The sequence below is a fragment of the Buteo buteo genome, chromosome 8, assembly GCF_964188355.1.
Source record: "Buteo buteo chromosome 8, bButBut1.hap1.1, whole genome shotgun sequence".
Taxonomy (NCBI): domain Eukaryota; kingdom Metazoa; phylum Chordata; class Aves; order Accipitriformes; family Accipitridae; genus Buteo; species Buteo buteo.
In genome coordinates this window covers 36085031-36147024 of record NC_134178.1, presented here as the reverse complement: position 1 = coordinate 36147024, position 61994 = coordinate 36085031, and the positions used below count along the sequence as shown (strand labels likewise).

General features: G+C 39.8%; 1 protein-coding gene across 1 annotated transcript; it reads right to left on the bottom strand.

Moving 5' to 3' along the window:
* Nucleotides 1-10082: 10082 nt before the first annotated feature.
* On the bottom strand, nucleotides 10083-42063 carry GUCA1C (guanylate cyclase activator 1C). The gene is made up of 4 exons (XM_075034109.1): nucleotides 41791-42063; nucleotides 18789-18938; nucleotides 15925-16012; nucleotides 10083-12862 (listed from the first exon to the last, which is right to left on the bottom strand). The coding sequence occupies exons 1-4, from the start codon at nucleotides 41980-41982 to the stop codon at nucleotides 12732-12734; spliced, it is 561 nt and encodes a 186-aa protein (XP_074890210.1). The 5' UTR covers nucleotides 41983-42063; the 3' UTR covers nucleotides 10083-12731.
* Between the last annotated feature and the right edge of the window lie 19931 nt (nucleotides 42064-61994).

Here is a 61994-nt window from a genome sequence, read left to right as displayed (position 1 = left end):
CCAGAAGTTGGGAGGGGATGCAGCAGGACAGCTGACCTGAATTGACCAAAGGGATAGTCCATGCCATATAATGTCATGCTCAGCAATAAAAACTGGGGTAGAGGAAGAAGGTGGTGAGGGTTTTTTTCTTCCATATTGGCCATTGCTTGGATACCTCTGCTTGTGGGAGGTAATGAGCCTTTGTATCAGTTGGCTTTTGTAGGGTTTTTAGAACAGAATAGAATAGAATTGTTGAGTTTGGAAAAGACCGCTAGCATCATCAAGTCCAACCATCAACCCAACACTAGTGTGCCCGCTAAACCATGTCCTGAAGTGCCACATCTACGCATTTTTTGAACATCTCCAGGGATGGTGACTCCACCACTTCCCTGGGCAGCCTGTTCCAATACCTGACAATCCTTTCAGTAAAGACATTTTTTCTAATATTCAATCTAAACCTTCCCTGGTGCAACTTGAGGCCATTTCCTCTCATCCTATCTCCAGCCACCTGACAGAAGAGACCAGCACCCACCTCACTACAACCCCCCTTCAGGTAGTTGTAGAGAGCGATAAGGTCTCCCCTCAGCCTCCTCTTCTCCAGACTAAACAGCCCCAGCTCCCTCAGCCGCTCCTCATAAGACTTGTGCTCCAGGCCCCTCACCAGCTTGGTTGCCCTTCTCTGGACACGCTCCAGCACCTCCATGTCTTTCCTGTAGTGAGGGGCCCAAAACTGAACACAGGACTCGAGGTGCGGCCTCACCAGTGCCCAGTACAGGGGAACAACCACCTCCCTGCTCCTGCTGGCCACACTATTTCTGATGCAGGCCAGGATGCCGTTGGCCTTCTTGGCCACCTGGGCACACCGCTGGCTCATATCCAGCCGGCTGTTGACCAGGAGCCCCAGGTCCTTCTCTGCCAGGCAGCTTTCCAGCCACTCTTCCCCAAGCCTGTAGCGCTGCATGGGGTTGTTGTGACCCAAGTGCAGGACCCGGCACTTGGCCTTGTTGAACTTCATGCCATTGGCCTCGGCCCATTGATCCAGCCTGTCCAGAATGTGTAGAGCCTTCCTACCCTTGAGCAGATCAACCCTCCCTCCCAACTTGGTGTCATCTGCAAACTTGCTGAGGCTGCACTCGATCCCCTTGTCCAGATCATTGATAAAGACATTAAAGAGAATTGGCCCCAAAACTGAGCCCTGGGGAACACCACTTGTGACCGGCTGCCAATTGGATTTAACTCCGTTCACCACAACTCTCTGGGCTCGTCCATCCAGCCAGTTTTTTACTCAGCAAAGAGTGCACTTGCTGCCAGCTTCTCAAGGAATACGCTGTGAGAGACAGTGTCAAAGGCCTTACTAGAGTTTTTTCCCCTCTTTTCTTCACCTGCTCAACTGTGTTTTTCTTGACTCATGAGTTTTCTTGCATTTGCTCTTCCTATTCTCTCCCTGTCCCACTGGGGTGTGTGTGGGTGCTTGGCTGCTGGCAGGGCTCAACCCACAGCACCTGGTTACTTCTGAAGCCTTCTGATCACTGAAATATGTCCCACTAAGCTCAGTTATAAAGGCAGGTCCCAAGTTCAACCACCATATCTGTGAATAGAGGGACAAAGAATTACTAGGATAGGCATTACCTTGAAATGGTCAATCCTCTTTTCCACCACATGTGGAAATTGAAAAATGAGAACAAAAGTCACTTTTTATCATTGAGGACTCAAGGCACAAAGCTCAGGAATCAGACCTAGTAAGATTGTACTACTATTGAAGGAAAGAATGAGAATTTGAAAAGGAATGAGCAATTCTTGCCCCTTTCACTGCTCACCACTTTCCCCAGTTTCTCAGCATCAGCTGAAACTGTCTGCATTGACTTTTGCTCCAAACCCTTCACTCTCACTTGCATTTTGTAGAAGTAACTCCTGCCTAGATTGGCAAAAAACTGAGTGTCACCAATGTGCTGAACAAGTGCCACGATGCAACAGTTGCATCACGCCTCTTTTGCGTAGATGTCAAACTGTTACACAAAACATAGTAAGAATTACTAACCTTGCTTGATAGATGGAAAACCTAAGGCACAGAGCTAAGCGATTTGCCCAAGGTTATGCACATGCCATTGGCAGATTGGTGAATAGGCTGTAGGCACATCCTAAATTCTAGTCTAGCATCCCTCTGCTTGACAGGATTAACATCTAAATAATTGTAGCCAATTCCCCTGAGCGCTTTCACACACAGCAGGATGGAAGACTCAGGGTCTAACCCCAGTATGCTAGTTCTTCTGAGGAATGCATGACTACCTGTTGTGTCCCTTTAGGACTTCCTTTGAAAGAAAGGAAGCAACCATTCTGCATGACCCCATCTGTTCCTACCAGCTTGCACAGATGAATGAATGCAGTCGGATACATTGGATGTGATATCAAAGCATATTTGTCTGTAACAGAGGCCACTAAAAGATGTGCTGTAATCAGCACCGCTACCTAACCTCTGTCCTGCATGAGCAGAATAAATTGTTTTAAAATGTTTGAACACAGCACTCATTGTGATCAGTCATTCTGTTGATCAGATCAGTGGGAGTGAAAAATAAAACCACATTTACTCAACAACAAATATTGGCAGCGCTTCTGAAACAGGCCAAGGGCTTATTGAAAAGAATATTGATTGAGCCAAGAAAACATCAAGCAGTTATAAAAGTTTAATCATATTCTCATTCAAGCCTGCCTTCAGTGCCAGGAATTAAAATTCTCCCATCTCCTGAGGACAGAAGATGCATTTCCATAATGTTCTGTAACTTCCAACGCTTTGCATCTGTACCGAATGGTGGAATTATTCATTGCAAATGATTTAGCTGAGATACGTAGCCCTTTCTACTGTGAGCGTACAAATTATGCATAAACAAGCTGTGATTTTTTGAGTGTTTCTCATTTGCAATTGTTTAACAAAGAGCTGCACAAACCAGACTTAGCCTGCAAGGTATTTTTGAAGTGGTCAAAACAAATATTTGGTCTGCATGATTCAACAACATATGTCTGGTCATTCAAACCAGATGAAATTATAACAATTCCTCAGCTAGAAAAGATTAGTTTCATTAAAAGGATGTATCCATGTCCTTAATAGAAAACTGTTCATAAACATTAGCAGTTGCCAGAGAGAACTACTGTATGCAGAGAGTGAAAGGCCATTTTCAGAATGGCATATTTTGGCACAAGTGCTGTGGCAGTGTCTGGTTATAGAAGCTGTATGTGGTTTAAGAGCACAGGAGAAGTTAGTGCTTGCCAGGAGAAAACGGGAAATGGTTTCTCTGGGCTGCAGTTGTGAAGATTCACACCTTTCTAAGCTAGACTTGCTGCTGTGGAGAACAAGAAGAAAATAGACCTATGTCTGAGCTATTATTTCTTTCCTTTTTCAACCCTCTGCTTCTCTTACATCTGTGGCAAGCTTTATGGAAGTCAAGTGTTGCTGGCTTCCACATAGCTGGGACTGTAGCATTAGCAAGGGCAGTAGGGTTGCGCAGGGCATGGACACCCCCTGTACACACCTGGGTACCCTCAAACACACTGAGGTATTCTCAAGGATTTTTGTATAGCAGGCACCTGGCTAAATCAGAGTTATGTGGCGTGTACTCCCATGTGTTGTAAAATTGACTTATATCCTACCTGAAATAAGGTGTGCTGGGTGTCCTTCCCCCACTGCAAAGCTCAGAAGAATTAAAGGCTGTAAACAGGGTCAGTGGGCGGCATATCTTTACAGACACATCTTGCTTGCCTCAGGCCTCTGACTCCTGACCACTGTGGACTGCAAAGTGAGGAGTAAAACCCATCTGGACATGTAGGCTTCAATTTTCTTTGTCTGCCTTCTCACTTCTGAGGTGCAAAGGACAGTTGCATTGGTGCATGGAGTTCTGAATTTCTGACCTTCGTCTTTCTTGCCCCCCACCCTTCAATTGCTGCCTTTTGTGGGATCTCTTCAAGGAAGTGGGAAGAAATTTCATACGTGAAGAAGGCTTTAAAATTAAGGTAGGGTCTGTGTGAAGTTGGCTTAAGGATTGGATTGCAGAAAAAAAATAAAATCAAAGGGGATGAATAAAGACCTAGCAGCAAGTGCTAGGGTAGAAAATAACGCATTGGTGGCCGTAGCTTGGATGGAGGTGGATACAAATAGGAGCAGGGCAGAGTGGAACAGGGAAAACCTTGAAAACTTCCTTGAACCATCAACAGATGCACACAGCACTTGGAGGCCGTTTCTCAAGGCAATGAGGAGGAACTACATCCCCCTACTTGAAAAGAAAAAATACAACAGGAAGATTTAGACCAATTCCTCTTCCAATTTATCTGGGAGGGAAACAGTCAAAGTGACAAGTCCAGAGCATAGGGCTCTGCAGAGCTGTGGTGTCCTGAGACACCTTGCCTACATCAGTTTGTCCGTTTTGGCATCTAACACTCATGGAAATTCGTAGTAGAGTACCCCTACCTCCAGCTGTACACCTGCTACGCAAGCCAGGACAGTGCTTCCTAATGGCACCTATGCTTAAAAATGCCCCATTTGAAGATATGTTCCCAGTGTACACTGTTATACCCTGGCCCTTCACCTATCATCCAGCACCCCTAGCTACCTGTGCTTATTGCGTGGCTCTGAGCTGTATGTGTGTTCGTCATGCTGCTTTGACAAGCTGAACGCTGTGCTCCTCATCACTTAACCCAGTATTTAGAGTGTCACACATCACCACGCTCAGTTAAACTGAAAGAATAGGTCTGCTTTTTGGCAAAATACACCCAAATAATATAGAAAGAAAAAGAAAGCATTGCTTTGCACTTTTCTTCTGCCTTACTCTTATGATGCACAAGGTTAACATTTGCTTGGACGTTTCTGTTTAGAGAAGGCCTGGTAAGGCAGACACAGACCTATACTGTGCGGTGGGGGATAAGATTTCAACAAGGAGATGATGGGTGCTGGGCAGGAGCTGCTAGTCAAGGAGTTGTGTCTCTTACTTATATGTTTTAAAGATGATACCATACATAGATTAACAGCATGTGAGAAAACAAAAGCTGATCAGGTATCATTTACAGATATAGATTAGGATTACTTTTAGAGTGGAAATTAGAGCCGGATTTATATAGCTCAGTGTATCTGGTCACTATAATGCTACAGAGGTTATAGTGAAATTGATTCTCAACAAAACCTCCTTTAAGAAAAACTTGTGTTTATTTGGGCTTCTCTATCTCTGCATTCTTTTTGGTATCACAGAAACATGTGGAGATAGATCTGTAGCCAAATACTAATTCATAAACTCCACAAACACTAACTAACACCATCTGTGGCAATTTTTACTGCAAATTACCACAACATGTGAAATGCTTCTCTCAGTCTGATAAGCAGAGCCTTGTCATGGGAATAGTGTCACAAGGCCTCCTTGCACCATGGCTCTCATTTCCAGATGTCTCTGTTTTACATACGTAGGAAAAGATGCTTTATTATATCTTCCAGTATACAGGAAGGTTCATCAGTGCACCTTGAATGTCAATGCAAAGCAGAAATGAAAGAAATCATAATAAGCAGCAGGAGTAGCACATCTGTGATTAAACAGTTTTCTTCAGCACAAAGCTATTCCCCAGATGCTGGAAAGCCATTTTTATCTGTCCTCTCCTGTTTTTTCTCAGGGTCTGACTCCCTCTCCCTTGAGCTTCTAGCAGGACATTGGACAGGTAGAAAAAAGCAGAAGGAATTTGGAAGGGGAAAACCCCCTCAGCCATAAGCAGACCAAACCAGTGGGAATAGGAAAAAAGACATGGACAAACAACCCATCATATTCCATTCATATCTGATTTGCTTGCTTGTCACATAAAATATTCCTTCCTGCCAGCAGCAGACTGTCTTTCCACAAACATACTTTGCCATCGCCACTTTCAGGAGAAACTCTGGGGCGCTAGAAAGATTTTCCTTTGAGGATTTCTCTTCCCTCTGGAACAATGATTTAGTTTATTTGTTGAACTATTTCCCCCTAAGTTTTCTACCTACAGGACAGTCATTTCTTATGTACCCACCCTCACTTTGGGTTGTCTTAAGCTCATTGATCGGCACTTCCCTTTAGTCCTAGGAATAGCTTCTTGCCTATTGTGCACAGCTGGCTTCTCTTCAGAGAGCCGGCAGCATTTGGCACTTTTCTAGACAGGAGGCAGAGAAGGTGACAGCAGAACCCGTCCTGTATCTGAGTGGGCACAAATGCGCTTTCTGCGACAACCAAACCCACCAGGAAGTACTAAATTAAGATTTGTAATTGTGTTCTCCAGAGGAATTTACTAGCCCTGGCAGGCAGAACACGTCATTTTTGGAGCTTCCCTTTTTGGGGAGCAATGCTATGCCTTTATTTTGCTTGATTATTCATATCAGCTTCTTTAGATGATAGGTCTGATGTGCTGACTTACCACTACAAGACCCTCCTCTTTCCACTGACTATCTAAGGAAAGTCAGCTCCTAACTTGGGTGCTTGGGAATCTCACCAGCTTAAATACTTAGAAAAAAACTGACTGCTAATTAAAAAGCTTGGATTTTTTGTGGATTTGTTTTCCCTGTTCATTTTGAAGTTCTAGGGAAGAGCCCAAACTTTCTTGGAAAACTGAAAAAGTATTCTGTTTGAAGGTAGTTCTGGTCATAAAATATAGTTTGTGTTTTGCAAGCTGTTTGGTGTTCACTATTTATGGAATGTTATTTGAAGTCATTGTGTTGCTTAGAAGATGACTAAATTATTATGATCTTTACCAGAAGTTGATGGCTAGCTGACACTGCCTTTAGAGGCTGAGCTGGTGCACAGGATATCAAAGGAAAGACTGACCTAATTAAAAAATAAATGAGGGCATGGGAATAAAGATCCTCTTTTGATATAAGCACCTTTAGTATAATAAAGGAACAATGAAAGAACAATAAAAACCTGTTTAATTGCAAATGTTCAACTTTTTCCTCTACCTGTTAGCAGCTCTTTAAAAGTGAGCTGTGTTTTAAATCTGAAGGGATTTGAAATCCTCCAGGATAGAAGCAGTTTGTCAAATATTTGTAATTTAAATAAAAAGAGGAGGAAAAGTGCAAACTCTTTCCATATTGTCCCGAACCATTAAAGCTATATGCCAGAGGTATGCTGCCGGTGTAAAAAAACCCACATCATTTTTATTGCTTTGGGGACAGCAATGGAAGGAACATGTGAACGGATGCTAAGAATGAAAAGCTGTGCCTGAAGCCTGATGGGAGTTTAATTTCTTTTGATACACTCAAAACTGTGTCAACCCCTTCCATGAATATTTCATTGGTTTTTAAAAGGAAAATGGTCATGGCATTAATATATATTTTATTTTTTTTAAAGTGTTTTCAAAATACTTATTTCATTCCTTCCCTGTACCCTTCTGCAGTAGCCCACAGAAATACTGTGCTGCATAAAAGGTTAGTAAGATTCTGAATAAATCAAGAATTTGATATATTCTTTAGAAGTTAGCATGAAGACATTCTGTTCTGGTTTGCAATCAATGGGATCATTGACTTATACAGGACCGCAAATGGTCCGTAAGTACACATTCATTTATCATTCTGAGTGTACTTTTGAGTTTTCCAAGAAAGGTGGAGTTTAAAAGACCTGTAATTGCTATGTATATTCAAAAAGCTGGAGGACTAGATGGCTCATGGGATAGGAGACTGGAATACCAACCATTTTCTCTTTAGATCAGTTGCTCAGACTCAGTTGTGAAAAACAGTGCTTGAGTACCATTGCCATTCAGAGGGTGTTTAGCAACCTGTGAGGGAAGAAATGACTGTGTTTCCTAAATAAATAGTTTTCCACAGCATGCAAAATTCTACATGCCAACACACCTGTTGATACCTTGCTGACTTGGACAGCTAATGAAAATAATCTAAAGAGGAACAACAAAAAGTACATTTGTTTTGCCAGGGTCTTGAACATCCTCTGCAAAGAACCAGAAGACATCTTGAGAGGTTCGACCTTGGTATTTGAGAAATCAGGTGCAGTTGCAGTAGTGCCCCAGCACTATCCTCAGGTAGAAAAAACTGCTGGTGCAGATTATCACTATTTCAGATGCCTTGTTTGTAATTTTACTAACCTGATTGCTAGACAGTCTCAGAAGGCAATTTTGGTTTGTACCTTTGTGCAGGAGGTAGGCATATACAGGATAGTGTGTATGACCTCTTTTGGGCTCTTCAACAGCGCATTGTTGGAAAAGTTTTGCAATTCCATTAGGGCAGCAAGGAAAGCCAAATTTCAGACACAGTCCCAGGTGAAATACTATATACTTTCTGTTTAAGGTTTTGTTGAGCACTTGTAGAAGCAATTGAGTTGTCAAGTATCATCTGAGGCACAGAACAGTCACAACATGAACATGGTTATTCATAGCTTTAATCTCTCCTCCTTTTCCTCTTTTCCATACTTTGACATTTGGACTTTCTTCTAGAGCGTGTCCCTTAGGGCCAGAGGTTGTCACACCATGATGTCCCTTTCATGGGGCCTGATACCCTCTACCTCCTCTGCCTCTATAGGTTTCTTCCCCTGCTTCTTTTTCCCTTTTTGAGTGTTCTGTGACTCCCTCCTTTCTACCCTCCCAGTCTCTCCAGTATTCTGCACGGGACATGGGTTAATCTACATTTTTTGTAAACAGTACAGCTTTAAATGAGACCATAAGTTCAGTCCTTACTAAAAGTAACTAGACATTCAAACCGGAGCCAGTAGCATTTGATGATTTAGCAACTCAGAAGTTAGTATTTCATTATAGTGTTGTTTGTAAGTACAGTAACAACTGCGTAGCAAGCTGTCTTAAATTCTCTTACAGTTCTACTACAGAGGAGGTGAAAATAAAAATTAAGCAGTTATAACAGGAGATCTTTTAGCATAACTGTCTTTGGCAGTTAGGTTACTTTTGATGGCTGAACCTCCTCTCACATGGCTGCTGTAAGGCAAAAACCAGTGCAGGCCTAAGCACAGGACATCACTTTTCAAGTCAATCCCTCTACCCTCATTGAAACCTAGAGCTTTGTCTTCAGCTCAGGCTGTAGAAGTGAAAGGTTCCCTGCCTGCTACATGTACCACCTGAGCAGCGGCTCCTTTCCTGATCTTTAGGTCAGAAGAAGTTGTCAGGTCACTGGAGAATAAAGCAAGGGTTAACAGAAACGCCAATGATGCAAACTATTTGGGCAGGGACTGGAGAGAAGAGCCTGTTCCAGCAAGAGATGGGTCATTATGCTTGTTAGACAGAGCTCTTACAGCCTAAAGTCATCTAGATTTTGCCATGTTAAAATCACATATTTAGGGTGTTTTCTGCCTCAGCTTTCTAATAAGCGCAGGTCAAAAAGTACAGTGTAAAGCTACATACATTTCCTATTTTTGGAATATTCTACTGTATTTAACAGAAGTTTTAAAAACAGTGCTTAAAAATCCCTCCCTGATATCTTCAGCAATTTCTATAATCATGCAAGACTTGGAGAAATCTTTCCATGTGGAAAATCTTGATCTAGTGTCTAGTAAATGGACATACGTCCTTGCACACAGGGAACCCAAGCTTTGAATATTTAATCAAATATTTAGCTGCTACGGTTTGTATGGTACAGCTAATCTTACATAAGGTAAAAAATTAAATGCAGCTGTGAGATCTTTTCCACACCACAGCAAGCTATCCTCCCACTTTGTCAGGGATGCATAACTATGGCATAAGGTTTGATCATGCCTGTTAATGCTTAAGCAATTTCATATCTACAACGAAAGGCAGTTTGCTTGTAGCTTTGAATTCTCAGAAGAAAAAAGTACCTATTTATTTTCCTAGCATATTGAGCTACCAGAAAAGAAAACGAGATAATTTTAGGACGATTAAGAATTGTTCAAAAAAGGGGACTGTCACCACTAATTACCTTTAGTTGTTTGGATGCAATAGAAAGAACATAAAGTCATAAAGATTTCTTAACAGTAAAAGAGCTTATATTAGAAAAGAAACTACCAATTACCCTGTTGATTGGCAAAGCTCACCCAGCTGTACAGAGTGAATTTGAAACCTGTGATTCTTTCCAAGGTGAATATGGTGACAAAATGATTAGCCATTCTCAGTGCACATCTATCTTAATTAAAACCTACCCCCCTGTGATGATGATATAGGCAGCCCAGCTTCTCTAGACGCTCACAGCTGGCATCTGCATCAATCTTGTTGACAAAGACACTTCTTGAGAGCATGTGCTATAATGTTTTTTCTCTCCCATGCAGGGCTTTGAAGCAAAAGCATTCCTGTGGGCTCTGGCAGCCCTCAGGATCAGTGGCTCAACACTGCCCCTTAACCACTTCAGTATTTGAGAAGGTGTGTACGTAACATGAGCTAACACCGAGCTTTCTTTTTCCTTTTCTGCTGTCTATTCAACTAGCAATAAACATTTCGATAGGTCAACTTACAATATTCCTTCATGACTGCAGAGCACCTGCACCGAGATGAGTTGCAGCTTCATGTTTCAGAACAAGACTTCGGGGGGGCAGTCACACTTGACAGGTTTCCATGTGCCACCTGATTTCACTGATACACTTGATAAGCAGCTGACAAATTTAGAAGAATGAGACCAATAGAACATTGTGGCCATAATGCATTTATCTTAAGCAGCTGTGTATCAAATTGTGCTTAAGTAATTAAAGGAAATTTATGTTAATCAACTTATTAAAAAACCCTTTTAATACAACACAACACTCCTCCTGGATTGGTAATTCACTTCATATAATTACAGTTACATGGAAAAATTAGACAAATTTAAATGGAAATACTCTCTTTAAAATCCCTTTATAAAAAAAAGTCTGTGTACATAGATAATAGTCATTTTTCAAAGTCTGTAACTTCATTAGTTTAAAAGCAAAAATCCAAACCACAGCTGTTCACATACACCCAAATTGCTTAGATTGGACCATTTTATTTTAAATATTTTAAAGCCAATTCTGAAGGACACCACCCTCATAGGATCTAAATGCAAAAGCATTAGATTGAGAAAAGTGTTTTTTTGAAGCCTGGGTGTGAGAAAACTGATGCTGACAATGACATATTAATGTGCCAATGATGAATAAATACAAGAACTTAAAATTTGAACCACCAGCAATCTCATACATAATTTTTTTTTTTGGAAAGGATATAAAAGATTCAAATGTCAGAACTATAATGTCAGAACTGTTTATAATGTCAAGTGATGCATGTTGCATACTTTTAGTATATTCCATTGATCAAACAGAACCTGGGATAAGTGCAGATGATGGAGCACATTTCATGTGCAAATGGACATGGGTTTGAAATGAATTTGGAAGAAAAACATTTTCATATTGAAATCTTAGTAATTGTTTCATTCAACCTGCACCAATCCATGCACAAATTATTTTGCATAAAGCTGATGCTTCTAACAATAACTAATATGAGTGTGATGCCTGCAGGGCACTGTCAGCCAAGGAGAACTTATTCTTTTGATATAATGTAGTAATTTGATAAAACTTGTTGCAGACTTGAGAGAGTATCAATCCCAACAGAGCCAGAGAGAGCTATAATTTTCCCTTTGCAGACAGTTCATGCAGTTCCATTTCAGCTCATAGAATTAATCATGTTATTTATAAAGTAAGGTTGAGTTGTTTTCAGTCTGGTTTCCTAAGAAAATGAGGCATATGTGATCCTGCCATCTGTGAATCCCTGCACTCCTAACAGCTCCCGCGTTCAGAGACAATTGCAACCCAACTTGAAAGAAGGGTTGAAATCTCAGAGAGACTAAATTGCTAAAAGCTTTCACCCAGGTATCTGGACAGGGCAAAGATACCTAAATTAGTACTCCTTCTCAGGCAAAGGCAGGAAGAATTCAGCTGTTGAACAGTCTGTTTGGCAGAAGCCAGTGGTTCCAGCAGCAGGAAAGAACTAGTCACGATACCTCTTACCTTTTGTCTCATGCAGCCATAGCAAAGAGCCCAGTGAAACTGAATTATTTTGAAAAGGAGGACATACAAGTCAAAGGACACAAATCTCTGGGAAAACAGAGTGCTTACAAAATGATTTGGTTTTAGCTATTCTTTGAACATCTAATTTTACTCTACAAAGATAACAAAATTTCGTTCCAGCGCTTCTGTAAAAGGTTAATTTGAAAGAACAGTAGCTGAACCCTGCCAAAACCATCAAAACATCACATTATTTTAATTTACAGTTGTAATAAAATCAAGAGTGGTAGACAGTTTGTTGAGGATAATGCATATCTCAGGAATATTAAGCTGAGTTGTTTCCCAGAGAACCTACTCCAATTTTGAGTACTGGTTAGAGCAGAGGTTAAGTTAATACAAACCAGGCTTCATTCTTAATTGGTCCGGATAGAACCCAGTCCTACCTAGAAGTTTATATCCACACTTTAGGTAGTAGGTTAAAGAGCCTGTGCTTAAAATAATAAATTTATTAACTCTGTGTCTTCTAGAAAAGTTGCATTTTGCGATATTTTCGTTGTTTTATTGATTACTCTGGACAGTGTTCATAGACACCAAAGAAGTTATTTGTACTGCATCAGATGATAGCTTTTCTGTTATATGTGGGCAAAGGTTTGTGTTCTGTGGCTGCCACAGTTATTATAAAGAAAAGAAAAGGAGAGAGATGGAGTCAAGAGTGAAAATTGTTACTCCTGGAGCAGGCTGCTCAGTATTGCCTGAGCAGGCTTTGGTGACATCAAGCTCTCTGAATGCATCAATATTATCTTCCTTGAAATGATGACACAGATGCCACATCCGTCACTGGATCCTTCAGATGCTGTGTCTCCTGCCATTCTGTATGACTTTGAGTACGTTGGAAAGGTCAAAACTTTTCGTAATCAATTCCATTAGGTCCTTGTCTTTTTCCACACCATTGATGAATTCTTCTAAAGTCAGTTCCCCTAAAAGGAAGTCAGATACTCCTTAGGAACCATGAAACCCAGCAATCACTCTTAGCCCAACACAAGGCCATTCATACTGAATTGAATCCCTCAGGAAGATCCCCTGTTCTCTGCTGATAGGCAAATGCAGGCAAAATATTTTCTAATCTTTTCCCACTTTGCATCAGATACTAGAACTCATACTTGCTTTTTTCTGTTAAAAGAGATCAAACACACCTTTCACAGAAGTCTAAGACCATTGTGAGTGGTTAGCATCTATGGCGACAGAAATGTAAAAATGGGTACTAATGAAGCTTCTATCAAGGCTGAGTTTAGATGTATGGACCAGGTCTCACTGAGCTAACTGGAATTTATCTTACAGCTGGTTTTAACAGATTAGGGTGTGATTTGCTGAGGATTACCAGGCATACTCCCTGTTTTGACTGCTAGGATTATTTGGAGCCACAATAAGACGTAGTAAAAAAATTGGTTAAGTGGTTTGATTAGATAAATTCTTCCAAGCAACTGAAATGATCATTTAGAGCGTGATTTTTTGGTCTTATGTCAAAATCAGGTAATACCTTGGAAGTTGCAAGACAACTATAAAATCTCTTTTATTGAGGAGCAGGAATATCATTTAGCATTCTTCCTCTTTTCCTGCTCACTTGTCAGCAAAGGCAAAGGCTAGTCCTAGGCATGTGTGTGCTTGCATGGTGCACAGGAGTGTTCACAATTCTGTGGTTAGAAGTTATTCCAGTGATACCGTTTTTCTCTGAGTGAGGAAACAGAACTTGGTTTAATAGGACGAGCTTGATCCTTTTTTTCAGAGAACGGTTCAAAGTTTCTTGTGAAAATCACAACAATGAATGATTTCTCACTGCAATAAGAAATTACAAGAGGCCAGACAAAGAGGAAGATAGCTGGATGACTTAGGGCCCCAGGGTGCAGGGGAGCAGTGATTCAAACCGCATGCCCTTCTGGTGGATGTTTAGCTGGATGACTTTTGGCTATTTTTGGATTTAAGTACTCCCCGGAGTTTTTTTGTGTTTTGGTTTTTGTGCATGGCAACCTTGGAAAGTTCATCTGATGTGAAAAAGAAAAATGATCAGCATTTGAAAAATGTGAAAACCACTTTCTACCCATGGGCAGTAAAGGCTGCTTCCTCTTTAGGCATATGGGTCCTCACTGCACTGGTGAGCAGGCTCATATATACACTATTAAAGTGGAAAGACGTCATTTGACTGAAGTCCTGGCTCTTAGACTTCAGTGAGAGGAGCAAGACCCTCTCCAGGGGCTGCAGTGCCCTGAGAATGTTCATGCCTCCTCTTTGGACACCCGTGCCCTTATACAATCATCCCAGGAGCAGAGACAGAACAAGCCGTCTCTGTACGCCTGCCTGCGTTGTCCTGCGTTGCCACTCATCCACTCACTTCCTCCGATCTCTCCTTCTATCCCAAGCACTCCTCCTACTTCCCATCTCCTTCCCTCTCTATCGCCTTTGGCTGAGGTCTTTGGGTGGATGGGGTTCCTAGACTTGTCAGATGGACATGCTGCACCATTCTCCTGCTTATGCAGGTCAACTGATCTTGAATTCCCTCCTCTTGATCCCAGGCTATATATTTCAAGGTACCAGTACCAGCGTGCAAGCAGACAAAACCCACTGCAGTTACCAGTGAGATGTGGTTACACTGGCATGCGCAGACTCACTGCGACTGTGATGGGTCTCAGGTTTCCTTGAGCTAATGAAAATAAATGGCAAAGCCATCAGATTTGGTTTAAGAATTGCTTCTTACAACCATGGGGTTATTTCTTGTATTTAAATGTGAGGAAGGACATTGCAACTTGTCTATTTGCCCTTTTCTTTAATAAGAAGCTACAAGGAGGTAGCATAGTGTAAGCCAAACTTGGTAAAATTTATCCCATTCCTCAGGTGAAGTTAGTCCTGCTGCTTTGCAGCTATTTGAAAAATAACTAACTGTGGAAAGCAGTTTGAAATGGGAGTATTATGAAAAAAATTCTGAATAATTCATGTTCTGGCATTTCACTGCTGAAATGTAAGACACAGAAGTCATTTTTTCAGCTGATGGTCTAGCTCAGATAAAATTATTACTTGCAGTAAACATACGGTCGAAGCAGTGGCCAAGGGACAAATAATCACAGAATTTGGGTTAGATTCTAGAATATGACTGTATGTTATTTGGAGTCCTTTGGTAATTTGCCTTCACCCAAAAGGTGGGCCAAGCAGGTGGGGAAAAAGTCCTGCACAAGTTATTCATATGCATCACAAGATCGCTGTTTATACTTTGATTATATATCACAAACAGCTTTTTTAAAAGTAACCTTAATACACCAAATAAGACCAGAAAAATGAAGAAAAAAATGCCCCACATTCCTGGCTGGGATCTGATTTTGCTCTGCAGTGCTTTCCTAATATTCCTAATTTGTCAATGATTGCAGTAATTGATGTAAAACATAATTGCCAGTGGAGGGAAGATCTTCATGATTAGAAGTATGGGGGAAGACACTCACATGCGGCAGGTTTTCTATCAGAAACAACTTTGAAGCAGTGAATTAAAGTTTTAGTTTCCAAATGCAAGTCCAATTGGCTTAATCTAGCTATCTTGAGAAAAAACAGAAGCATATGTCTTAGCATGTGTTAACGATCAGCCTTCAAGGGACATCCAATATGCTGTCCAGTCTTTAGAATGTGCTAGACCCTGTGCAACCGTGCATCTTAATTGGTTTTCTTATCCATTTTAGATTAAGCCAACACAAATATACTAAAAAAAATCTCAATCACACTTTAATTTTGCTGTGCAACCAGAGTACTGGCATTTTGGATGAACAGTGCAAGACCTCCATGTTTTAGCCCCTGCTGCGTGTAATTCCTCTGTCAGCTTGAGTCAGTTGACTAACACTTCACTGTAAAGCTGAAGTATTATATGGGTAAAGAAGAACAGATTCGGGCTTTCAGTTTGTCTAAAACAGTCAGTCCTGCAGTAATGCCTTCACCTCCCCTCTTGATCCCATACTTGATTATGGGGGAAAATCCCTGCCAATGCCAAGAAAACCCAGATTCTTACCGTCATTGTTCACATCTATCTTCTGAAATATCATGTTTGTGAACTCTTCAGCAGGCATGCTGGTGTAGCCATTAATAGCCTGGATAGCCTAAAAGCAGAAATGCAGAAAGTTCTTTCAGACGTTTTTCCATCAAGTTGTGAAAACAATACACTGGCAACTGCAGTAATTGCGATGCAGCTCTTTAGTTCACCAACTCTTTCAAAAATTGCTAAATAAATAGCTATTTCAAGTAAATCTTCAGTAATGAGGATTGGAAATTTAATTAACATAACACAGCCTGAAGATTACAGGCTAATTTACATATCTCTGAAGGTCTTCTGAAACCATGTGGCACCTCTGCTCTGCAATACACTTTAGATTCCACACCAGCATTCTTATCTTGCCCTAGAGAGTTCTGTGTCTTTAGAGAGTGCCCTATGGTCTGAGTGATTTAAATAGAGTATTATTTTTCACAGCTGAAAGCACACGAGGAGAAAGCCCAAGTCATTTTTCTATTAAGACATGCTTAATTTAGTAGTCACAAATAAAGTCAGACCAGCAGTCCTGGAAGCTGGCGTAATTTACTTGTCCTCCATAGAAATTAAGAAAACCAGAAGTTTCCCCTCTACTTTTTCTGTGGCAAAAAGGACCCAATATTTGGAGTAAAGGTATAAGGTATAAATGAATATTTTTGCAAAGTTGTATCCCATTCACTGAGACAGTAATTTTTGCGTTTGGTGGTCATTCAGGTTAATAAAATAGGAGCCTGTATGTTAATAGCCAGTGGTTCAGATGCAACAAGCATGTGTTTAAAGAGTTGGATTCAAACTCAATATCCCAATTAGTAATTGACTGGGAAAATACATGCATATATGTTTATAAATACACATGCATGTATGTTCTATAATGGGCATACTACAGAATTTGTTTTTCTACACCTGAGTTATCTTGAGATGAACTGTGTTGTGTAAGATAATTCACCATATAGGCCAGTTGTTTCTTTCAGTATTCCTGATATTATATTAGAACTCATTATATTTAAATAAAATGTTAAGTTAAACTTATTCGGCACTGATGTGGAATTTTTGACTATTACTGTCTTTATCTGACTTTGCACAAATGAGTTCCAAAAGGGCAGCAAGAATTTTACAAAAATAGGTATGTAAACTTATTTGTAGTACTAATTCATACTTTAGCTACTTTTGGTGTTCCATATGTCTGACCCTGATGCAGTCTTCAGAAGAAAGTTGTACCCCTGCCACAGTTAAATTTGTTGTAGTGCTAAGAGTAAAGCAGTGGTTCCTGAAGTACTTGAATCACTGACTACCACAGAGTGACCTTAAATAATAAAATAACTGGGCTGTTAAAAGGCATTGAGAGGGTGCATGGTTGTCTGGAAGGAATTTTAAATATTGATAATGATCTGCTGGTCCAGAGTTTGCATAGCTGTAGGGACATAGGAAGTTTTAATAGGACTTCTGTAATTTAAATTAATGTCTCAGATATGACATCATATCTTTTTGGACAAACCCTTGTTTGTTGATGCTTAGTATAAGTAGGGCCCCTAATGGCTGTGAGCCTTTATTTTTATTTTTGTTTAGAGCCCACCGATTTTAATCTAGCCTAGGTCAAATGACTTAAGCAGGTTTAAGTTAAAGTTCCCATACTCCAAAAGAGAAGAAAACACACAGAGGTTTGAACTGGTTTTAAAACCAGGTAAGTTGAAAAAGAAATCTTCTTTACATTAAAAGGATTTTAATTCTCTTTTTGGATAAAGCCCAAGACAAAACACAGTTGCCTCATTGCCTCTGGGTGAAAAAAGATGCAGAATATCTGCAAAAGAAAGATGTCATTAGTCTTAAATGAGGAGAAATCTGGGAGATGCAGCCTCTCCGTCTACCTTTAGAAAACTGCTCTTTAGAAGGTGACGCATCAACTTTATTTGTTTGACCCCATGGCTCCATCTGGCTCCAGTTCCTTTTAATTTGGGCAGCAGCTCTTGAAAGTCTCTAACAATGACTAGCCAGGCACCAGCACAGAATCCAGGAAAAGTATGTTCCTTGTTTATTATGACATTAAATCCCTATTTCGATTTTATGCTCCTTGCAGCAAAACCTTGATCTGTAACGAGTCCTGTGCATTTAGGGAGCAGTATTAAGTCATTCATATTTGCAAGGAACCCTGTAATACCTTTTAGATGAAAGCAGCTACTGAAGTGCAAAATACTATTTCACTAGAGCAAGTTGAAAAATACATAAATCATTTTAAAGAAAGAATTGCACCGCTCTGGTTTTATGGGTTTGAAATGGACCCATTTTCTGCAAAATTTTATGCAATATTTGTATTTGGATGTCACTGCATGATTTCATGGTAAAATTAAATTATCCCAATTTAATTTTAAAATAGGAATAATGGCATTTGTAGTAAACAAATCTAAAAGCCTTTCAAAAAAATAAAATACTGGAATATGTTGATGACGTGTATTGTTTCTTGCAGCAAGATCAGTTTGAGAAGCCAGTTTTCCACAACAGACTGGCACAAACACTTGTAAACAGCTGTTTTATTCATTATGCCGCTTCAGTTCTACCCTGCCTTATACTATAGTTTATCACAATAATGTCTCTACTGTTTCTACAGTTTTTCACTTTCAGTAAAGCATTATATCTGTAGAACTATGTTTTAAAGTAAAATACTACTTAGATACATTTACTTCAATAAGCAAGAAAATAATGGCAGGAATGTCACTAGCCAGAACAATTCTGGTTTTACAACTGTAAAACATTAGGTGAAGTACAGACAATCCATTTACAACACATGATGAACCACTGTTTCAGGGGCAATGCACTGCGTCAAATGCTCTTGCTATTGGTCCTAACTTGCTTACCGTGAATATGCTTAATAGTTCTTTTTTGTCAATACATCCGTTTCCATCAGCATCGTATAACTTAAAATACCACTTCAATTTTTGGTCAATTTTCCCTCGTATAACCAAATTTATTGCAGCTATGAACTCCAAGAAGTCTATAAATCCATCCTAAGAGAGAGAGAGAGAGAAAAAAACCATATTTAACAACATTGGTTTTCTGTTAATTCTGGCAATTTCACAGAAACAGGTCACCAAATTCACTATAATCCACACTGATTTATAAAGCACCTTAACACAGAATTCTCCTGTGGTGTTTAAAAAGGATGAGCTCAACTGGAAGTACTATAGGAAGGGGTGTTAGCACAGACACTTTTGTTCTCCCCTGAAAGCTGGGGGCAGCGAGGGTGGGGGGCAAATCTGTTCTGAGCAATTGTTATTGACACTTTTTGAGGATAAGAGAAAGAGTTTTGTAGTAGACTTCCACATGCAAAAAGAGGGAGTCTGGGATAACTGGTTTGGTACCGATGAGATGTCTAAGCAGAGTTGCTTATATTCATATGGGTACTGCAGAACGACAGATGATTTCCAGTGCAACGGAGCTGTTCCAGGTGTTACTCATCTGAGAGATCATGTACTAAGTGTTGTACATGGTAACCAATAACCTGGCATGAACCCCAGGTACTGTGGTTTATCCATATAAACATCAGGTCTCTCTTGACTAAATGCATTTTGCATGGGATATAAAGCCTTCAAGTCATAAACTAGTTTCTAAATAGTGAGGACTGGGGGAATATTCATAGGGAAAGAGCATTTCAGATTGATTTAATTCCCTATTTTCTGCTTCCTTGTCTGAAGCTACTGATGGAAACCTGTCAAGGACAGGCCTCCATGGTCAGGTGGTCCAAGCTACTGTGACAGTTCCTCTGTTTCTGCAAAAATGTGGTGAGGATGGAAGAAACAGTTGCTGAATTTGGAGAGTCCTTGCTCCAACTGTTTTTCATGTGCATATAAAAAGAATTAACAGCTGGTAAATTTAATCTTGTGATCTTTACATTGGTGAGAATCCAATTGCTTGGAAAACGTTGGAAAGCGTCATCAGTTTCAGATGGCCTGTGATTGAGAAGAGAAGGTTGGATGAGTATCTAGTAGATTTAGCATGTTACTTATTTTTATTGTCATATATCAATGCACGTCTTGCCAGTTGAGGTTTTGCAATCAGCAGGCATTAATCTGTCCTTGAGACTGTACTAGGCTAAAGGAAAAGAAGTCCTGTCAAGGTGCGGTGCGACTCATTGCCATACTTGTACTGCTTGTTTTGATTTCTGTGCGAGCCTGTTCAGCAGGGTGGCACCTAAGAGGTAAATCCAATGTTTCAAACACACTGGATTCAATGTCCGTGCAGAAATGGTGCGTGCGTAACTTGTGCAGACTGACCACTGCTTCACAGACTCTCTGGGCAGGTTCTGCTGTGGTTGCTGGATTTACTCTAATTGCAAACACAGCAAAGGCAAAGGCACTATTCAACCACTGTTTGGGATTAAATAAAATTTGGCAGTAACTGCATGTAGTTTTCAAACAAGATTAGGCCCAGTATTAAAAGCAGATGCTTTACCAAAAAATGACACACCGTGTACTGCATACTTTACGCTCCTTTTTGGCACACCAGCTTGAATTTCAATTTTGCAAATATTATTTCAAGAAGCGTCTGATCAAGTGTTTTACTGGAGGGCAAGGTTTATTTTGCTGATTACATTTCCATCATCTGATTTGATAGATCTACTAAGAATGTGGTTAGATGCATTTCACATTGCTGCCTTGTTATTGCTTTTCATACTCCTTATGAAACTGCAGTTTAATTTTAGGTTTGGTGGATGCCCATGACCAGATTAATTTTCTTCTTTCTCCCTTACATTTCACTTTGGATTTTGGAAAATAGTATTTTGTTTGCTTTCTTCCTGTGTCTTGGTGTCGCTGTTGTTGCTCTGACAAAGTATCAGAAGTTTGGACAACATAATAATCACCTTAATGTGTCTGGCTATGTAATTCTGATCTGGTGGATCGATTGGCTGTCTGACTGAAGGCCAAAGTCAGAAAACTCCCACCTCTGAAAAACACCTGAGAGAAACTGTAGTTGCCAGGAAAGCCCCAGCCACATTCTGTAGACATGTAAAGACCACCGGTGACATGTTAACCTCAGCAGCCAGTGCACCAGGAACAGAAATACTGAGAAGGCAGACATGTTTATCTACATGATGTGGTACCCAGAAGCATTGCACAAAAACATTGATGAGAAATATACTGGTTTTCCTTTCTACACCAAAAACCATACATTGTAGGTAGAAACATAAATGTTTACGTGATGCAGAAGGCTATGGTGATCTTGTTACACATATACAGAGCTTTATCAGATAAAGAGAAATACTACACTTTTTGCAGTAGCATCCAAGAGCCTCAGAATAGTACATTAAATAATGAAAAAAATTGTAACAGTAACCTATGGAGATCATCCGGTGGTTCTGTGAGTACAACAAATAATACAATAAAAGTGTTATGATGTTATTAAAAGAATACTGCTGTGCTGATTTACCCATCTGCTGCTGTATAGCCATTCACAATGCAAGTATCTAGGTAGGTTCTTACATGTCTCCGGGCTCTGTAAAACTTCACTCTGTGCAGCGCACACAGTAAAGCATCTGTTGCTCATTAGGAAGTCAGTAAATCACAACAAAGGGCTACTGTAAAAATATTAAAATAAAATGAAAAAAAACCCCACAAAAAAACCCAAAACCCAACAACATAATAAACAGAGATGATTACCAGTGGTGGAAGCTATAAATAATTTACTTCTGGTGGTTTACTCTGTTATTCCAAAGGGCAACTTTCTAATATTTTTATTAAATGGAGTTAATGCTGGTGAAGCCTGCTTGTTTGGCTGCTTAGGATACTGGACAGATTTGGGTGATGGATGCACTGCTTGTGTGTGAAGGCTTATTTTCCATGTCTGCGCAGCACTTGCCCTGCCTTCCTCGCTGTAGCACATTACAGTGGGATACTGTGGGCATCTGGAAGGATGGTGAAGTCCAGCTCCCTTCCCTGGCCGAATGGGCAGAGCCAGCTGGGGAAAGCTCCCAGGGTATCCCCTCTGGATACGGTGTAAAACAGCGGGGCAGAAATCTCCTAATGCCGTTCTGAGGAGTGGGCCGGAGACACACCAAACAAATGGGTTCAAAACTTCCTTTACATGCCTCAAAGTCTTCTGGACTTTCTGCTTAGCGTAGTAGACAAAATAAAAATATATACTTTTTTTTTAGTCTCTTAACAGCTTGACCAGATGAACTATAAGCTTAGGGATGCCTTATGGTTGTGCATGTGTTTGTGCCCTTTGATGCTGTGTTTTTGTAACTTGTTTTGCTTTCACTGATGAGTGATTTTTTTTAAGCTGCTTGAAACAGTTTGATTCACAAAACAAAGACAAAAGAAGGCTCCAAAACTGGAAGGCGAATTTGCTGATGATATAAAATTGGTCCTCATGGCCCTGAGGGCACCACCAGCCCCGACTGCCTCTGCCCAGGGCCCAGGCCCCATTTCAGTTGTTCATTAGTTACTGGATCTCCTGAGGAGAAAGCAGTTTAATTTTGTCTTTTTATGAGATGTTTTTGCTTCAGAACGTCAGCCTGTGTGCAGTTGCTGGAGGCCTGCTCACTTTTGTTTGGGGAGGACGGGGATGTGCGTCCTGTGAGTCAGTCAGTCATGTCCGTCCCCACAAAGCCGGGCACTGAGGGACCGTAGCGTTACACAACAGCCATTAATACCCCAGCCGGGGAGCCGTAGGAGGGCATTATCATTCAGATCCCAGAATAGTCCTGCTAATCTTCACAGGTCCTTAAAAAACTCTCACAGCTTCAAACTATTTGAATACAGATTAAAAATAATGGACTTGTCAGCTAGGAATACACAGCTGATCTTGAACGGCACGGTAATTCAAGGTTGGGCCAGAATGATCGGAATTCAGCATTTTGGCTGCCTAGATCTTGCCTGGGAGTGATTTCCTAGCAGGGTTGATGCAGTGCTACTGGGATAGCCAGCCATCTCCCACCACACACCATGGCTATGCGTGCCGAAAGGGACAATTTCTGTCCCTGCAAAACCCCACGATGAGCGAACTCCTTGTCTTACTTGGAGCGCTGAGCACTCTACCAAGAGTCTACACACAACAACCAATGGCTCATCTCCAAAATTTGCTCCTGAAAAAGCTCTAAATTCAACCTTACACCAGGAGAATAGCTCAATAGGCTTTATCGGGATTAACAAATGTGCAAATATAGATGGTCTAGCTATTTCAAACATAGGGCTTAGGACATTAAGCCACCTTCCCTCCCCACTCCCTGTCATTCAGAGCACTACTTAAACCTCATAAAGCAGGGGGAGGAGACACAGGTCAAACAGCAGATTACAACAGCTCAGAATAACTGTGAAATTTATAGCTAATCCTATGTGCTTCTCTCTTTCTCTCTGGACCCCATTTCAAATATAGCACTGCTTTCTCTGCCCTCAGAAACCAAAAGGAAGATTCATTTCTCTCCGTTTCATCTTCCCCCATTTCCTTGCTTGCTTTTTGCTTCTGAAGACTTTTAGCTGTTCCTCAAAGGTTGCATACACATTATTGAAGAAATACAGAGCTACTTGTGACTCTGTTACTTTGACACGTCCCTAAGGTCTGATATTGGAGCCTGGGGCTTGGAGAGAGCTCCAGATCCCCTACAGACTATGGCCAGAATCACCAGTTTCCCAAGTAAACAAAGCTGGCATTTGTCATGGGGTGGGGGGAGACTCTGCGCAAGCAAAGGCCGTTAGATAAGGATCAAGAACAAAGCGGGGAATTAGGAGGTGCGGATCGTTAAGTGGTTTTGCGATAGCTGCATACCCACTGTTACATAAAGAGATGAGGTTGCATTGACCAGATTGTTACAGAAGGTTCTGCTTTGCCCAGATGAAGAGGACCTGTGAGATTTGGGGGCTTGGAAAATACCAGGACCTTTGTGTTAGAGGACTTGGAAATGCAGAGCTAGCTATGTGTCCTGGCTCTCAGGCTTGTAGGCTACCCTGGTGAAACCTGGTGAAATCCAAAATGTCAAGGTGACAAACAATTTAATTTCTTTAAAATTAACAACTATCCCCCAAATCCCTGCCATCACTCACGATTTTCTTTCAAGATTACTGGAGAAGCAGAAAGACAGGGAAATGACCAAGGCATCGGGCTGGGTGCTGGGCTCAGCCTGCAGCATGGCACAGCAGTGCCCAGGAGGGCTGTACTGAAGGAAAACATGAGCTCAAGGACCTAGTCCTCTGCCATCATCTCCTGGATGGTGGCGTTCAGCTTTCTGCACCTCTAATTTTAAGCCTCTGCCTGTGATTTCAGGAGCAACTTCCCCAACTTAAAACAAGGCAGTAGGCAAGAGAGAGAAAACTAAAAAACGCAGCCATGACCACATAATGCATTTTTCAGCAGATTTCTTGCTGACAATTCAAGCACATTTTTCTTGTTTGACAAACCCAAGAATGTAGCAAGACATTGCAAGGAAAAGCACTTTGAAGACATCCATGTCTTATACTGGCGAAGATGCTCTATTTGGCAGATTATCTCAGGTGCTCCTAGGTAATGTTTTTATGAATTAATGTCTCAAGGGATGTATGCAAGAAGGCTCTTAAAAGTTAAACACATATACTATAATTCCCTAAACTGCTCAGTATGATCAGATAACGGACCTCAGGGAAGGAAGAAGTTAATAATCTCGACCTTCTTCACCTAGTAGGCATTTTTTATTTCTGTAAAAAATGGGAGATTATAGATCATGTTTTGCCACAAGAAAGCAGCTACCAATTTATTGTCATTGCATGAGTTTGCGGCCAAGTTAGTTAAAACAGATCATCCAATTTATGCTGCATTTTTTATGCAATTATTATTTCCAAAGTGTGGTTCACCAACATCATTGTCGCCAACAAATGTGTGACTCATGACTGCATATTTTCAGATGTTTCAAAGCAACACTTAAATGATAAAAGGGGAAAAGAAGAAAATGTAAACCTGCAGTAGCCTTTAACTTCTCTATTCATAATTAATATGGAAATAAATAGAAAAAAAGACAGTTGCACTTTTAAAAAATACTTAAAATTTCTTTAAATAAAAGACGCAGATCCCTGAACTGTTTCTCATTAAAATTACTTTCCCCTTTATCTACATCATAATTTAACAAGTAGTATTTAAAAGTAATTATGATTAATTGTAACGTTAATCTTCATTGCCTATTCATGTAATGTGACAAAATTACAGTGTTAGCTAGTAACAGTAGTAATATGCTCCAAGTGCTTCTTAAGCTCAGTGAAAGCTACAGAGTACATGCTAATTTGTTTACACTTAAATGAAATTTTCAAAGACACCCTACACATGTTGTTAGAAAAGTGCAATTGCTTCAGTTTGATGTGTAATTTTGGTCACTGAGTAACTGCAGAGGAAATGACTCTAAACCCTTTCTTTTGTTTTAAAAACAGTCAAGGAGTGTAGGAACTCAGGTAGCACAACTCAATGGGAGACTGCAGACATGAAGATTATTTTATTATTTTTAAATAAAATTGAACTTCATCATTCTTTCATATTCCTTAATGTGAGTCAGTATAGAAAGGGAGTTTTGCTACATTTGTTTCTGCAGGACATTCAGTAAAAATGTGCGTGATACAAATTTAATCCACGTTAAAGAGAAAAACAAAGAAAAAATTTAAGCCAAAGAATCACTTGACCAAACCTCTAAGTAAGTGCTTAATTTTTATTGTCAGTACTTTTTGCCACTAATTGCCCTGTATGCAATGCAGGGATTCATTTTCTCTAGGTCTCTTGTGCAACATAGCTGGCATTACAGCTTCATACAGGGCCTATGGGCTGGGCTGTCTCAACCTGTGCATCTCAGGTGCTGGGTCCCAGTGTGAAAGGGGACTCCTGACACCCACCTGCCAAGCCTTGGTGGATGTAGTACCTCTGGCCTTGCACCACACACAAACCCTGTCTTTGGTCGAGGCATGCTCTACAGTGTGATGGACCTACTGCCCAAGTGCAGGAAATCTCTATTGCAAATGCGGTGAGCCTGGACGTGGTGTGCACAGATGGCAAGGAATGAGCTATTCAATGAGGTGGGGACACTCCATGGTGTGTGCTGCGCCATCACATAGCTTAATCCAATCCAGCTAAGCAGCAAGACTGCAAATTAAACTGGAATATTACTTAATAGCCCTGGCCTTCATGAATATTTTGAAATTCTGTTTTTAAAGAGAAAATTTCTTGGACATTCAGATTACCTTTTTTGAAATGCGGAAAAAAAAAAAAAGCCACTGAATTCTGCAATGCTGTAACAGAAATCTGAGACAGACCTCACTTCAATGTCCCATGTAAAGAATCAGCATTCCACGCTTGATGCTGCTGTGCCACTACTGGGGAATTACCTCTGGTCTAAAACTTTGAGATCATAACTCATACCATCAAATCCTATAGTCAAGAATTCAACTGTACTGACATTAAGCAAGTGATGAGTTTAATGGTAATGTTAATGTAGGCTTTTAGCTTGTAATGACACATTATTGTAACGTAAGTTAGTACTATCGCATCAGTAAGTCCTGTGCCAAACCACTAGAAAACAAAATTATGATTGTGAAATTGCACCAATAATTGTGGAAAGTGCTTACAAAGTAATAGATTCTTTTTTGGAATCAATATATAAAATTGTATCTAAAAAAAATTGTGCCAGTAGTTAAGAAGTAGAACAAAGACATTCTTTAAGACAGTCTATAAATAAAGAGAGTAGTGTTTCATGGAACCAGGTGAAATATTTGTAGAACATAGTTTCTGTTCCATGGAGTTTTTTATAAGTGTGCAGTACCTTTCAAAAGCACTGAAGCATGCTCACAAAAACGACATAACTACAGTGCCTTGAAAACAGCAAAGCATAATTTAACCTCCTCTTTATTTACAGTAATCAGGCTAGTTACATTACATTTGAGATAATTTTATGCTACATTACTCCAGATTAAGCAGAAGCAAATGGTTTGGCTTTGTTGTTTTTGTTGCTTTTGTTGGATTATGTCTGAAACTAATGGGAAATGGATTTGTACATGTACATGTCAACTCTGAAAAGCCCAAATATTTCAGGAAGTAAGATCTGTGGATTTTTGTTACTTCCAACAGAAGAATTCTTTCTGCTTAAGAGATATCTTGATTCTTATTTTTTTCTAGCCCTTGGTTTAGAAGCTGATTAATTTTTGACACACAGGCTTTTATTGCTGACTCTATAATGTGATCGCTATGACTGTCATGAAAAGAAAAGTTTTCTAAGTATTTGTTGTTGGGAAGACTAATTGAAGGCGATTGTGAGAGTGAAAAAGGGTTCAAAACCAGAAAAAGCAAGAGGTAGACTTCTCTGGGCAAAGTGATAGTGCCATCCCAGTGTGCTGAGTCAACACAACAACCATGGAAAAGAAATAGCATAAAACGTAGCATGTCTTTCCAACCACAATACCAGATTTTATGGCTCTTGGCCCCATAGTGTAGTGTGTAATGCAGATGTTGCTGCTGCTGCAGCCTTACTGCCTGGGTTAAGCTGGCTTGTTAGAGTCAGCTAAGAAAAGTGTACTTGTCCAAAGAGTCATTTCAGCCTGAAGACATCCCTAAAATTATGTGTACAGCTGAACTTAACATTTGTGCAACTATTTGAAGACTTAGGATACAAAAGAGGACAGTTGTTCAGGAAAGTTTGGGAAAATATTTCCGTAATTATCATCCTCTCTCACCCTGCTTTGGGTAACTATTAACCATCACACCCAATTCTATTGTGTCAACTTTGGTAATGCCTGCAGACATGTAAGGATGCAGCAAATAGTCTAGGCAGTTCCTTAGGCAGCCTAACGATTCATATCACAGCAGCTATTCCTGGTCCTGAGGACACATCAGAGCAAGACAATCTGAGAAAGGAAGCCCAACTGAAGATCAAATTTTCCAGCAAATAAGAGTTAGCAAAGATGCCCTGAGCCATTATAATTAATCCCACAAGAGGTGGAAACACTTAATATTTAGGTTCCAAGTATGTTTAAAGTATTGCTTACTAGCAGCCATTTTATTTCATCTCTTACGAGCTCCTCATGCCTTCAATAAGAATGTAGAAGGCAGCTATCACATGGTGCTAGGTAACCGTTGCATAGTTGGGCCATGTCAATCTTTAACAAAGTAATGTCTTCAGTAGAATATCTAGCAACTAATTGCCTCATATTGATGAAAATAATATTCCTCTGTCTCTAACAATTCTTAAGAAGGGGAGGAAAGTGGAGGCAGAAAACAACTGAAAGTCAAATGAAGAATGAGTTCCATTGATCATCAAAACATCTTTGAAAAGTATTACATCTTTCTGTGAACATTTGCACACTTTTCGTGGAATATGAGGTGCAACCACTGCTTTCATAGAGAATTTAATGGCCAAATGATTTGCATTTCCTTCTACTACAATACCTGAGAAGATACACTTGGCTAATCTCATTCATGTCCCTATAACCAGAGAGGATAACATCTATTTATAGCCAGAACACAGAATCAGATGATGAAAAGACTACCTGAAATTTAGAACTGTAAAGACACAGCAGGACAGTGCAGAAGGAGCTAGGATGAGAAAAAAACAAATGGTGGTCTGCCTCCCAACACTTGTCAGCATTGTGCAAAGTATGAGGAGTGAAGGGAAACTCTTACTCTTCTCGAAAAAAAGAAAAAAAAGTTGTAGCTTGAGATTTAGTTTATGTTGCTATGTAGTCATTTCGACACACAACAAAGTTCTATTGAAGTAACACATTTTTGCATTTCTCATTATCTGTTGTACATCAAACAGTCTGTTTAACTTTCTTCTTTAGATTTTAAAATGGATTCCTTTTAAAATCCTTTTTTATAGTTCCAATCTGCATAATGATGTCAGATAAACTCTTGTTTATCACAGAACTACTTTAAATTTTAGATGAAAAAGCACAAACTAGAAAGATGATTAAAGATTGACATCAGTTGGTGACTCCTTATCTAACGATTTCTTAAACCCTTTGCTGTGGAGTGTCCATTTTTCTGCATCTACCAACTTTATCTCTGCATAAGAAATGTAGCAGAAAATACTGTTCTCTGTTGAGGACTATTCAATGCTTTATAAAATGTTAACAGAAAATCCTTGAACTTGCATAATTTTCCTTTGGTGCTACATACCTATTAATCTTCTTTACTCTTCACAGTATATCCTACCTTTTAAAATCCCATTTTCTTACAAAGCAACAGACGCTTATTCCTGTAGCTAGTTTCAATTAATGCGAAAATAAGCAATAAGAAAACTACAATAGCAGCATCCCATTTTCAGTACATTGCTTCACATGTTAAATGGCTATGCAAATTTTGTCCTTCACAGGTCATAAGAAACCAATCAATCAATCATTTCTTACAGTGTTCAATTTTTATTTTTAGTGGTGGCAAAACCTATCTGCAAGCCAGTGGAAGTGGATGACAGTGATCTGGGTTTCTGATTTAAAGAAATAAGATTTTTTAGAATAGGTGTTAAATAGTAGCAGTGATGACTGTAGAATGTTTCCTTAGTTCTGTTTAAGAGAAACTGACACTTCCAATATATTATGAATACCCCAGACATTGTTTTTTAGATATGCTCTCTCCTTTGGTGTAACCACATTTTGAAGGATATAATTTCTCTGGAATATGATACATATTCTCACAGAAAACCATATATACATCAGTATACTTGGCAACTGCTGAAGTATTTTAGATCAACATAATTGTTTCCTCTCTAAAATTCATCACTAGGCTCCATGAACTAGGACTGCATGACAGCTATGTCTGGACTGAGATGCAGAGGGAAAAAACCAGGAGGAATTCAGCTTACTTGTATATGATTGCAGCTTTTTCATTTTTGTATTACAAATAGCTTAATGGTGAAGAGGACTGAGATCATTTTTCCCTAAAATGACCATAAAGGGAATCTTTTAAAAAATGAACTCTGTTGCACTTGTATTTTAATAAAAACATTATCTTTAAAGGTTTTCATTGGAAAGCTGTGACAAAAGATAAACCCACCATTTGTTATACTCCCAATGCCATTGTATAAATAATGCTTACAAGTATTAATGTATGAGTCATGAATAAAACGTTTGCTTAAATTCTACCTCCTGCACTCCTCGTGGTAATCTCAAGGAAAGTTAACTTTGCAATTACAGTTCTGAACATTCAGCGTCTTTGTTTTTCACTGGAGCTAAGAATGATGAACAACTTTCAAACTTCACTAGCATAGTTATTTATTTGTTTGTTTGTTTATTTAATTATTAGCAAAGCATCCCACAGAGGTCAAGGAAGGGATGAAAAGTCTTGACATAGAATCCTTGTTTTTAAGAAACATGGAAAAATTAAAGACATCTGCATACTTGGTGTATAAGGTCATGTAATGATGAAACAGCTGGTGGTCTGCACAAGAGACACACCAGAAATAGTTAGCATTTATTTAGTATGCTCCTGAGAAGAAATCTTATAGGACATAGCCTATGTCACTAATCTCCAATAGAAACAGGCACTGACTGGAAACAGCTTTTATACATTGAAGCCAGAGGCATCAATACCTGTACAGTACTATATGCTCTGCCACATATAAGTACACAAGATAACCGAGTCCAGGAAGCCATACAGCCACAGTAGCATTTGCCTCTTTGGCATGGTTAAGTTAGTGCAATGCTCTGAGCTTACATGGTCTGCCTCCTGCCAAGACCAGAGGTAACCTCAACCTCTATATGACGTTGAATTGTGCTGTGAAGGTGTACCCCTCCTTGTCATACGTCCACTGACCTTAGTAATTTCCACGAGTGAGGAGCTGAACTACTCTATTATCTCCAACCTAAAGAAATCCAGGGAATGATAAGGTTTGGCTTGCAACTGAATTCCTGTTGGTATTTGTGTGGATGACTTGAGTGAAATAAGCTTTGACTAGGCTTTCAATCTATCACAATTGTCAAAAAAACCTACCAGGCTGCCATAATTCCTTTTTAATTCTTTCCAGTTTACTGGCAAGTTGTTTTTTTTTAAATAGAAATCCTAAGTAGGAGAAGGATGTCTGTAACAGATTTCAGCTGGAAGCAGCAAGGCTAACAAGGAGGTGAAAAGTAATTCACAACTTGATTACCTGCCTCCCCACAAGTCCCACTGGCATCCTATGAGGTTTATATTCCACACCTTATCTGCTAGAGGTTTTAAACTGGGCATACATGAAACACAGAAGAGAAAGTCTATGCAACTTTTAAGAGTGTTTTATCATCTTATTCTATGATAAAATACCTCCCAGCACGGACGACCCTAACTTAACTCAAGGAGCATTAGGCTGCTATAATTGGAATTGTAGATTAATCTCAGGCCTAACACTTTACCACAGCTTTCTGAGCAGATTCCTATTTGTGAAAAAACAGAAGCCTAAATGAGAAAAATATATTTTATGCTGAGAGTAGAAGGCCTTATTAAATGACTCAAGTTTTCCAGAATGAGTTTCTTTGGATTTAGATGAACTGCAAACTAGTCCCCAAACTATGTGCTTTTATATATAAGCTTCAGCAACAGAAGTCATAACAATTTTAAACTGTAAAAGCTCCACTATTAAACCATGGTATTTTCTGGCCACAAAAGGTTAGGTAAAGAAAAAATCAGGTCATATATCAACAAAAGTCAGCTGGGGGAAACATGGGAGAAGGTTCAACTTTGCTAACTGTCTAGCTAAACAGCACTTGTATATAAAGGGTACTATTAAGAGAAAGAAAATCATTTCTATCAAGAAGTTTTGTATACTTCACCACTCACTGGGATAATTCTATTAGAAAGCAACAACCAGACAAGAATATAACAGCAAAGGAAATAAGATTTTGATCTACAAACGTGAGAAGTTGCTTTAGTACTGAAAGAAACTGTAAGCAAAACCTCAAATGACCAAATTATTTCTGAATTTGTGCGTTACGCAACTACTTGCATCCATTAACTTCTGTGGCTTGGAGATGGAAGATTATCAGCTGTTCAATATTGCACAGTGCCTAAATGTTCTACATAGTGTCATGGAAGGATAATGACCCCTTATTTGTATAATCATAGCTGCCATTTCAGAGCCCACAGTGTGATACTCCCGGTCAGCCATCCATTGACCACTCTTCACACATCTGTACTTAATTAAAAGCACTTTTCAAGATCAAAACCTACATTTCTGCCAAAGACCCTGGGGAAGGGAAAAAGCCGTAGAAAGGGTGTAGGACAAAAAGTGAGTGTATGGACTAAGGAAATCCTCTTATTTTACCTCATCAATAACATACAATATTACTTTATCCTGCCCCGAGATGCTGGTCTGTTGCCACTTTGTTCCCAGTTTAACCACATAAAAAGCATCATAGCCATGTGCTTGAAAAGTGTTTGATTGGTTCTTGTTATTTCTAAAAGTATACCTTAAAAATAGTGGACATTAATCTTGGTAATAAAGGAAAAACTTTAATTAAAGTTATGAAAACAGAATGCTGTTAGTGGTACTAGGTTAAGAAACAATGGCTGTATGGCAACAGAAATGCAATCATTATACCGAACAGAGATTAAAATACAACAAATCTGTAAAGCTCTGTAAAAAGTTGTTGTGGGCTCAGGATATAAATCTTACATCTTAAATGGATTCTTGCCATTTTTTTTCTGAACAAAAATCTCTGCTGGTCTCAAATATGCCAGATTTATCTTTATCTGCCTGGCATCCTTACCTAGCAAGGTTGATCCTCTCAATACCTGACATAACTTTATAAATGCTCACAGGCTAGTGATCAGCATAGATTTCTGAGCTTTGCTGCACTCTAGCTTGATTCCCAGCTTCTGTATTGTTTAACATCTATTCCTCTACTTTGTTTTTCTGGGTTTTTTTGTGGGTTTTGGGGTCCCCCCCCCTTTTTCTTTTAGCTTGAAGCTAATCTACAGTTTGGGACCTCCTTGCTATAACCACAGCTCAACTCCATGTTACACAGAGAGCTAAAATTATCAGCAAACCTAGGCATGAAACACCTGAAAAAAGGCAGCTGTCTCTAGGGACTGGAAATGCTTTCTCTTATATTGACTATACAGCCATACCCTGCTATCCCCCAAGGATGTGTTGCTGAAATGTGTGATGGTCAGCAATGTGATGGGTGATGACGCAGTTTTTCTGTGAGACTGAATTCCTGATCATTAGCCTGTTTTTCCATCCTTTAGCCTTGGCTGATCTTGGTTCGTCTGAGGAAGATGAGGATGCAGACAATGATAAAGTTCAGAAAGATGCAGCAAGAAAGTTCCTGGTAAAAGAGGGAGTTCAGTCACACAGATGAAGCAGCTGAGATCTTCCAGGATGGTGTTCCTGAAAGCCATGCTGAAAAGACAGAGTGTTCTCCAGCTGACAATCCTGGTGCAGCTCATCCAGCCTCTCTGCCCTCCACACTATACATACTGTCCCTCTATGTTTAAAACACATGTATTAAATCTGCCCCAAACATCTGCCCTCTACTTCTTACGGCAAGAGTTGCTTTGCTATCTGGCAACTTGACTGCTTCATATATGTGAATGATGACAGCCTGCAGAGCAGGGTGACACAACTCTGAAACACCAGATAGAGAAGTAACAATTAGCAGAGGGTTCCCATTTTGTTTTAAGTGTGTTTGGCCACTGCCACAGCAATTAAATGTGAGCAAATGCTCTTTCTGAAACCTGCTTTCTGAATTCCACTCGCCTCACTTTTATATTAATCCAGAATCTGAAGGTCTCACAAATCTGAAGGTTTCTCAAGGGAGACCTAGAAAACAGCCCATACTTGTCTGCCAGTGATTAGATCCTCTGATGTCTTTTGCCCTCTCCCTCCACAACCACATGGTCTTCTACACCTAGTGAAAAGTGCTACACACAAGTACCAGATGACCATAGCTTTGGCCTTGTCTGTACACCGAAGGAAAATATATATTGTCTGACTGGGAGCCAGCTACATTAGGGAGAGCTGATTGCAATGGCAAGCAGTTATTGCAGTAACAGGGAGGGTAAATTAGAAATATAGCCTAGAGAAGCTGCTTGACCTCTTCATTCGGTAGTCTGTTTGGTCTCGTAACTTGGGCACTGTGTCTGATCTCCTCATCTGAGTTGTTACTTTTTCCTCTCTGCCACAGGTTCAATACAGTACTTTGGGCAAATCTGTTCATCACTTCTTCATCATCATAACTTCATCATCAGTTAGAGTGCAGACCATATTTTCCCCTCTGTCTAACATTGTTGTAAAAACTTACTAACTTTGTATTTGAGCATGCCAATATTTTCATATGCTTATATACAACCACAGAATAAGCAAAGGATAGAAGAATAACCAGTGAACTACAAATTACATCTCATTTTCAGAATTGTTTCTTGACATTTGTTAAGTGCCCCTGGAAAGTACTAACAAGAGTCCTACTCAAAGCCCTCAAAGCATAGTCCCACTTCTTCACCTCTAGTGTGCCATGATGGCAACCTTGTCCACAGCAGCGGTTTTGTGAGCGGAGCACAAAGAAGAGCCTGCAGGCTGCAACTCAAACACAGCAATAGTATGAGATTAAAGAAATACAGAAAGGAAGGTTTACCTGTTCAGATCAAAAATATCAAACACTCGTTTAACATATATTATCTCCCTGTGGATCCAGCCCTTGCAGACCCAGGAGTTTCTTGAATTTGTGCAGACTAAGCTGCCCAGGTGGGCTTTCTGTCATAAATTTGCTGCAATAACGGTGCATCTCTGGGGCAGGGCCAGCATCTGGTAATGATTCTTTGGCCCCTCCATGTTATTACACAGAAAGTGTCTCTTTTTTTTCTGTTCACGTTTATATCTCTCAGGTTCAGAGTCTTGCTCATGACCAGAACTTGGACAATTACTGCATTTAAATGGCCACGGTAAACGTCTTACAACATAAGTTTCTATTTTTATTTAGTGACTATCTGTACTCATGTGAGATTACCTTTAATGCCCAGTTCTAAACCAGATGGGATTGCAGAATGTGGCTAAAGTAGAAGTAAAGAGAGCCACGCTCAAATGATAGTTCATGAAAATCCAGACTCTCCCACTGACTACAAACATGCATATAAGAAAAATAAAAATGAGGACATCCTCAAAGTGGTTGACTTGGAATTATGTGCAAACTATTAGCAACACACAAAAGTCTTATCCTGGATTGACTGTAAGGAATAGTTACAATTTTTGCTGTAAATAAGGATGGAAGAAGTTGAGAGTGCAGACATGCCCATTAGTACATTCTATCTGTTGTAGGTGGATTAAGCCTTTCAAAAAACACACCCCTTTGGACTCCTCCTTGAGGCACTTTGTAGGATGAATATGCTGCGTGGCATCTTGTATTTGTGTGCAATTACAGCCTATTTCTCCCCTCTCAACACGGATACCCAGATAAAACACACAATTTTGGTCACCAGCCTTGTGACAGAACCTGAGCGAAAGAGGAATCTTTTACAGTAACTTTTTTAACAAGAATCAACTTGGTCTGATAAGTGAATTAAATACAATTTCCTTGCTGTTGGTCAGTGCTGTAGTCCTTTTATTTTTTTTATTTTACAGCTTTCATGAGATGAATTCCTTCTTCCTCTGTAAGAGCAGGAAAGGGGTTAGGTATCAATAATATTTCTGTACTGAGTAGCTTCTATACAAGGAGATGAGTGGCTCAGGAGCATTACTATAGCACAGACAAATTTGGAGCTATAAATACCGGTATAAAACTATAGGATGTTAGAAATAAAGGAACAAGACATTCCTACTCATCCTTTTCATTTATAATCACACGGTGGAGTTAAAGAGCACAGTCCTGTGAGGTGCCGAGTGCCTCATGAAAAACAGCAACCTCCCTCCAGCCCGACTTAAGCCAGAAAGCAATCAATATCTTATTGGATCAGGTCAATTTTTGAGACGGACTCCCATACTCTTAACAGGCTATGCTACAGGTCTCTCCACAAGGACATCGTTAAGTTTAATATCATGCACTTCAAAATGCAGCATATGAGTATGAAAGCTTGAACACTCCTCAAGTGCCCATGAACTTTTGAAGATTAAACAGGAAGATACAGACGGTGCTATCAGTTTAGCCAAAACTGGTTCAGTAGGCAAAGAACATACAGCAGACTGGGTAGTTGGTGTGTTGCCTTTCCCCAGGGGACCATCTCTGAGGCCTAGAGCTGCTGCGTGATCCCAGTGACTGAGGGAGAGCGGGTACGCCGCTCGTGCGGGCATCTCCTCTGCAGGCGAGTGTGAGTGAAAAGGAGGTGAGGGCAAGGGAGGTGATAGGAAATAAGGAGACAAACCTCCTGGGTATGCAGAGTCTGACAAAAATCCTGAATTTTCTTCTTCAGCCGTCATGCCCTTCTCTCAAAGCAATGACCAGTCATTGTGTCAAACACCAGAGAAAGCCAGGGCACCAGGAACATGACTTAAGGAGGTTACAAACTTTACGTGATATGATTAGGTTAAGAACTGTGCATCAGTAACGCACCCAGTGCTAGTCATCCTTCCCCTTTTTATCTCTTCCACTTGGACAACGACAGCTCTCTCGCATCTCTTCACACGGCCTTGTGCAAACACCGTTCACAGGATCCCATTTCGGCACAGGAACTTGGGAGCTGCTCACATCTACCGATCCCTCTCCCCTCCCTCCTATTCCTCCCTCTGCAAACCCCACACCCTCTGCTGCTTGCTTCCAAATAGCAAGTCCTGGGGAAGTGTACCCATGGTGACTGAGCCACTTGAGAGAGAACACTGCACTGACTTAAAGAAGGGGCCTTAGAAGGCAGATTTTTGTCAGATTTTGTACATTCTGGTAAAAAAAACTTACAAGAGAATGTTAAATTAAAGTTGGAATGATTTAAAAGTAAAACCTGTTTTCAGGATCCTTTTAGTTTAATAACAATAACTAAAATACCTGTAAAAGACAGCAAACATGCCTGGGAAAAAAGTGATCTGATTTATAGCTCAGTCTCACGGCATCCCTCACCCCTAGTAGGGGACTGGAAAAGTATATAATAGCTGATATTACACCTGACAAAAAAAGGAAGACGAGTGTTATGGGGCACAAAGGCTAAAATTTATAAGGCGCTGCATAGTTTGACAGCACTTAATAAACCCACAGACAAAGCATGTGCTGAGATAGTAGAAATTCTACACAAATCACCTGTTCCAGGAGCCAATGACAATGCAGCATTTCTGCTTCAATAAATAAAAATAGAAAAATTCATAACAATGTGGAGCTGAACTGAAGAAATTAATATAGCAAAGCCATTTCAAAGAACACTGAAACAACAAGTATAGAGACTAGTTTGTATATAGGAAGCCCAGTGAAGCAATTCCAAATGAGCTATCTGCAGCAAACTGAACTGATGCTAAAAGATGAAGATAAAATTACAGTATCTATTGAGATCTACATTAGAGATGTCAAGAAGTTTTCTGGAGTCTGTACAATATTCTGGGAATTAAGAAAAAGATACAAACAGGCAACACTGGGATTATGTACTTGCACTGAAAATGACAGTCCTGTAATAAAGAAGATTGCTGGTTCAAGGACAGACTGTTGCTAAACTGCAAGAACATGGGGCACACAGAAAACGCACACTGCAGGTAAAGCCAAACTGTCTCTGCAGGGAAACATGAGAAAAAAACCCAGGTTCATTAGTCCTGCTCTGAAAATGGTATAAAACCTCATCAGTTTTGGAAAAGATGATGTAATTTAGATTTCTTTACAAGTGAAGTAGAGGTAGTCTTTTGACAGAGTTTGAACATAGAGGTTGATGCTTTTTTTTTTTTTCTTTTTTTGGTAACCCCCCCCCCCCCAAACTTCACAGCAGGGTGATCAGGAACTACCTTGATATGAAAAATGGCAGAAAAGTAAAATAATAAAGATGACATTCTCTTTCTCTTGGGTGTTGTGAAAGCAGCGGTAACTCAGCTGTAGGCAGCAGGTACTAAATCGCTGTGTTGTGAAACAAGGAGGTCACATATCTTTCCGCTCTGATAGATTCAGCTGAATGCTACCTGTTTTAAGTGTAAGACAAAAAACCCAGCTGCTAGTGCTTGAGGTGGCAAATGCCAAGTTTTAAATGCATTTGAATAAAATGCTTATCTACAGATTTTTATCTAAATTTGTGTTATCTTTGCCAATTAACTTTCTGTCTTTTCCTCTCGATTTTTGAATCCACTCTGGCTCACTCCAGCCCCACTCCTTTTTTCCTTCCTCAGTGATTTGCTCTGAAAAATGCCATTTCTCTCTCCTGCGTGAATCAGCTTGTGCTTTGGGACTTTGCCCCATGTCTCCCTTCTTCCTTCCCCTTTCCTCCCTGCACTCCACTGCTGTCAGATGCCGGATCCTACCGGTGCTGAGTGCGTACAGAGATCTGCCACTGCTCAGTTCCATTGCAGGGGGGAGCTGCGTGGGCAGGACCAGAGAAAGCACCATTGGGGGCATTCCCACGTCCCTGCCTAACCAGCTGACTTAAAAGCGTCGTTTCCTTCCTCCTACCCTGCCATCTCCCTCTATTAACTTCATTGCCAGCTCCCACAGGCACAGGGCTACTCCTCATCTCCAGCCAGCTTCAGAGTCCATTCCCATTTCTGAAGGTAGATGCAAGCTACCTCCCAGCTCAAGCAGAGCTGGGTGACGTGTTTTCAGAGGGACAACCTAGGCTGCCCAAATGAGAGTCATCTGGACAAAGATACAAAACTGTTGAAAGAGGAGGTTATCCCTCCAGGAAGAGCTGGTATCCTGGTCAGAAAATTTACCCCATGAAGGCTTTAACTTTTTTTTTTTTTTAAGTCCCAAGCTGTAAGGTCCCAAGCATCACCATCTTCTCCCTATGGCCCACCCTACACTTTAACTCTTTTAATGAGTGTTTGGCTTCTAAATTCTGCCTTCCTCCTCCTGTGCATGTTACAAGGAGGAGGACCAAGCTAACCTTTCCTTCTCCTGTATCTTCGTTAGAATGGTAGCTTACTTTCAAGGATTGTTTTCCTCTTCCTCAAAAACCAGAAAGCTTTTGCCCTAATGAGGCAAATTTCTAGTAGGACACAACCTCTAATCTCTCTGCCTGAGAGGAGAGTACTCGCCAAATTCTTGCTAACTCAAGCATGCGGATGAGGAAAAGAGAGGTCATCACTACTTTCTATGGTATTTTAGTCATATCATGTGGGTATATGCACACATTTGCTTAATTATTGGCAAAGTGTGTGGGAATATACACACAATTGCTTAATTATTCTGTCATTGAAAACACTGATCAAGCACAGGCACAACTTTGTTAGCTCACAGTCACATTCCTTGTGTGCCTGCTACTATATTTCTACAATAATGAAATCCTTGGGTTTGTGTATGGATTTAAAACTGAAACAGAAGGCAGTGACCATTTAAAAATACATCTATAGAAGTCTATTATGTCCGATTCCTTTTTGTACTACTGCTTCATTATGCCTTCCATGCAGATTATGAGTGTAACACAATGATACACGTCCTGGTGATGAGATAAGCAATTGTGCTTATCTTAGTTGCACACAGTCTAGCTTAGGCTTTTTTTTTTGGTCATTAAACTAACCATTTACAGACATGATTTCGTGGGTGTTGTTAGCCACACGTACTACAGCGCTCCAGTATCTATAAATAACCAGCAGACCGTGCATAATGAAATAACAAGTCTTATACTTCCCACAGAACCATTTGTAGTGCAGTTGTTTTCAGTTTAATGATTATGGGAAGTGCTCTGAGATACCAACTTTACATTTTCCATTTGGAGTTAAAGACTTAACACAATGAGGGCCCACTCCTGAAGCTGTTATTTTCATCAAGCTTTCTAGTTGCCAAAGAGATGCATCCTCCTTTGTCAGGAAGATAAATCAGGAATACTTTCTTTTTGTAGCTATTACAAATTCACTGATTTTCCTGAAATTAGGGCTGGCAAGAGCTTGGGCTGCGCCTTGCCTTGTGGGCATCAGGGAACTGCAAGTGGGACTAACAACCTCTGATTAAGGACAGAAAGGCAGTGTAATGACTGTTAAGCTATTACTTTTAAGTGGTCTTATTAGAAATGAAAGGAAAGAGTCCTCTCATCCAGGGAAAATCTGAGAGGCCAGTGAAATGTCCTGGCTCCAACTGGGAGAAATAGAAAGAAAAGAAATCCACGAATTTTTGCATGCTGATAATCTGGGGAGGGAGGGGGGCAAAAAAACCCCTTTAGTTTAAATTTATAAAAAGTAATTTAAGTTAATAACTTCTTGTTTCAAGTCCCTCAAATCTTTGTGTTAAGGGTAATATCTCTGAATTAACCCCCACCCCAATGACATTTTGATGCCACAGGCTGTTTTCTTGAAGGATTTCAGCTTAGACAAATTGGATTTTTTCCAGTTAATAACGTTACATATAGATCCTTAAACAACTCTAAATCCCAGCTTCCTGTTTTTATCTGCCTACGCAGCACAGCTATTTGGAAGAACTTTGGATGTTAAAGCATTCTTTTTCTTTCCTCTCCCCCCCCCGCACCAGCAATAAAATCCACTGAGTTAAGCATTTTGGAGAAGGGAAAACCAAGCCAATAGAAAGAGACATCAGTAAACATTTAATTAGAAGGAGAGGCTGTCTTCCCTAATTAGGTACCGTTGTTTTGATTGGAGATGTTCTCTTTCTTGGTGTCTGAATCTTTCCCAAACCGAGCAGATACTGAGCAACTTGCATCTCCTTGCGGCTCCAGTTAGCAAGGCAAGGGTTTGTTGCAGTTGCTAAAGAGCACGGCAGTATTTCTGTCTAGTAATCCCTTTTTCTGCTTTTCTGGGCCAGTGGAAAGACAGGCCCTGTGGAAAGGCACCCTGAGGGGCTGGATCTTGTGGCTGCCATTGCCAGCCTCTTCTACCTCTTACTGCAGCTGAGCAACCAACCACATTTATTCCCGTATGTGGTTTTTGTCCAAGTATCAGCTCTGTTTCTGATGGAGAATGAATCTTTCGCTAAGATTTTAACTACCTTTTCAACACTTTTTCTTCACAGCTTGCATTTCAGTTCCACAAGGGTTTCAATTAACATATGAAAAAGGAATGAGACACTATTTCCTCCTTCTACTCTTTGAACATTTATTTCCATCTCTTTATACTTGTGCCTTAATTTTGTGAATTTTATTTTTTGTTTGTTTGTTTTACATTTCACTTATTTCTGTCCTTTCCTGGAGAGTTGGTATCTACTTACCTTATTGCTGCCTATTCCTGTTTTTTGACTGTACTTTTTCCACTGCATTTCTTGATTCTTTCCATTTATCTTTTAGAAGTAGTAACAGGGTCTTCTGATTTCTGATCTATGCAATAACTCAAGTCTACCTTCCTTCCACTGCTCAGCTTTAAAAGTTGCTTTTTTTAAGGGGTGGGTAAGGAAATAAAACAGCTATATGACTCTTTTACAAACTTTCCAAATAAGAATAAAAATGGTGATAATAAAATAAAGAAAAAAAAGGATAGATTAATTGTAACTGTCAAAAAATGCAGCTCAATAGATCTGAACAGACTTTGCTTTGGAAATGATGGGGAAAATAATGTTTAAAAAGGAGAGTGAAGACAAAAATATTCACACAACCTTCCAGTAGTGAAAGGGGAGGAACATGAGGGTTTTAAGACTCTTGTCCTACCCCACTTACAAAGAATTAAACTTTAGTAGATTTTTGAAGAGCTCTTCTCTTAAACAACCTAGATGACATTGAAAAGAGTCCAACAAAACCAATTTTCTTGGTTTAAGTAATGCTGCACAGCTGCTGAAAATTAATGAGAAGAAAAAAAACCAACTCCCACTTACCTACTGTTTCTTATTTGATATCACTAGGCCAAAGTCCTCTGCTGTTCATGCTAACACATACATTTCATGATGAAAATAGCCCAAGAAAATTTCTTACCTGATTCATGTCAAAGATGTGAAACATCTGCTCAACATACATGTTTGCCTGAGGGTTCATATCCTGTAAACCCAGTATTTTCTTAAACTCATGGAGACTAAGTTGCCCGGAGGGGCATTGCTTCATAAATTTCTTGTACAACTGACTGTTTTCTATTGCAGCAAAATCATCAGCTGATTCCCCAGCACCCATAGCACCATCCGCCCTTCCTCTCTGTCCACGCTACGCTGTTTGCCTTTGCGCAGTGCTCCTCTGTTTCCTGGCTCACCTCCAGCTAGAATTCAACCACAAACTAGGAGCTGCAAAACTACGATAAACCTCTTAAAGATCCCTGCAGATCTGGATTAGGTAAAATTGGAAATTCCACGTGATAATCCTTCGTGACCTGTTTGAATGCAAGCAGGCTTGTCAATAGGTGGGTCCTTCTCTGTGGCTACCTCGATGTGTTCCCAGGGCTCAGCCTGCTTCTGCAGGGGCTCTCTTGAAGACAAAACATGACATTTGTGGTTGTGTCGTGCAAGATCCTGTGTCAGGTGTGCAGCCTCGGTACTCTTGCTAAACTTACAGTGCTTTGCACTAAAAATGCCCTGGCTAAGATGGCTTTGAATCCTTCCCAAACTGTGAAGTGGTGTTGCTGTGCTTTGTTTGGAAGGCTTTGAATTCATCCCCTCAGAAAACAGGGAGGCTCATAAATCCTGCAAAATACTAATGATGTGTATGGTGACTCTGGTGTGTGCCAGTAAGTGTTCATTCAGCTGAAGGAAGATAATACATAGACAGACCATACAGCATCATAATACTAGCATTGAAAACAAATGTTCTGATAACCTCTCACAGGAAACATCAGGTTATTTAAATACAAAACCTGGTGAAATCCACACACCAGAACCTGAAGAAAGGCTATAAATCAGAGCTAGTGAAATTCAGGAAGGGAACTTCTTAACTGAAGGCAGACTCTTCATGACTCTCCAGTTAAAAGTACATACTTTCAATTTGACTTAACATCCCGTCTAAGCCAAGCATGTGATAAATACTTTTCATATAATCTTAAGGTAAAAAGAACTAGGAACATGTCCTTATGTATATCATTCTGAAACAGTAAGAGTGTGTGGGGGCACTAAAAAGTAATCATATTGCTTCATTTGCATAATCTACTTAACACACACGTTCTGTTCACACAGTCTTAGTGATCGGTTTTCAGATAATACAGTGACAGAAATTTGAATATTTAAAGCATGGCACTTTCAGTTTCATAGAAACTGGAAGCTGATAGAGGCACCTTCAGCAATTTCAGGTTCAGGGAGAAGCTTGCAACACACCAAAGTCTGTTGTTTGCTTGGAATCTCACTTCCTAAATGCCAAATATGTGCTGCAAGAGATTAGATCCCAAATTCTTTTCCTCATCCAGTAATGTCGAAGATCTGGCGGTGTTTTTTACCATCATGGCAATAGACAAAATCTGATCCTCCAACAGAAGCAAAATAACATATAGATTTCAGGGGAAAAAAAAAAAAAAAAGAAAGAAAACTTACCCTGCAATATTCAACTTTGAAATATAATTGCACTGCAGTAGGCAAGACAGTCTGAACAATAACGACTTTTTGCATCTCTAAATGTTATGCCACTTCAGAACCTTGACATGCATAGTTTCTTTCACAAACTGACTAAAAATGTCTGCTTATTTGGTTAAAAAAGAGTTAAATACTTTTCACAGACCAAATCAGGTAGGTTGTTATTCTACTGAAGTATAAGGGAGGGCAGAGTGGTTCGGTTCATCTAACTTGCGAAGAGCTGAGTCATCTTGAAATAACATCCTTTGGCTCTGCTAAGCATGGAAAGGAGTATTGAGCTGGATTTATGTATTAAGACCAGAATGCAGAAGACAAATGCTTTTTGATTGTACTACAGATAAGTTATGCTCTTGTTAGAGAAGTGTTGATAAAGTCAGAGTGATCAAGAACGGTATGAGGATACTGTTACTGAGAAAGCCCGTACCAAGCCATAAAAATCCCATATGTATTACTCTTGGCAAGCTGGTATGCCAACAACTCATTCTTCTTTTTACATAAATTGGTTCCCTATGCCAGCCTGAAGCCCCACAGAATGACTTCACAGGAAACATACATTACAACAGATAAATATACACATTGTATCAAACTAAACAGACATGGTGTGAATCCCAAAGAGGAAGCTTATGAAATCCTGGCATGTGGCTTGAGAGGTCCTGGTCCTCGTTTGCCACAGGCTTTTCAGTGAGGCTCTCACAAGGCTTTATTCAAGACAAGAGAAAAATAAGACTGAGCTACAGCTCATCTAGATGCTATGTGTTGTATCTGAATCTTGTAGTTTTACTGTTGCCATTTCATTAAAATTATACTGTTGCTATTTCATAAAAAATAGACTTTTTTTTTCTATTATGAAAAAGGAAAAAGCAAAACATTCAGGTAAAACATTCAGGTTAATTTGATTTATTTTTTTTTAAGTGTTTAAGCCTTTCCAGCCACTAAATTATACAAATAGCTTGGACAAGGAGAAAAACTTGCCAGCATTTTACCTGGGAGTAGATGCCACGTTCTTCATATTATTTCCAGCTGCAAAAGGATGCAGACCATACAATCCCAGCTCTATGACTATTCTAAATGTGCTATTCCAGTCCAGCCTTCTAAATAACTTTTCCTGGGTCTATTGTTGCAACAGCTCAATTAAGAAAATATACAATAAACTCTGTGCCTTAGATTACAGTAGCTAATGGAGGATTGTTACAACAACTTGCAGAACTGGAAATAAATATCAGATCTTTAGTGGGAGCTCATTATTAAATAATGAAGTTATAAGCCTAGCATAAGCAGTTTTATAGTGGATTTTATGAAGCCCTAAAGGCAAAGCCATTGTTTAATTTCATTAAAATGAGGGGAAGACTTCCAAACGGATAAAACATTGAAACATCTTTTCAGTCTAACATGGAACATTAATTAAACAAGCTGTTTTGGGAACAGCAAAACAAAGGCCTAGATTTGTACAGACTCTGTCTTTTGTCCCCTAAATCTCTGCATCCTGGTACCCCAGCTCCACCCTGTATCCTCACCAGGCAAAAGGAAACAAGTGCCTGATTATTTTGCCAGCCAGCTGTTGCCTTAAACAATGAATAAAAGCTGAATTCTGCATGAGTGGGGCATTCACTCTGGGTGTGTCCCTGCTACCCACCTGCAAATTTTTATGAAAAGTTTAGGAACTAATTAGCTGAAATGCCTGCTCTGTGAAATTTCATTGAAATATGCCAATTGATTAAAAAGTTATGGGGAAACAGGGGAAGGGCTTCAGAGATTGATGGATAGGACTATGTAACAGTCAAACTCTGATGCATGTAAACCTGACAAGTTTAAGGCGTATGTCTTAATATTCATTGGATAACTTGAGCAAGCTACTCCCTGGGTGCTAAGCTATTTGTACAGGGAGGGAGGCCTTGCAATCAGTAACTTGTAAAAAACCAAGCAACCAAAAGTCATCCCCCCACTCCAAGCCCTGCAAAAAAACACCCCACCCCACCCCCCCCAAAAAAAAAAGCTCCCCACCATTTTACTTTAGAGCTCTTTCCCTGTTTAGACAGGTTCCAGGTTCACCTAAGACTTGTCCTCATACAGAGTGACTAGCTACATTTGGAAAATATTTTTTCCTTACAGAAAGGTACTCAACCTAGATATAGAAAAGTATTCTTCACAACTGTAACATGTTGGATTGTAATGCTTGAAGTATATAAAAACAAATGCCAGCATCTATATGCACATTCTCAATACTAATAAGTAATACAAACACGTGAAGAAAACTGTTACAGTTTTGATGACAAAAACTATAAATAGTAGAGAAACCTGAATGGGGTAAGGTGGTAAAGAGCAACTGTGCCCTGAAAGTTTGTATTTAATTTATTCTGCACTGTCTGCCTGTACTGGATGTACCATTTACTGAGTACAATAGATATTTTCAAACGTATAGACCAATATCAGCAGCAGTGGCAAGTTCTAGGCATTTCTGGTGGTGCAAAACTATTTGAAGGGTACTTCCTTCTTCCCTCTCCTCACCCTCAGTTATCTCATGGCAAAAACCGAATTTCCCCGGTATGCTATCATCCTGACAGAAGCCTGATTTTCAGGAAGTGTTTATTTCACCTTCCAGTTTTCTGAAAAGTAACCAAAACTAGCTGCAGGCTCAACTTTCTGAAACATCCTCAAGTCACTAGTTGCTTTGAAAGTATTTTTCTAAAATAAATTTTGGAAATATTTCCAAATATTTTTCAAGAGCACTGAAACGTCAAGGACTTTTTGCAGTACACATTAAAGCTCAACTGAAAAAGCTCTTAGATGAGCTCATATACTGTCCGTTCGTGTTACCCAAGAAAGGTAGCATTGACGATGCTTTACTGGGAACATAATGCCTTGATTTATTAATGGAAAAGAACACAGTAAGTTGACAGTCTCTGCCAGTCAGATTCCATGTTTATGGACTAGAAGTTCGCTCATAATCTGTAATTAGCACATTTATTGAGTTAAGTGATGATACTTAATCAAATTCTAGTATATTTAACCATCTGGTAATTGGCAGGTGGAAGAAAAGAGCATGCGAAGAGCATGATTTTATATGAACAGTACTTGAAGATTACGCAAGTAAGAGTTACATAATACCAAAAAAAGCAAGCTGAATTGGAGGTGGGGGGGGTGTGTGGAAATACACATAGCAAGAAAATGGTGTAACAAAGGTACTGACTCTGGGAATTCTTAGTCTGCTGGACACCATACAAGAAAGGTTGGATGTAAAAACACACAAGGTACCTCATTCTCTCAGCATTTTCTGAAACAAATGTAATTCAGTTCATAATAAAGAAGAGAAAGGCCATTTCTGGAAATTGAAACTGTCTGGAGTAGTTCTGGCTACAATTTGGACCAGTTTTAACCTGCCACTAAAGTAATTCATGTAATGTAGTAACATATTTTTCATTACACCTCTGAATTCATTGAGATCAATGGCATGGGTGAAGAACACTAATGCCTTTTAAAAAAAAAAAAAAAAACAACCCACAAACGTTTTTATACCATGATGGGCCAATCTGTTCTATTAGCTGGAAGCAGACTTTGATTGTGTAATATTGACAATTCAGCCTAAACCTTATTTCAGTCAGGGACAAACTCTTTTGTAGGAGTTACAGATGACTCTCCACTTCTTTTGTAGCATTTGATAGAAAGTGTTATTTTGGTTTAAGGGGAAAATAACAAGGCACAGTCTTCTGGACGGGTCTCATGGCTAGAAGGAACCTGTATGAACACCAAGCTGGAAGAACATGAAACAGCAATGCAACTAACAGCCGCTGGATGCCTTTGGGATAACCTAGGATGTTAAGCAGTATAATTGGGAAGGTGGATCAAAATCTTTGGAAAAGGGGGATTAACTGATACCAAAGTAAGCCACAGAAGGTGCTTGGAATGAATCCAGCAGTATTTTATTTGGTGACAGAAGGAATCATGTTGTGTCTTTGTTGCATATTCTTAAAGCATTAATACTCATGGATCCAGCCAAACACTTACTGCTTTAAAAAAGATTTTTCAAGCAGAGTTATATAAATAAAACTTCCAATTGTTAACACACACTGAAAATAATGATAAAAATCTGGGTTTCAAAGGTGAGAAACTATTCAACATGTATTAGAATGACTGTATGCAGTTTTCAAAATGGCAAAATGTACTGGGAACAGAGCATTCAAAATTGTTTGCCTGCCACTCATGTTTATTTGCCTGTAGTTTTCTATTGAATCACCTCTGAATCACTTCCATTACCTCTGACTAGTCAGCATTGCCAGCCCTCTGAGACATGTTGCTGAGTGCATCAAATGATACAGCCATAAGAAAGCCAGGAAGAATGAATTCTTACCTTATTCATGTCAAATGTGTGAAATACTTGTTCAACATAGTTGTTAGCTTCTGGAGTAAGTCCGTGTAGATCCAGGACGTGTTTAAATTCATGCAGACAAAGTTGTCCAGATGGGCACTCCTTCATAAATTTTGTGTACCAATGGTGAATTTCCATAGCATTAATGTCATCTGCTGATCCAGCAGCACCCATAGCATCAAGCATACCAGGTAACCTTTTTCAGTACTTATTCATCCAAATGTTCACTCTTGCTTCCCAACAACAATCATTCAAACATCAGCTCTGCCTTTGAGAGCTACTTTAAACCTCTTACAGATCACTACCAATATAGACTAAGTAAATATAGCACCCTAGCAAGATTACTGGCTACCAGTTTTAGTGCACCATGGTTTTATCAGCTGATTATAGTCTTTGTGCAGTCAGTCTGCAGAGCCTCAGCAGGGCATGAGGACCGATTATGCTGATTCTCATCTTGCATTGGCATCTGTGGTGCTAAAGCTATGTAAACTGGATGAATATTGAATAAGCAACACACGGGGACTTTGAGAGCAGTTTCTAAACCTTTGTTTTAATAATTAACAAGGATTTTAACTAAACCTTCAGCCCCATTTTAATATTTGGATACCTTTCGTGCAGCTGCCTTGTAGCAACTGACTTCATTTTTATTACTTTTGTATATATTGTGGCCCAAATCTTATCTTATAGGCCAAAACTGCAACATGATTTGACTTGGATAGCCTGAAAAAACTGAAAGCAGCTATACACTAAGCACAAAAAAACTTGCTATTCTCTTTAGACAGCAGTTCTACAAGCATCTGGGTCTTGCATAAGCCAATATTGTCCTAAAAACTGGTCCCCCACTGCCACTGCTCATTCAACCCCCTGCTTTCCCTTCCCTTAGGTCACCATGATTGTTTGTGGTTGCACTTGGGAACAACTGTAAGAAAAGATCCAGGCAAACGCTTGCAATAAAATTGAACACTAACAAATATAGTTAGCTTTAGACAACGTTATTTGAATTTTGCATTGCCTGGTCTCACAAAACATTGGGTTGTACAAGAGAACAGATTAAGTGGGGATAGAAAAGGGTGGCCAGCAGTAGAGGGGGTGCAGGACTGCTTCTTCTGCTGATTCAAATTGTGGAAACTTGTGATGTCATAATATCCGTATAGCTGTACATAGCAGTTTAGAGTTTTTAAACCTTACAGCATATGCTATGGCACGCAGTGGTTAAAGACTAAACTGGTGGAATGTAAAAATACAATTTTTACACTTAAGCCTACCATAAAGGTGTTGTCTCATCAATGGCACTCCGGTGGTGTCTCGTAAGAGGGGAGGTGAGCACTACCCGAGCAGCATTTCTGCTTCGAAGCCTCTGCAGAGCAGAGCGCAGTCCGGCTGCCCCTGGCGCGCTGTGCAGCTGCATGAGCTGAATTTTCCTCTGGACCAAGGTTCAGGCTTGCAAAAGTGGTATCAACAGCCACGAGAGACAGATTTGATCTCAAAACTGCAAAGAAGTGGAATGCTACTGTTGGACATGTTACGCAACCTGGTTTTGAGGTGCCACGAGGGATGGGTGGTGGGGTACCTGTTGGTGTCATCGAACCGGGGCAAGCTGCAGCAGAAGGTTTAGGGCAGGCTGTATGTCACAGCACACGGGCTCACGTGGGCATCCAGTATTTTGAGCTCTGTTTAAGTCTTTAGGCAAATAAAGAGCTGGGACACACCAATCCTGTAAGATCAGAACTGTAAAAATATTTCTCAGAAATAGATATAAGCCTTCACTGCAAAAGGTGACAGGACTGGAACAAGCTGGGCTGTGATTGGAACAGGCTTTCAGCATATATTTATAACTACACTGCATAAACCAGAGTCTGCAGCCAGTCAGGGCAATGCTGCTGAGGAGGGAAGGAAGGGGAAAAAAGCGCACCTGGATGCCTGGAGGACTTCAATAGCGACATATACTGTAGCTATCATTAAAAGGTGATTTTTCTAATCTCTAGTCTTTGCTTGCACATCTTTTAACAGTCTCCCCAAAGCAACAATAGCTGTCTGCTAGCATGCTGTCAGTTGGAGGATCAAGGCCTTCAATACTGAGAAGCAGCAGGGATTACCTGTGTAAAATACTGAATAAAACCAGAATAAATCTGAAACATGTGAAGTGGTATTTGGAAATACTCCACTTCAAAACATCACTAGCAGGCAAAGAATGCTGTATTTGCAATAACCAAGAACAGCAAGCAAAAGAAAGGTAGCTTGAAGTAGCAGTCTTCAGTCTTTTATCTTTGTTCATCAAATCTAAATTTTCAACAGCTAGTAACTGGAAATGCCGTCACAGAATTTTGCGAGTGTATACCTAGCAAATTTCTTGTTCAACAAAAAAAAGGAAGTGTTTTAAAACTCAAACATTACTCAGACTTCCTTTTCTCCCCCCCCCTCCCCGAAATAACAGCAACATTCAAAGGAAAAAAAATAAAAGGTTTCAACTTTCAGAAGCCATAGACAATTAGTTTTTTTTGTAAATACAGGAGTCTACAATCATTTTTTGTACATTTTCATTTTCAAATGTGCTTCTGAAAAATGTGACAGCATAAATGTGAGTATCAGAGACTAAGCCATCTCAGTCCTTGAAAACATGCATATTTCTTTCATACAGCATGGAAGAATCTAACTCTGTTGTCTTTGTCCTTACAGAAGACAACGTTAAAACACCAGAGAAATCCACATTTTATTTAAGTAACTCTTCAAGATAATAATCAAGCTGTTCCAAATCATCTATTTGAGGAATCTGAAATTTAAATTCTACACTGCAGCATTTGACAAAATAAGCATATGAACAAACGTGACATGCTTATCAGCAAAGGTCATAATTAAGAAAGAAAGAAGAGAGAACATCAAGAAGACTTGAAGAAGCAGTGCAATAGCCCAGAATAAAGTGGAAACATGGAAGCTAGAATTAAGTGCAAGTAGAAGAAACTGCTTTTAAAGGAGTTCTTGTAGGCCACATTCCTGTTATATCCCTTTACTGGGGGATTATAGTGATGAAGTACAGGCAGATTAGAAGGGCTATGCTGGCAACACTGCTCTTTTTAGCAATTCAATACCATCCTCGCTTTCACTCTGAGGAAAAGAGACTTCTCTAATTAAAGCACAATTTTCTCAGACTTATCATATCTGCACATCCAGGTTGGGAATTATATTTCTTCACGTGTATGACCCTACATGCAAAGTCCAGAAGTAGAAAGAAAGAGAATGCAGAAGTAGTGAAGAACTTGCATTGTAGGTCTGCAGGCAATATAATATAAAGGGGAGGGAAAGCAGCTAGGAGAGGAAAATAAACACATAACAGAGAGATTGACAGGACTGTGAGAATGTAAGGTACTTCAGGAAAGGATGAGAAAAAAACTCCCATAAAATTCTGCCACAAAAGAAGTGTGAGGCCTGGAAAGAAGCAGCTGAACTTGTGCAACAGAGTGAAAACCAGAATTTAATTCCAAAGACTTAAATCCAGCATCAGCAGTCGTACACAGAAACCTATTGCCTGAGTAGTGCCTGTATCAAATATATACCACGTGCTTACTTTCCTCTGAACATGATTGGAAAAAAAAGCCGGGTGTCCTGGAGCCTCTCAGCACTGTACCAGATGGCACCTGCACTTAGACCTTCATATGTAATGGGGGTGACTCAAGGCTAGTAACACTGCTTATGAAATAAAGGCCCTTGAGGCTCTGATAATCTAGGAAATTTCAAGTTCTCTGTGCATGATGTTATGAAATATAGGGGAAGACGTAATGAAGCATTCGAAACATAAAAATCGCAGACAATGAGGACAACAGTATCAGGACAGAGAAATTAACAGCTATTTTATGGAGAAGCTTCAAGGTACTAAACTCTGACCCCAGCTTTTTTCCCCTAGCAAAATTCTCATTAAGTCTCTCTCAGCGTTATATATTAGCACCATCAGTTTCTGCAATCCACAGGAATAAGATGCTTGGACTTTAAGGACGTAGGAAGACAGTGCCATTTAGAATTTTTATCTGACCCTTTTGCTAAGGTGACAGACATCAATCTTAACTGCAGCCATAAAAATTGCAGCTCACCGAACTAAAAAGTCTTATTTTCCTTTAACCTCAAGACAGCCTTTCTGGAATTCTTTGAAATATTTCTGCAAAATAATTTGAGAAAGGATCACTCAGATTTCTTTAAAAAAGAAAAAAGAATATTTGTCTAATTATACTGTGGAACTGATTACCACAAGGTGGGATGGAGGCTAAAAATAAATACGAGTTCAAAAAGCAATTAGACAATTTCATGGAGAAAAAGCCCATTAAACCTGTTTATTGAACTTGTTATTTGATTGAGTGGCCACATGCTGCTGGAAGTGACTAAGGGCTACCTGTTTCCTAGGCACATGCTCCTGGCTATTGCCAGGAAAGTGGACCAGAAGTACTTTTGACCTGACTAGTGAAGTATAGCTATTTTTATATACCAGACATGATCCAAAGAGTGTCTAATTGGCCTATCTCTATCCACCTGGTGGTCAGGCTGAATGAATGAAGAACAATAATTTTGGAAAAAATGATGCTATTTTGAATGTCCCATCTTGGATGGATGTCTGGGTGTAGTGCAGACAAACCCAGTTTATTTATAATTTGCACATTTATCATAAAAGCATTGATGTAAATTATTTTTTCTGTATAGTTTTTATTTTCATCTTCCCATCATTTTTTCACACAGGCTTAGTGCTTCCTTATTAGGACCATTTCTGTTTTAATTTGCCTGTAAGCTTCTCAGTGTGCTTGTATGTGAAAATATGCAACTGAATACACAGTAATAAACCTGCAAATTAGTGGCTTATTATTGTGTTATGTCCTATATCTGTTTTCCTAAGTGACAAAACAGTACATATGCAGAAATCTGTCTGGTACCAAAGTCATGATGCATATAGGGACAAAACAGTGTTCTACTGATATCAGCTAATAAGAGAACAAAAATCAGAAAGTATTGTGATAGCCTACACTGAGGGGATGACTAGATGGCAATTTACCTGTAATTCTTCCTTTTCTATTGTTTTTATTATTATTATTCTTAATTAATTTGTGGTGGTTCTTATAAACTTTATTAGATGCCTCTTAAAACTAGTTTTTAAGTTGTTTCTAAATTGTTGGTAAGATTACTTAAGTAATCTTCTAATGCTACTAAAGCCCTTTATAAAAGTATTAAGGTGACATAATTGTCTTTCTGGACTCTTATACAACACAGACACTATTTTATCTTAAAAACCAAACAAATGAACAAACAAGCAAAAAGCAACCATCCCCTTCCCCCCAGCTTAAGTGGAAAAAGAGATAGGATAAATAAAAGTTATTCCTCCTTCAGAAGGATACTAAATATCATAAAATTCACCAGAAGGTATTAATGAAACAATTTAACAATTAATAGTTGAAAAGTGATTATACAACCTTAAGTTGAAGAACATACATAACCTGCTTAACACCACTAGCCTTGGAAAGAAACCTTACATTTAATAAGTAAGTCACAATTTGATTTGACAGTAGTAATTGCATCTAATCTGTCAGTCCTTGCTGGGGTAGAGTCTGGGATTATCTAAGCGGCAAGATTAGTGAACAGGCACAGGAATTCACAGCGCACAAAGAATCACGTTCCCTCTGAGCACATGGGTGCAGAGGGACTCGGTGGGAAATGGGAACAGATTCAGCTCCAGTGCACCAGGGCATGATTCCCAGGCTACAAATAATCCATAGATGGCCATCGATATACATCTATGCTTATAGAAGGACATGCAACTAACTCTGGAAGCCCAGGACAGGTCACATATTTCTAGTTATTGAACAAAAGAAGAAAAACTTTAAATGTAATTTACCCTGTGAAGGCACTTTAGTAATTCTGCCATCTTTCCCCTCAGGCTACTAAGTTTTCATTGAACAGCTGTGTTTGCAGCTCACAGCTTTGCTGCAGTTTGCTAGCATACTCTGCTTTGTAGATGCGACAAGTGAGGGACAGAATTTTTGTCTTTTTTTTTTTTTTTTAAATTTTTAAATGGAATGAAACAGTCTTTCAAATCTAAAGAGACTGTTTTGGTTTATATCCTGGATAAAGGCAACCCTGCACTCCTTTTAAAATATATTTCTACTAAGAACTGCTATAAATATTCATCTGCATGTAGAGAATTACTAGCTAATAACTCATCATGGTTAATGACAGAGGACACACAAACAATGGCCTGTAAAGTACATCCATGGTTCATGTCTGGTCAACAACAACTGATGCAGAATGGACTGATTACAGTAACTTACTTTGTAGCATATCCCCAAAGTTTTATCTGAACCTTTGCCAGCCTGTTGACAGCCACAATGCTACTTTTTTTACATTACTGAGGTCAGACTGAAAAAACTTGTAAGTTTTGTTTTCTCCCTCCTGTTTTTCTGTCAGAAGGGCCCCGAATAGTTGAAAGCAAGATCTGTTAATAGAATAGGACAAAGAAAACAAAAAGGAAACTGATAGCTTTTTATCTTGCTATCAGCATTTGGTATTACCTCCTGAGAGGCAATACACAAAAATAAAACCAGCATGGAATTTAATTTAAAAGAAAGATGTAGGAAAATCTTTTGAGACTTTATAGTTTATATTCCTCAAAAGGAATTTCATCACCACTGTGCTATGCAGCACTGACTGTGCTGCAAAGTTGTCTCACACCGCCACAGCAATCTCAAAGATAGTTCCTGACTGCTACAATTCTTGACAAATGTTAAGATATGAAAAAATTTCAGTAGGCACAACATTTATTCAAGTGTTTTTTTCACTGAGTATTGACAAAGAGTATTGCTCTGTGTTTCAGTCTGAAAAACTGATGAAAATACAAGTTAGAGAATTTACTCTTCACTAAGAAGTTGCACTCTATGAGTAGGAAGGCACAACTTCGGTGCTTTTAGAAGAGGAATGTATGCACTTAATCAGCACATGCAATTAAAATAAACGCACAGGAAATCTGGTAGAGTTTAGAAAGTAAAGATCACTGTTTCCAGAAAATGTTGCTGATGCATTACAGACTACTTTGGGGCATCATGTAATAGGTTAGCATATCAGCATTCACTGTTAAGAGTAAACCACTTGAACTCTTAGCTGTGAAAAATTGGATTCAGACTTGCAATCAAAATTTGAAAAGAAACAAAGGGCGAAAAAGAGTGATTGGTGTTGCAAAGCTGTTTAAAGGTTCAATTTCATGAGAAGTGCTCTCTAGCTTAAGAAGTGGAGGTTACATACTCCGTTTGTGAAACCAAGTAGGTTACTCTCAGCCATTATACTTAGGTGGAAGTAGAGACCTCAACTGATCTTCCAACGTCATGAGCTGGTATTTTAAGAAAATCTCTAATCTGTTCCAAACTGCCATTTCCTTGGAGACTACAATATCCACTGAACTGGTAGAAAGTCCCAGGAAGAAACAAGATGACATGAAAAAATTCTCATTCCTTAAAAATCACATGTTCACCATGCAACAGAGAGCATGAAGATTTTAACAAATTCTTTTGTGTAGCAGATACAAAAGAGGAAAAATATTCTAAGTACTCCACGTTCATTTACTTACTAAACCAAATCTCATCCTTGAAAAGCACATCACAGTGAAATATGTGAACTATTCTTGACAGCAAGTGCTGTTTGCATGAGCCTGGAAAACTGACCTTTAATAGACTAATATTGCTTCTCTCACAGTTCTTACCACGTTGATGTGATTTGTCTAAGACACAAAATACACCTCCTAGAGCAATTCCTCTAAATCTGAAGATTTACTCAAGGATAACCACCCTGGTTTTGCACTAATAAGTTTGAGACCAAATTTTCCAGCCTGTTATCAAAGAAGTGAATGTATTCACAACCCCCCAAAAATTTCACAAAAAACATTTAAGTGAACTAAATTCTTTCTGTATTAATCTTTTGATTGTCTTGACTGCCACAGTATTTTGCAACAATAACTAAAAGCTAAAGCTGTGCTCAGTTTTTTTGAATTAGGCTTAACCTTTTTGTCTACTTCACATTATTTAAGAAGGCGCTCTGGAGTATTAAACATACTTCCGTTAATAAATTCAGGAATATAAATCAAAGAATGCTCTTTTCCTAGGAAAGTAGCATCCACAAAGAATAATTACACCTATCTAGTGACACACTACCTTGACATAGAAATGAATTTTAGATAATACTTTTTACCTGGAGGCAGCATGATTCTGACTTCTTTAATTGTTCAGTAGGAATCTCTGGTTGTTCTTATTTAGAAGGAAAAATAATTAGCATTTACATTCAGGAGGTGAGTATTATGTGTGTGTATAAAAGGAGTCAAGAGAAGTTTGTAAAGGAACAGCTGAACAAAAGTAAATAGAGAGAGAATACTAATTAAGTTCAGGAGGGTGTGGAAACCCTAGATGAGCAAACTTTACCATCAGCTGGTGAATAATGACTTTTTCACAGCTGAGTTATCCTCCTATGCCTTAAAAGTGACATTGGAGTATTTAAAAATAAGAAGTCTGCAGTACTGGAGAAAAAGGCCAGGACAACTGATAAACCTGCCCTCTGATACTAATATGAGTTTCAAATCCTTCGATCTAAAATGAAGCTTACTGCAAGAACCGTAACAGGCTGTTTAATTCTGTACATCAGTTGCTGGAAAAGTGTGAAAAACTGAAGTTTGTTGCTGCGACAAACCTCAGAGAATGTGAATGTGCACTTTGGACAACCAACTGCTGGCATCTTCTAGTAACAGAAGCCCCCAGTAAACATGCATAGGTAGTAAACTTTCCTGATGCTGCAAGACAGCACAGGACAAAATATAAAAAGATCTCTGATAAAAATCTATATGTTTCTTGTGTCCTTGATGGGGAAGCAGTTGAAACTTCGCATGAAAATATCTCATCTTTGCCTTTCACCTTAAAGGTGTCTGGAAGCTGTTCTCTTTATAAATTGAATTAGCAGTACGCAGAAGCTGGAGGAAAGCAGCTTATTAACAGGGACAGGGTGAGCTGCAGCTTCTCCGAATGGTACTGTAGTCCTGTCTTCTGAGTTCATCGTACATCTGCAAATGTAGGTAACAATTTGTCCACAGAGACAAAACATAGCAGCTAAGCATGTGTAACATGGACAGGTAAAAATAATCAAGCTGAGTAGCTGTACTTACCAAGAGTGACTCCTAAAGGGTACCATTTTCTGTTATAAATGATCGTTGTGCGTTGACCGTGGCCGGCTGCCAGATGCTCACACAGCCTCTCCCTAATTCCACCTCCTCAGCAGGATGGGGGGGAGAATAAGATGAAAAAGCTCACGGGTTGTGATAAAGACAGGAAGATCGCTTAACAGTTACTGTCATGAGCAAAACAGACTTGACTTGGAGAAAATTAATTTAATTTATTCCCAATTAAAACAGCATACCATGCTGAGCAAGAAAGACAAATAAAAACAACAGCGTCCCCACAGCCCCCCTGTTTTCCATGCTCAACTTCACCCTCTGCTGACTCCTCTACCTCCTCCCCCTGAGCAGCGCAGGGGATGGGGAATGGGGGCTGTGATAAAGTCCATAACAGCTCCTTTCTGCCTCTCCTTCCTCTGCACTCTTTTCCCCTTCTCCAGCGTGGCTCCTTCCCATGGGCTGCAGTCCTTCAGGATAAACCTGCTCCAGCGTGGGCTCTTCATGGGCTGCAGCTCCTTCAGGGCATGTCCACCTGCTCCACTGTGGTCCCGTCCACGGGCTGCAGTGGGAATACCTGCTCCGGCGTGCTCTCCTCCAGGGGCTGCCGGAGAATCTCTGCTCGGGCGCCTGGAGAAAGTCCTCACCTCCTCCTCCTCTGACTTTGGTCTCTGCAGGGCCATTTCTCATGCTCCTCTCTCACTCCTCACTGACTGCGCAACATTTTGCCCTTTCTTACGCATGCGTCCTGGGTTCGGCTGGGATAGAATTAGTTTTCTTTCTTGTTGCTGGTGTGGTGTTACGTTTTGAGTTAGGTATGAGAAGAATGTTGATAACACACTGATGTTTTCAGTTGTTGCTAAGTAGTGTTTAGACTAAAGTCAAGGATTGTTCAGCTTCTGATGCCCAGCCAGCAAGAAGGCTAGAGGGCCACAAGGAGTTTGGAGGGGACACAGCCAGGACACCTGACCCAAACTGGCCAAAGGGGTATTCCAGACCATGGGACGTCATGCCCAGTATATAAACTGGGGGGAGTTGGCCTGGGGGCTGGATCGCTGCTTGGGAACTAACTGGGCATCGGTCGGCGAGTGGTGAGCAATTGCATTGTGCATCACTTGTTTTGTATATTCCAATCCTTTTATTAGTATTTTCATTTTGTTATTGTTATTATTATCGTTATTAGTTTCTTTCTGTTCTATTAAACTGTTCTTATCTCAATCCACGAGTTTTAGTTCTTTTCCCAATTCTCTCCCCCATCCCACTGGGTGGGGGGAGTGAGTGAGCGGCTGCCTGGTGCTTAGTTGCCGAGTGGGGTTAAGCCATGACCACACGTTTTTCCAGAGGCACCACAAACTGGGCTCTGGGGCTCAACCCGCTCTGTGCGGGTCCGTTGGAACCGGCTGGAACCGGCTGTGTCCGGCTCGGGGCAGCCCTGGCCGCTCCTCACAGGGGCCATGTATGTCAGAAGTACTTAAGAGAACAGGATATTCCACCTATTTAGAAAGCATTTCTTTTTTTAATTACAGCAGCGTGGACCTTTTCTAGTGGAAGATTCTCTAATTCTGAGTGAATACAATCAGGCAGCTGTAGGTTCCCGTACTGTAAACGTAGATGTAAGATCCCCTATGGGTGTGCAGGCAAGCTGTTCTCTTGATAGCTTATGTCTGGCAAAAAACTACAGCAGAACTCTGAGAAGTTCAATGACAATAAAAGCAAATGCACATCAGTGATGAAGATTTCTAAAGCGCTGGGGTCAGGAAAGTCATGTCCTGGTCACTCAGTCAGGGCATCTTTACTAAGGACCATGGCTTGTAGTGAAGCTCCCCCCAGTACAACGGAGGGAAACAAACTGTGTGCAACAAATGAAACTATGCTTTTAAACACCGCAAGGCTTTAACTTCTTGTAGCTCCTTCCGAACTTTTATGGAGAAAGATTAAAATCACGCACACAAAGTGTGCTTACAAGACTTCAGCGTGTGCCATTCGATTAGAAGAACTAGCAGAAATTTTACTTAGTGGGCAGTTTCCAATTTAGTACACTTTTAAATAGCAGAAAACTTCTCAATTTTATGAAAATTAATTCTGTTTTTTTTTCAACCAGCTGTATAAGATGATACTAAACCATCTGGCAGCCATAGCGTGTAATTTGCTGCGTTTAAAATGAAAGCACTGGACTGCAGGCCAACTATTTGTGCTAATGAATGCGTCTTCACTGTGGCTGTGCTATCTGATGCCATCCATGTGTCTTCCACACAGTACCAGCAGAAGAACAGAAAGCTTCTTTCATTTTAATTTCACATCAATGATGTAAAAAGTCCATGTTTTACAAAATACTTCCTTGTATTTCAGATAAGAAACGGCAGCACAGAAAGAGGTTTGTCTCAGCGCTGCAGTGAAACCACGCTGGGGTCAGAAATAGCGCACGCAGATCTGACACCTGACTTTATCCCTTGGTGTCTCAGGGATGAGGTTCCCTCCCGCTCCACTCGCTCTGTCCTTGGGAGGGGTGCAGAAGAGCTGCCTTCTGCTGCAGGGATGCAACAGCTTCCACCGAACAATGTACAGTGTATTGACCCATGTCACTGCCTGCATGGTGGTTGTGAGTTCGGTAAGGAGGGTAAGAGTAGCAACAAAGAAAAGGAATGAAGGAGGATCTTCTTTCAGACAGAATAATCACGTTGCCTAGTCTGTACTGCCTAATAACCCTGCTTGAATTATTGAATGCCTTAAGATGGATGCCAATCAATCATGGATGCCATTTTAATAAATGAAGTGCAACCCAAATCACAGACAGAGGCTTAACACACCTGGAGACTGTACTGCAAGCTTGCGTGAGACCCTACCTTACACGTTCAATTACCGTGCCACTGCACTTTGAGAGTAAGGGAAGCTAGCTTCTTACAAGCTTAATTTTACCTGCAAAAAGTTTGACTGTAAAGGCTGACACTGGTGGCATTTCAGATGCCTGTACTTCTGGCCTTAAGGCAGTCATGCTTTCCCACAGAACAGTGTTGAAAGGCTGGATTTCATGCATTTCTACCTATTGGCAGAAAAGTCACCTTAGGGAACTGCTGGTACTTCTGGCAATTTGATTGGACATCTGCTCAGTTTCAGGCACATAATGATGATAATGCTGCTATATGTCACTTATAACACCCATTTGAAGAGACTGTTTAATGCATGAGCTAAAAATCTAACAGTTCAACTGCAGTGTGCTCATGCTCTTTTACAAACTACATCTACTGAATCGAAGAATAACAAAACAAAAGACAGCAGTTTTTCTTCTGTCAAAGTTATTAGAAGGTTTTTGAGTGATTTCAACATTTCTTCTAATTTAGGAATTGTTTTTCTCCTCTCAGAAAATGACTTAGAGCAATTATGTTAACAATCTTAATGACGTAGCTGGCCACAGCAACTATATTCACTGAAACAAAAATGTCATCATTTTGCTAACAAATCTTTAAAGCTTTTTCCTATCCCTGCTTTTTCACTTTACAAGTTGATAATCCTTAAATAAGAAGCCTGGTTAAGTTTTATCTATTTTCTCTTAGTTCCTGCCTATATATATATATATTAGTTTAAGAAGAAGCTACTAAGCTATGCTTTATCTAGTGGTTGTTCAGTGTAAAAGACTCCTGGAAAGTCGAAGCCTACTATGAGACCAATTGCTCTTTATACTTGACCTAAAACTTCTTAATTTTAATGATCGATATAACAGGAGTATGGAATATGTCCCTAATTCTGTCATTTGCTTAGTATATCACTCCTTTTTGTTTCAGGACATAAATGGTCTGAAAATATCTAAAACTCTTTTTGCTTCTGTCTTCAGAACCTGACATAACACTTTGCTTTTTACTACAGAGCAGACATTCTCAGAAGCCAAATCTGCAAAAGAATCAGTTTGTATTTTACTCCCTTTTTGAAACACATAGTGCATGACGAGCCAAATTAAAAGTGCAGTAAAAAGTGAGAGAGAGAGTTGCAAAGAGAGTTGAGATAGCACTGCTGCCACAATGCATCTAGTTTAAATTCTAAGCACAATGGTTCAAAGTTTTACTCTCAAACCCCCATTCCTTCTCCAAACCTGGTAGAAACACAGCATCTGCCAGAAACTTAGGTATTCAGTATATGCAATTTCCTGACCACCAAGTTCAGCACTAAACCAAAGATTTCCTCCCTCATCCAAGGACAAACTACTTGCAGCTTCACTTTTAATTCAATTCACTATCCAGAAGAAGGAACAGTCTTTCACTCCCTGAAAAGCAGTCCTGAACACCCACAGGGAGCATGGCTATTACTGGCTTCAGAGAGAGACATAAGAGGTAGTAAGAGATGAAAATCCTCATTTCACCCTGCTAAATCCACCATTACACTATGGTGATGTGACAGGAAAAGAGCCAAATACCTGCCACTTTCATCCTGCTGAAGTGCTGAAACCAGGATTAGAGTTATATAATGTTGTAAAATGGGAATTCAACTTCTGACAGGAGGAATCTCTCAGTTCTCTTCCTTACTAAAATCGCTGCTCGTGCAGCTGAACAGCATCGCCCCGACATGAACAAACAACATGGAGAAGCCAATTCCTTAAAATTTTAACTCTCACCCAAGCATAGCCTTACAAGAGCATACTCCTGGTGTTCTATGTGCACCTGAAAATTTCTGGTAAGAAAAAACCAAATAGAGTAAAACTGCAAGGCACACATCCTAGAGTGGTGAAAACTTGATCAGGTGTTTATTATGTTCTGGGTATTTTGTACAGTGCTCAAACTTTGTTTATATTTCAGCATAAGTCTCTGAAGCACAGACTGAAATCGGATTCAAACCTGCCTGCACGCAAGATGAGCACAGCGGAACTGCTCAGGTATTTGCCATAGAAAAGCTTACCTTAAATGAGAGGTTGGTGTTTCCAATGTCCTCCTCCACATGCACGCGGAAGATCCCAAAAGTGCTGTCACTGCATCAGCTTCCCTTCTAATGGTGCAGACTCCTTCAGTACACTAAATGAGCAGAGAACAGAAGAAACTTAAAGTCAGAGGTACCCTCCCTGTCACCTTCTTAACAGTCAACATGTTAAAGCTGCCACAGTAAGTGTCAAACT

Coding starts and splice junctions, on each gene's coding strand:
- GUCA1C (XM_075034109.1), bottom strand. CDS start 41,982: ATGGGTGCTGGGGAATCAGCTGATGATTTTGCTGCAATAGAAAACAGT. Junction 16,013..18,788: donor AACTATTAAGCATATTCACG/GTAAGCAAGTTA, acceptor TTCTGCTTTTAG/GCTATCCAGGCTATTAATGG. Junction 12,863..15,924: donor GATAGATGTGAACAATGACG/GTAAGAATCTGG, acceptor ACTTCCTTTTAG/GGGAACTGACTTTAGAAGAA.